At 32.6% G+C, this 57,666-nt stretch overlaps 6 protein-coding genes across 14 annotated transcripts; 1 reads left to right on the top strand and 5 right to left on the bottom strand.

Annotated features, from left to right (window-relative positions):
• Nucleotides 1–9,154: 9,154 nt before the first annotated feature.
• Nucleotides 9,155–10,304, bottom strand: LOC133669076 (senescence-specific cysteine protease SAG39-like). The gene is made up of 2 exons (XM_062089086.1): nucleotides 9,869–10,304; nucleotides 9,155–9,747 (listed from the first exon to the last, which is right to left on the bottom strand). The coding sequence occupies exons 1-2, from the start codon at nucleotides 10,302–10,304 to the stop codon at nucleotides 9,155–9,157; spliced, it is 1,029 nt and encodes a 342-aa protein (XP_061945070.1).
• Nucleotides 10,305–13,705: 3,401 nt separating this feature from the next.
• Nucleotides 13,706–14,871, bottom strand: LOC133669064 (senescence-specific cysteine protease SAG39-like). The gene is made up of 2 exons (XM_062089076.1): nucleotides 14,436–14,871; nucleotides 13,706–14,313 (listed from the first exon to the last, which is right to left on the bottom strand). The coding sequence occupies exons 1-2, from the start codon at nucleotides 14,869–14,871 to the stop codon at nucleotides 13,721–13,723; spliced, it is 1,029 nt and encodes a 342-aa protein (XP_061945060.1). The 3' UTR covers nucleotides 13,706–13,720.
• Nucleotides 14,872–18,042: 3,171 nt separating this feature from the next.
• On the bottom strand, nucleotides 18,043–27,079 carry LOC133669141 (senescence-specific cysteine protease SAG39-like). Of its 9 annotated transcripts, none has more exons than XM_062089178.1 (7): nucleotides 26,618–27,077; nucleotides 25,695–25,873; nucleotides 24,568–25,270; nucleotides 24,375–24,485; nucleotides 22,186–22,343; nucleotides 21,166–21,253; nucleotides 19,306–19,325 (listed from the first exon to the last, which is right to left on the bottom strand). In XM_062089178.1, exons 2-7 carry the CDS (start codon nucleotides 25,779–25,781, stop codon nucleotides 19,321–19,323), a joined length of 1,152 nt encoding a protein of 383 aa, XP_061945162.1. In that variant the 5' UTR covers nucleotides 25,782–25,873; nucleotides 26,618–27,077; the 3' UTR covers nucleotides 19,306–19,320. The 9 variants fall into 9 exon arrangements, with proteins under 9 accessions (XP_061945163.1, XP_061945162.1, XP_061945160.1 ...); XM_062089176.1 differs by lacking the exon at nucleotides 19,306–19,325 and adding an exon at nucleotides 20,429–20,779 and having other exon boundaries at nucleotides 26,618–27,078; XM_062089177.1 differs by lacking the exon at nucleotides 19,306–19,325 and adding an exon at nucleotides 20,429–21,103 and having other exon boundaries at nucleotides 21,177–21,253.
• Nucleotides 27,080–28,346: 1,267 nt separating this feature from the next.
• Nucleotides 28,347–32,991, bottom strand: LOC133669143 (uncharacterized protein At1g03900). The gene is made up of 8 exons (XM_062089181.1): nucleotides 32,664–32,991; nucleotides 30,988–31,019; nucleotides 30,289–30,389; nucleotides 30,115–30,187; nucleotides 29,887–29,918; nucleotides 29,245–29,335; nucleotides 28,961–29,072; nucleotides 28,347–28,867 (listed from the first exon to the last, which is right to left on the bottom strand). Exons 1-8 carry the CDS (start codon nucleotides 32,760–32,762, stop codon nucleotides 28,553–28,555), a joined length of 855 nt encoding a protein of 284 aa, XP_061945165.1. The 5' UTR covers nucleotides 32,763–32,991; the 3' UTR covers nucleotides 28,347–28,552.
• Nucleotides 32,992–37,298: 4,307 nt separating this feature from the next.
• On the top strand, nucleotides 37,299–39,131 carry LOC133669019 (ABC transporter G family member 10-like). The gene has a single exon (XM_062089036.1). The coding sequence runs from the start codon at nucleotides 37,299–37,301 to the stop codon at nucleotides 39,129–39,131; it is 1,833 nt and encodes a 610-aa protein (XP_061945020.1).
• A 4,405-nt stretch (nucleotides 39,132–43,536) lies between these two features.
• On the bottom strand, nucleotides 43,537–45,311 carry LOC133669667 (transcription factor bHLH30-like). The gene is made up of 2 exons (XM_062089893.1): nucleotides 44,893–45,311; nucleotides 43,537–44,285 (listed from the first exon to the last, which is right to left on the bottom strand). Exons 1-2 carry the CDS (start codon nucleotides 45,199–45,201, stop codon nucleotides 43,788–43,790), a joined length of 807 nt encoding a protein of 268 aa, XP_061945877.1. The 5' UTR covers nucleotides 45,202–45,311; the 3' UTR covers nucleotides 43,537–43,787.
• Nucleotides 45,312–57,666: the final 12,355 nt, after the last annotated feature.

Below are 57,666 nucleotides of genomic sequence, written 5' to 3'. Positions count from 1 at the left end.
AGAAACACATCATGGGATAGAAGCGTCAATCGCATCAGCCAGTCCTGCAGAAGAGAAGACGATGATGTGGCATCAAAATTAGGCCACATGTCAGAAAAAGGTTTGAAAGTTCTCTCTGATCAGAAGTTACTCCCTAAGCTTACAAAGGTTACTTTACCTTTTTATGAGCACTATGTTACAAGTAAACAGCACAAGTTGAAGTTTGACACATCAACAACTAAGAGCAAATTCACTCTAATGTTTGGCAAGCATCGGTTGTATCTTTGGGAGGAGCAAGATACTTTGTATCATTCATAGATGACTTCTCCAGGAGATGTTGGGTGTATCCAATTAGAAGGAAGGCAGATGTGCTTGCAGTCTTTAAAACTTTCAAAGTGCAAGTGGAACTTGAATCTGAAAAGAAGATCAAGTGTTTGAGGACTGACAATGGAGGAGAATATACTAGTGATGAATTTGATAACTTCTGTAAACATGAAGGTATCAAAAGGCAGTTCACAACGGCATACACTCCACAACAAAATGGAATGACAAAGCAGATGAACAGAACTCTATTAGAAAGAACAAGAGCAATGTTTCAGGCTGCAGGTCTAGGAAAGTCATTCTGAGCAGAAGCAATCAATACCGCTTGTTATGTGATAAATTGATCTCCATCAACTGTAATTGAGCTGAAGACACCGATGGAGATGTTGACTGGAAAACCAGCTGATTATTCTTGATTGCATATATTTGGAAGTCTTGTGTACGTGATGTACAATACTCAAGAAGTGAGCAAACTGGATTCAAAATCCAAAAAATATGTATTCTTGGGATATGCTGATGGAGTGAAGGGGTATCGCTTGTGGGATCCCACTGCCCACAAGGTAGTCATCAACAAAGATGTCATATTTGCAGAAAATAAAATGCAAATAGAAGAACATAATAACTTCTAAATGAGACTACAACAGTCCAGATGGAAAATACTCAAAATCATACTTCTTCTGAAGCTGCATCAAAGCATAAAAAACAAGAACAAATAGAGTCTGAAACTCTTGAAGTTCGACGGTCAACTCATGAAAGAAGACCATCGGCTTGACACTCAGAATATGTTACTAAGAGCAACATTGCATACTGTCTTCTAATAAAGGATAGAGAGCCATCAACTTTCCACGAAGCTATCAAAAGCACAGATGTATCTATGTGGATGACAACAATGCAAGAGGAGATTGAAGCTCTACACAAGAATAATACTTGGGATCTTGTTCCACTACCACAAAGAAGAAAGGCCATTGGCAACAAATGGGTTTACAAGATAAAGCGTGATGGCAATGATCAAGTGGAGCGGTATCGTGCAAGATTGGTGGTGAAAGGATATGCTCAGAAAGAATGAATAAACTTTAATGAGATATTTTCCCTGGTGGTACGGCTTACTACAATCAGAGTAGTTTTGGCGATGTGTGCTATATTTGATCTTCACTTAGAGCAGTTAGATGTGAAAACTGCATTTCTTCATGGAGAACTTAAAAAAGAAATTTATATGCTCCAACCAGAGGGTGTTGCTGAAATAGGCAAGGAGAACTTGGTTTGCAGGTTGAACAAATCTCTATACGGTCTCAAACAGGCGCCGAAGTGTTGGTACAAGAGATTTGATTCCTTCATAATTAGCATTGGGTACAACAGACTCAGTTCAGACCATTATACGTATTACAAGAGGTTTGAAAAAAATGATGTTTTCATCATTTTGTTGTTGTATGTGGATTACATGTTGGTAATAGGCCCCAACAAAGATTGAGTCCAAGAATTGGAGGCACAGTTAGCTAGGGAGTTTGATATGAAGGACTTGGGACCAGCAAACAAGATTCTAGAGATGCAAATTCACCGAGACAGAAGTAAGAGGAAGATTTGACTTTCTCAAAAGAATTATTTGAAGAAGATCTTGCGACGCTTTAACATGCAAGATTGTAAGCCAATTTCCACCCCACTTCCTATTAACTTCAAATTATCCTCAATTATGTTTCCTAGCAATGAAGCGGAGAGGATGGAGATGTTTTGAGTACTATATGTATCAGCAGTGGGAAGTTTAATATTTATCATGATATGTACAAGACCAGACATTGCAAAAGCAGTGGGAGCAGCTAGTCGATACATGACAAATCCTGGTAGAAAGCATTGGAATACTATTAAGAGGATCTTGAGATACATCAAGGGTACCTCAGATACCGTATTATGTTATGGAGGATCATAATTTACTGTCAGAGGTTATATTGACTCAAATTTTGATGGTGACCTTGAGAAAAGAAAATACACTACAGGCTATGTGTTCATAATTGCAGAAGGAGCTGTAAGCTGGGTCTCTAAACTTTAAACTTTTGTAGCGTTATCCACAATAAAAGCCGAGTATATGGCAGCTACACAAGCTTATAAAGAAACAATATGGATGAAGAAACTTATAGAGGAGCTTGGGCACAAATAAGAGAAGATTCTTTTGTATTGTGATAGTCAAAGTGCCTTGCATATTGCAAGGAATCCAGCATTTCATTCAAGAACAAAACACATAGATGTTCAGTATCACTTTGTTCGCAAAGTGGTGGAAAATGGAAGTGTAGATTTTCAGAAGGTTCACACAAAGGAAAACCCAGCAGAAGCCTTGACCAAACCAGTCAACACTGACAAGTACATATGGTGCAGATCTTCTTATGGCCTAGCAGAAACGTAAGCAGCATAAAGATGACAAGTATAGAAAGGATAAAAGAATCACAAATGATCAAGTGTGAAGACTTGGTTAAATCATCAAAGTCTTCAAGTGGGAGAATGTGAAGCTAGCTGGCACCAATTGGTATTAGCTAAGTCAACAAAGTGAGCACCAATTCGGTGCCACTTGCAGCACCAATTGGTGCCACTTGCCTTGCTCTTGTCTTTTGTAAGACAAAGGTAATGATGATTGCCTATAAATAGGCAGTGCATCCTTGCCATATAAATCACACACAAGAGAGAAATAAGAGAGAAGAAGAGGAGAGAGAGAGAAAGTAATCCTATAAAATTATAAGGTATTTGTGAGATATTAAGTGAGGTGTTTTCTCCTAGTAATAGAGAGATTTCAGTTGTTCTCCTATTAGTAGAGAGTGGTTGTAATTCCCACATTACATAGTAAAATCCTTCTATACTTACCCGTGGACATAGCCAAATTGGGTGAACCACGTAAATTCTTGTGTGTTTCATTTCTCATTTTATCCTATCTCTTACCTTTTATCTTGTGGGGTTTGTATGTCAATATCCTAACATCAATTATACCTTTAGTTTGTTCTTAGAAACAAACGGTTATACGGGCAACATGTGATCATTTTAATAGAATTTATATAAAAATATTCTTTTAAATCAATAAAAATACCTCTTTAACTAGAAAAAAAAAAGAAGAAAAAAAGAAAAGTAAGGTTCATGTTCTTTACATTTGATAGTTTTAAAATATATGGAGTTTACTCAAATTTAAATCCTTACACACACATGTGTGTATATTTTATTAATTTAAAGGAGTATTTTTATTAATTTATATTGAAATTGCTTATATTGCATTTGTGATCATCAATTTTAACGAATCATTGTCTCCATGTATATCTCACTCACATAATGATAGCAACGAGTCACTACGTCCTATATACTCGATCAACAAATATTGATCCGATCACATTTACAGCTAATTTATATAAGTTAATTATATTTAATTCATATAGCAATCATGTCAAAGAGAGGTTAAAGCCACATGGAAATGTAGAGGTTCAAGTACTAGCTAGTTGATATCTATGAATAAGGGTTTATTTAAAATTATAATAACCATTACAATTTAAAATGTTTTTAGTTTAGAAATATATTAAAATAATATATTTTTATTTTTAAAAATTATTTTTAATATCAGCACATCAAAATAATTTAAAAATAAAAATAAATTTAATAATTTTTTTTTTTTAAAAAAAACAATATTTATACTGCATTTCCAATCCGTCATAATCAACATGTTGCTGATGTTGCCAAATCGACAATCCCCATGTGCTCTCTATTTCACCGTATACTCACTCTTTTCTTCTTCTTGTTTTTTTTTAGGGTTTAGTACATTTCAAAGTCATGCTGGAGGAATCCACGCATAGACACGGGTTTAGATCCAAGTTGGTCGGATATCAGGAATGAGGACGACTTGACGTTTTCTATTTTGATGCGCCCATTCCATGAATAATGCATGATTCGTTGATATTTCATAGCACTCATAAAAAAAAAATACTGCTAAATAAAACCAAAATTGTTCTGCTGAAGGTCACTTGAAATGAAATTTCAGGTTAGAACGCAATGTCGAAGATGAAGGATTTATAGTCAAATTAACAAACTAATCTAATAAATCTTAAATGTCAGCAATAGTCTTTCAATAACATATAAAACTATTTAAATAATAAGTTAACTAATCTAACTAATAAAACTTAAATTAAATAAATATCTCAAACCTAATTAGAAAAAGATTCCAAAAATCATTGGAAAAAAAATAATACCCAGAACTAATTTAGAGATTAAAGCAACCTCACCAAATTATAATGAGTTGACTATTTATAAAAATAATCACTGATTATAGTTTGATCTATATTATTTTGATTATTATTTCTTTTATTAGAGATAATTTATGAAATTATATTTTTTTTCAATTTCATTCTCATTCAACTTTTTAATCTGTAAGATTTGTTCCTCATTATTTTAATAAACTTGAAAAAAAATAAAACATTAATAAATTATTTTCCAGCTCATCTTTCATGACATAACCAAACACTAGAAGGTATTTTCCAACTTATTTTCTATTATACTACCAAACATCAAAAAAATAATATACTTTCTTAAAATTTATTTTTTTAAAAAATTAATTTCTAACAAATAAATTGGCCAAGATCTTTTATCTACGCCTATAATTTTTTCCTCTCCCACTTTTATCCATCCTTTTCTCACCACATAGGCTCTTTAATAGGAGCATACTGAACATTCTTTAATCTCGAGGAGTCACAATACAATGTCATGCACCACCAGCACCTATAAATCTTTCTATGCTTTTACAAATAGACTCTTTAGAAGTACAAACTTTTATACAAAATTGGCACCACATTTTCTAGTCAATCGTGACAATATAGACACACCCTGTGTTCTATGTAAATTAAACATCTCCTTGATCAAAATCTATTTACACTTATCATATCATTAACATTCATTAATCTTTTCACCAATTACATTGATAAACATTACAACAAATAATGTATACCAACGTTTTCACGAATCAATTATAACACTATTTTTTATATCCCAAGAAAAGATAACATGACTAACCTGTAAGTCCAGACACAAAACTCACACTAAATCTACATGTCTTGGACTAGAATCATAGTCCGTGAAATTTTAATTTTTATGTGAATTTTTTTCATCATTTCATCATCAAACTCACAAAAATATCATTGTTTATATATATATATATATATAACATTAATTAGCGTAACTAAAAATTTTAAGAATTTTTATCCCAACCTTATTCCTCTTCTTGCCTACAGGAAAGCTTCCAAAACATTTTTTAATCGAATTTAGTGATAAGACGCACACAATACAATAGAAAAAACAAGCTTCCATAGTTTTCACCCTTTTGAACATACTTTAATGTAATTTATTTTATATCACTATTCATCTCCTTCATAACAATCTACTTTGTTACGTTGTTACGCTGATTAATAACATGTTTTGAAACACGGTGCAAACTATATTTTTAAAAAAGTTTAATTTTTTTTGTTAAAATTTAATATAATTTATACGTTTTGGATCGTTTTGATGTGTTGATGTCAAAAATAATTTTTTAAAAATAAAAAAAATATTATTGATATGTATTTCGGCATAAAAAATTATTTGAAAAGCAACAACTACCAATGAAACTGTAATTTGTTTTACAGTTTCATTCCAGCTTGATCAGATAATTTATAAGCAATTGTTCTACGAAGTTATTCCATCGAGGTGGCACGAGAAGACGCCGGTTTTGTATCATTTCTTAGCACGGTGCTAATCTTAAAGAATGAAAGAAAGGTTTGGAATTTTATATATATAAAACAAATTAAAAAAAGAAGAAGAAAATGCGATACATATTTTTAAGAAATTAAATATATATATCGTGTCTTTTGTGTTGGCTTTGAAGTGTTGCCGTATATAGGCCTGCTAAAAAAAACAAAATTATTAGTAAACAATATGGTAAAATCATAAACATGGCTTTTTGTTATTTGTTTCGTTGTCCATGGTATGACAATTCTCTAAGATCATGATTGGCGCATCTTTTGTTAATTTTTAATTTTTTTAAATTATTTTTTAAATATTTTTAAATGGTTTTCATATGTTGATATAAAAAATAAATTATAAAAATAAAATAAAATAATATTTTAATATATTTCTATAAAACAAGCACTTTAAAAAATAATATCCGCTGCGGCAACAAATACCACCCTAAAAACCTGTTTGGAAATATGGTTGCGGTTGCTTTTCAAAGTGTATTTTACTAAAAAAATGTATTAAAATAGTATTTTTTTTATTTTTTTTAAATTATTTTTAATATCAACACATCAAAATAATCTAAAAACATAAGAAAGTATTAATTTTTTTAAAAAAAGCAGGAATTCTTCTCCATGCAAGCTGTCTCATGGATAATCATTCTACTGTAGATGGGTTTGGGGCCCCAAGTCCACAAAGTTTCTTTCATTCTTGCCTGTAATCACAAAATGATTGCTCACATCAAATTTGATAGCTAGCCGCTCTAGATTTGGGTTTGTTTTATTTTTTTATTAGGGCGTAGCAATTAATTTCAAGGGAGGGGCTTGCAAAATTGACCTTTTTAGTGATGGAATGGAATTTTGCTGATTAAGAGACTTTCCTAAAGCATGGCTTCCTAATTAATTTAATAAAAAGGAATTATATCTCCTAAAACATGTTCATGATGGCATGTAGGACCCAAATGTTAAGAAAACATTGTCTTGTGGGGAGTCAATAATGCCGCACCGAAAAGTAATTAGTAATTAGCGCCCATTTACCATCTGCTTTATGTGAAGGCACCAAATAGGCCAGTGACTGGCCGCCGGGAGGAATGTATTGAACCCTTTTTTGCTAATTAAAACTTGTGAGAAATAGTTGTGTCAAATCAGCTGCCGACTCGATCGTATACTAAGTTGATCAAGCCATTTACACATCATCATGAAGATGTTGGTAATTTGTTTTTTTGAATGTGATCGGAAATATCTTTAAAAATAAAAAAACATATGGAAATGAATTAATTAATTGTGTGTTTAGTATTGTGATGTAGAATATTTTTAAAAGTATTTTTTATTTAGAAATATATCAAAATATTTTTAGTTTTAACATTCACACATTAAAATCATCAAAAAACATTAAAAAAATCAATTTAATAACTTTATTTGAGGAAAATATAATTTTAAAATACATTCAAATACTCAATATCACACATGCAAGATCTAAATTTAACGAATGGCATGACTATGAAGGTTTTTTCCTCGTAAATTAACAATACAAACATCCACTCACGATAAATAACTCGATAATCCACAACACATAATCGTACATTATAAAAAAAAATAACAAAAAACAAATTATTTACAACTTATCGTAAAAACCTACTAATATTTTTCTAATAAAAACCACTCCATCATACAAGCTTTTTTAGTTTTTGTTATAATACGACGATGGGGAGACAATGATATAAAGGTTCAATAAAGAGCTTTGTATTTATGGTAAACCTGAGTGGGGAAGAACATAAGAAAAATATCGAAGTTTCGGTTGAAAGGTATGTGGCTTCCATAGTGTATGATGCTGCAAATGGCTGGTCCGGCCACTTGAGTGTATTGTAGCAGCAGCCCTAGTAATAATTTGACTTTGCCTAACTCTGTTCTTGAATATCACGATGCCATGCGTTTTTAGGAGGCCAATTGATTAATATGCTACCCCTTTTTATGATAAATTATTTAATCAAGTGAATTTAATCTTCGCATTATTATTTAAAGTTTGTTTTTTCTTAAATAACCATAAGAAAATAATATTTTTTGAATGTACTTTCAAAGTGTAAATTGCATGTTTAAGATGGGATTAAAGAATTGCGGTTTTTTTTTTAAATATTTTTTATTTGAAAATATTTTGAAATAATATTTTTTTAATTTTTAAAATTTATTTTTAACATCAATATATTAAAAAAATACAAATTTTAATTTGAAATAAAAAAAACTTTAAAAAATTCAACCTTTTTCAAAAAAAAAATCTTTTAAAATACAAAAACAATGCTAATGCTATTAGTCGTTATATCTTTAGAAAAAAAAAATCATGTAATATCAATGACACCATGACATCAATGGGCTTGAGCCCACCTATTAAATAAAAGCCAGTTTCTAATTGGACCTTTGTGCTAGTTTATTCCTGTATTCAAGTGGTGATGGATTTTAAGTTTCAACTTTCAAAATGCAATGATGAAAGTCAAACGACTTTGCGAGACAGAAAGGACAAAGCCCACTCACTGTCAAACGGGTTGGTAAAGGACATCCGGGTCCAGAAGAATGCAGCTGAACCTGCCGTGAAATGGTGGCACGTGGAGGAAAGTGGAAGTTCTGTAGCCGGAAAGCTCCTTCTGGGTTCATTTTGATTAACAGGCTTGCTCCATGCCTTTCAAGTTTCAACTTTCAAAAGACAACAGTTAAGCATGTTGGGCCGGGCCTTTTGAGAAGGCCGGGCCTCCTTCAGAAGAGTGACATGGACTATACAAAGTCCATCTTAAAATGAGGAATTGTTCTGCTCCTCTCCCACATAAATGAAAATGGATCGTCAATAATTTTAAATAAGAAAAAAAGCACAACTTGGGATATACATCATATATATAAATAATTTTATTTTTTGTAAGAATTAATTTTCCAAATATATATATATTTGGAAAATTAATTTAAATAAACGAGAATAGTTTGATGGCTAGTCTGTTGGGTTATGTAAATAAATAAAATAAAAAACATTAATCATAGCTGAATTCATAAATTCACACTCCAAGAGAGATTCTTAAAAAGCTTTTTTACACATGAAAATACATATACATGGCACAAGGATTGTGCCTCAGAAACCATGGGTATATGCCTGGCCCTTAGGCAGTTGGGTAAGAAGAGTCCATGGCTATGCCACAGAGACCTTCTTCGGCTTCTGTGTCTCTCTGCATCCTTATGTATCCATCCTCGCCCCAGCTAGTGCCCCATGAATTCTTCACAAGCCAATATTTGGTACCGTCACTGGTTTCTCCATAGCCAACTGCTGTAACACCGTGGTCCAACTCAGTTCCACACTGTCCTGTGAAAACACCGCTTGAATAGAATTGAAAGTCAGATCCTCCTGCATCAATGGAAACAGAAATTGGCTGATTGGCCACAGCCTTCAACAACGCTGCCTCACTGTTAGCCGGAACACTTTCATAGCCAGTTATTTTGGCTATGCGGGATGCCTCCTTTTTTGAGTTGCAAGTCCCATCAGCTGCCTGGTAAGGGTAGTTAGCTTCAGTTGTGATGCCATGGTTCTTGATTATGAATTCAAAACCATCTTCCATGAGACCACCCTCACATCCTTGATCCTCACCCTGGGTGTCGCAGTCTACAAGCTCTTGCTCAGATAGGGAGACCAATTTACCTGTGGTAAGTTGATTGATGCCCTCGGTAGCTGCTACGGTGGAAAAGGCCCAGCAGCTGCCTGGTTTTGTTCCAAAAAAGTCAGCATCAATGATAACATTTATACATATAGAAGCAAGATATTGTACGTAGCATAAAATCAGAGGTGAGGGGGAAATGCTTGGTGCAATAATAAAGCTTACCACACTGTCCTTGGTCCTTGATAGGAGTAACTGCACCTTTCTTTCTCCAGTCCATGGTAGCAGGAACAGCAGTAACATTTTCATACCTAAATGATGTTACTTTCATTGGCCATGTCTGAAATGGCCTCCGATAACCATTACGAGCACCCTTAAACTCTTCATTGGTTAGGTCTGCAAATTTATTAACACTTAGCTTATACGGTTTGTTTCCAGCAATATTGAATGATTCTATGTATTCAACATTGTCCTTGAATATCTGGAACCGTCTTTCTTTCTCTGCAGCATCTGCATAGACCTTTCCAAAAGTTGCCATCCATTGCTCATGCCTGGCAGACATGGATGGCTCTTGGAGCTCCCGAGATGCTACTTCATAAGCCCACGTTCCCAAGATGAGGATGAATGCGAAGAAACATTGCCTTTTGCATATCGAAACCATGGTTTATCTATATTATGTATAAAACTTGTATTAAATTGAAATGAATGAGCTGCACATACACAGCCGATCTCTATATATAGCATGCCAATGTTCCTATTTGATTGCGTTATCCACCTGTTTTGGAAAATGAAGACATCTCTGATGCCTGGACTAACCGGCAAATTGCATATGATTTAGATGGCCAGGTAGCGTTCCGTGCAATATGCTCTGTTTTTTATGGTACAAAACAAGACGAACTTGAAGAAAATGTTTTGCGGTGATGTATTTATTTCATTACTCACTTATAGTTGAGTCTTCAGTTTTGGCAGGATCTTGGAATCTTCATTAACTGTGTTTAAACTAGCAGTAAAATCTTTTATTTTTTCTAAAGATCTCGTGTTCTGGCCTTATATAAGATAAAAAAGAAGAACGTGTTCAAATTCTTAGGCAGCTTATTGTTTTCTGCGGTGATGTATTGATTTGAAGGGCTCCTACATTGAATTGAATAGTTGATTAATGAAATGAAGAGGTTGTTTGTGATTTAACAGTCTGCAGGAGTACTTGAACCAGAGGTCCTGCCATCTAATGACCTTTGTCGAAATTTTTTTTCTTAATATGTCCAAAGAAAGCTCAAGAGCAATTCATGAAAAATATCATCAAATTCTGTTGGTTAATTTTGGGATTGTTGTCCGAACATACTATGGAAAGTAACTAGTATATTTGCCGGTATCTGCTATGAGTTGGATTTAAAAAAAAATAAAAAAAATATTTAATACAGAATATTCTTTTTTATAATGTCATTAAATTTAATCAAGCAGTTCGATCTTGAAATCTACTAACTCGATTTCTTATCTAATTCAAGTTTCGAATTAAACCATGTGTGAGCTGATTCAAAGTGAATTATTCAATTTAATAGGTTTAAAGACAATTTAGATGACCAGTAAAATCATGATATAATTTTTTAAAAAACTTTTAGATGATAATTTTTTTTTATTGAGACATTGCCAGATTCGATGAACCTCAGTCTCCCTACAACCTGGATCATGGACTTCAATAGGTTTAATAACTTTGTTATTTTTATAAATTATTTTTATTTAGTTTTATGATAACATTAAATGCTTTCAAAAGCGAGCATTAACGCTAAAACAAATATTTATTTGAAATCATGATAACTCTATAGAAAGTAGAAAAAAATAAACCATAAATTATATTTTTCAATCAATCCAATATTTAATAAGAGTGAAATAAAAAAAGTAATTAAAAAAATTAAAGGACTAGAAACAAAAAAAAAACATATCAGCTTTGAAGGGTAAACCCACTAAACCTGTGAATTGGGTAACGCGGGTCAACACGTAAAACCCACAACCCGGGTAATGGACTTTATTGGGATTAATAACTTTTTTTTTCTAAACTATTATTTATTTAATTATATGATAACAAAAATAGATGATTGCAAAATCGAGCGTCAAACCAATGCAGAGATTTTCTTAAGACTATGATAATCTCATAGAAAACAAAACGAAATAAATTATGAAAATCAATTCTCAATCAGTCTAATATCAAAGGATGAAATTGAAAAAAATAATTTTATAAAAAAGAAAGAGAAAAGTTACACTCGTCATACATGTCAACTGACCCGTGAACTTTCTAAATTTGAATAATATGTTTTTTTCAAAACTATTTTTTTAACTATATGGTAAAAAGAAAAATAGATAATATTAGGAGTGAGCAAAAACACTGAAAAACCGATTAAACCGAGAAAACTGGAAAACAATAACCGAAAAAAAAGAACCGTGAAAAATAAACCGATTAAAATTTTTTAAAAAATCGACAGGTTTGGTTCGGTTTTGATTTTATAAGCCTAAAACCAAAAAAACCGAACCGAACCCAAACCGAAAAAAACCGAGCCAAACCGGGAAAAACCGAGCCAAACCGAAAAAACCGAGCCAAACCGGTTTTTGTCCTAGAAAACTGAATCGAACCGAACCGAATCGAAACCGGTCGGTTTGAACCGGTTTCGGTTTGGTTTTTTTAAAAAATCGGTTTGGTTACTTTTTTTTTTTATAAAAACCAAACCGAAAATGATCACCCCTAGACAATATGTTTTCAGCTGTAATGCAAAAAAAAAAAAACCTATTGTGGATTACTATTGTAATCCACAATGCTAATGGGTGTGAGGAAAACACGTTTTCCCCACACCTTTTAGCTTTATTTATAATAAAAAAGTTAAAAGAATATGAAAAATATTTGTGAAACTAAATTATATCAAAGGATTATCTCAATTCAAAAACTTAAACTATTTGGTGAGTTTACAAAATATAATTTATATAATTCTCTAACACACCTCCTCAAGTGAAAGCTGCTTGAAACTTGCAGAGCTCCACACTACCCTGCGTTTAATTTTTATAAAAAAGAATGAGGGTGGTGAGAGTTGAACTCATGACTACTTGGTCAACAAAACTCCGATACCTTATCAAAGAATTTTCTCTACCCAAAAACTTAAACTATAGGTGATACTCCAAGCAAAATTCTCAATCATCTAGAATTAAAACATAAAACAAATAAAAATAAAAATAATGAAGACCGAATATTGCATAAAAATTAAATGAAATAATATAATAAGGGATGAAGTTGACAAATTAACAAAAAATCAAGAATAGGATAAAAACAAAAAAATAGCAATCAAAAGAATGAGGACCAATTATGATGGATGAAAAAAAATCAAAGGATGAAATAAAAAACAACTTTAATTTTATAAATTATTTGAAATAAAAAAAATAAAAAAAATGAACCAACTCCGAAGAAAAACTGAATTATGTGGGGAAAATAGAGAGAAAAGTGAAGGAGAAGAGAGGAAAAAAAATCATAAATGTCAAATCGGAGGTACATCATTCACACGATGAAAGGTACACCAAGGAGATTTCAATGCAATCCTAAAATTTGGTGTTTGATTGTCGAGCGATGCTGCACTATCTATCTAAAGTGGGTGGGCACCACCCACCCACGTATAAAATGATAATGTTTATATTTATTAAAATATTACATGGAATGCACTTAATTATAAAAACAAAAATTATAATTAATATCTGAAATAGCTTTTGAAAACTAGTTTAGTAAATTTTACTTTAGGGGTATCTTAATTATTTTATAAAATTTTTAAAAAGGGGAAAAGATTAATATTCTTGGATATGAATTTATTTTTTTTATTTTTAAGAGTAATTAAGTTATTTTACCGCGCTTCAATAACAATCTACACTGTGAATCTCGTTACACAGTAAAGCAATAATCCCTTCTTGTTTTGTTAATGAAAATGAAAATGAATGGCACCAGACAATATTTGTAAAAATATTCATTCACACATCACAGATTTTACAGAGAATTTTTGCACGCTAGAGGATAAACATATTGACAAGGAGATCGGGACCATGGCTATATATTTAGGCAGTTGGATAAGAAGAGTCCATGGCTATGCCACAGAGACCTTCCTCGGCATCTACGTCTCTCTGCATCCTTATGTATCCTTCCTCGCCCCAGCTAGTGCCCCAGGAATTCTTCACAAGCCAATATTTGGTACCGTCACTGGTTTCTCCATAGCCAACTGCTGTAACACCGTGGTCCAACTCAGTTCCACACTGTCCTGTGAAAACACCGCTTGAATAGAATTGAAAGTCAGATCCTCCTGCATCAATGGAAACAGAAATTGGCTGATTGGCCACAGCCTTCAACAACGCTGCCTCACTGTTCGCCGGAACACTTTCATAGCCAGTTATTTTGGCTATGCGGGATGCCTCCTTTTTTGAGTTGCAAGTCCCATCAGCTGCCTGGTACGGGTAGTTAGCTTCAGTTGTGATGCCATGGTTCTTGATTATGAATTCAAAACCGTCTTCCATGAGACCACCCTCACATCCTTGATCCTCACCCTGGGTGTCGCAGTCTACAAGCTCTTGCTCAGATAGGGAGACCAATTTACCTGTGGTCAGTTGATTGATGCCCTCGGTAGCTGCTACGGTGGAAAAGGCCCAGCAGCTGCCTGTTTTTGTTCCAAACAAAATCAGCATCAATGATGACATTAATTCATGAACATGTAAGATCTAGTATTTAGCATAAAATCAGGGGCAGGGGGGCAAGGCTTGGTGCAGTATTAAAGCTTACCACACTGGCCTTGGTCCTTGATAGGAGTAACGGCACCTTTCTTTCTCCAGTCCATGGTAGCAGGAACAGCAGTAACATTTTCATACTTGAATGATGTTACTTTCATGGGCCTTGTCTGAAGTGGCCTCCGATAACCATTACGAGCACCCTTAAACTCTTCATTGGTTAGGTCTGCAAATTTATTAACACTTAGCTTATACGGTTTGTTTCCAGCAGTATTGAATGATTCTATGTATTCAACATTGTCCTTGAATATCTGGAACCGTCTTTCTTTCTCTGCAGCATCTGCATAGACCTTTCCAAAAGTTGCCATCCATTGCTCATGCCTGGCAGACATGGATGGCTCTTGGAGCTCCCGGGATGTTACTTCATAAGCCCACGTTCCCAAGATGAGGATGAATGCGAAGAAACATTGCCTTTTGCATATCGAAACCATGGTTTATCTAGATGATGTAGTTAATCTGTGGGAGCTAGAAATGAATGAGCTGCACATACACAGAAAACCTCTATATATAGTACGCTAATGTTCGTGTTTGATTGCTTTATGAATCTATATGCACTTGTTTAGGAAGATGAAGACACCTCCCATGCTTAGATCAACCGGCAAATTGCATATGATTTAGATGGGCGGGTAGTAGTGTACCGTGCAGTCTGCTCTGATATATGGCTAAATATTTTCTCCACTATCTAAATGTGTTTCTATTGTACAAGACAAAAAAAAAAAAAAAAAACTGCAGGAAATGTTTTATGGTTGTACCATGATCTCCTTCGCACGGATGCTTAAATTATTTAATGGGATAATAGTGTTAATGTGCGCAAACAAACATCAGAAAGGAAATGTTCTGGTGAAGTTTTATGTATGGGTGCTCTTGATATTTATATACCTTCAGATACATGAATTTGCTTGGCATGGAGTAGGGTTGCAGGCTTGTTGTGAAGGGGGTTTACTGTTTATTTTGCATTGCGTATTAGCTTTTAACATTATATTTTACTCAATACATTATTTTTTTTTAATGATAGGGAATTCTTGAACCCAATGGAGAATAAGATTATTTCCTTCGTCCTGTCGTTAATGAATATAGAAACAGAGCTGACAGAAGTTCAATGATTGTTTGAAGATGTTGTAAATATATATTTTTGAAATAAATGAAACTTTAATAGCAGAAGGACAAAATAATTGTGAAGTTGATTCGTGTAATATGAAATTCTAAAATAACATCTAAAAAACAAAATGAATTAAATATTAATTGAAAGTTTGATATTTTTAAGAAATTTAATTATTTTAATTTCAGCGCAAATAAAATGAGATGAAAAAAAAAGAAAAACACGCATAATTTATAGTGTTTTAGACAATCATCTATTCCACTTTTTGAATCTTCATTTTATTATTCAATATCAATTCACAATCTTTTTAATGGATGAGATCTTATTGATACACCAATCTTTTTACATGATCAATATTAAAAAATCTTTCACTCCTAATCTTTTTTAATAATTTTTCTAATGATTCATATCCAATATTTTCACGTAGTTCAAATATCACATACACTTTAATAATAAAAAAATTTATGATAAAGTTGGGCTCGATGAAAGTAATTTAGCTCAATATTATGAAATTGTTTAAAATTTTGAACAGTTTATGAAAATAATAAAATATTAACAAAAAAAATATATATATATATACATCAAGTGTAAAATATAAGCTTGTGTGTTATTTCAGCTCAAATGAAAATGTGGTATATATAAGTGAATAAATCACACATGTTACTCACATAAGCAAATACGAGTCGAATATTTTGAAATTTTTGGAGCCTTCTTCTTCTTATTAGGAACGAATATATCACCATTATTAAAGAAAAATAGTTGGGACAAAAGCTTAAATACAGAACAAGTTAACTAATTGAGACAATTTAGCTCTTCTATAATTAAAAAGTGAAGTACAAGTACTCATCTAAAAATTACAAGTTCATAATTTTAGCTAAAATTAATTAAAAAGTACAAGAGCTCACTAATAAAGTCTTGTGCTAAAAAATTAACAAAAAATACATTTTGGTAATTAAAAGTATAAAAGGACATGTAATAAAATTCATGCTCTTCATTTAAAAAGAATCCAGTGATAATACAAAACAACCTATTTGATAAAAGAATTTCTCATAATGTATTTTTTACTATGTATAAGTTTTGGCAATAAATATATTTTTTATGGTAAATTTTTGCAATTAAAAATAACTTTGGATGGGATTCGTTTTTATTATTCCAAAATAAATTCTATATATACTTGATTACATTAACATAAACTTAGACATCTTCAAATCATGTTTGCATCTAAAGAATCCCTGTTACTTTAAATCGATGTAATAAAATCTTCGACATACATGTTAAATTCAATAATTATTGTTATTATTAAAATAATTAATCTGTAGGTATTAAGAAGCTTTGGTCCAACAATGACTAGATGAAGCTTCCGGATTAATAAAAAAAAAAAACTAAGTTATGTTGCATTTTTACTATTGAAAATCTATTGTTTATTCTCTCACAAATTACTACAACTTAGAATAATATATTTTACCTGAATCTATAATTTAATCCTTAATTTTATTTTATTTTTGTACAATTAAATTATTTTGAGCTCAAATTAGTACTAATTGTATTTTTTTTAAGAAAATAATAGATTAGAAGACAGAAGATCAAAGTGAAAAGAACATGTAAAATATATGGTGACTTTAAATTTCATATAAAAAATTTATTTTGATCTCTCTATCTTTTTTTGTTTATAGGTAATTGATTTTTTTAGCTATTAGAAATTTAATTTTAGTATCAAAGTTTATCTTTTTAATTTTTCAGTTCTTTGTTATGATAAGAGAGAGAAAAGGGATCACTAAATTCTAGCATGAAGAGAAAAAATGATTGTTAACAATAATTATGATCATAAATAAATTATAAATAATAAATAATAAAATGGTAAAAATATAATTTTAAAAAATAAGAGTTCAAAGTTCAAACCCTGTAAATTAAGGTTTTTCTTGTTAACTAGCCAATGCTTCATCTATTAAAATCCAATTAGCTAGATTAATTCTAGTAGTTTTTGCATGATTTGACTTATATGGTCTAACAATAAATATATATGATTTTTTAGACATTTTGAATAATCTCAACTTATTACATTCCATTAAATATCGAAACGGTGTCTTTTAATGCCAAAAAAGAAACCTGAGAAAATATCATTGGCTTGCTAGTAACCCTTAAACCATGCTTATCAACAAGATTTGGAGAAAAAATGTAAGCATATTTTATAATTTCTAATAATAAAGTTATTAAATTTCAATTTCTTATTTTTTATTTATTTTAGTGATATAGAAACAGTGCTCGATCTTGGTCACTCTTCTCCAATAATGCATAAATCTTTCGATGGAAATATTCAATTATGAGATTGTTCTTTCATATGTTCCGCAGATCCACCATAACTTAAGAATATAGAACCTTCACCAATTTAATATGCGATCCAATATTGGCGAACAAACATTTAAAAGTCCCAATTACTTCACCCAAAACAAAAAAAACGGAAGCAGGATGCTCTCTTTTTTTTTCTGAATATGAATGGCACCAGACAATATTGGTAAACATATTCATTCACACATCACAGATTTTACAGCGAATTTTTGCACGCTAGAGGATAAACATATTGACATGGAGATCGAGACCATGGCTATATATTTAAGCAGTTGGATAAGAAGAGTCCATGGCTATGCCACAGAGACCTTCCTCGGCATCTACGTCTCTCTGCATCCTTATGTATCCATCCTCGCCCCAGCTAGTGCCCCATGAATTCTTCACAAGCCAATATTTGGTACCGTCACTGGTTTCTCCATAGCCAACTGCTGTAACACCGTGGTCCAACTGAGTTCCACACTGTCCTGTGAAAACACCGCTTGAATAGAATTGAAAGTCAGAGCCTCCTGCATCAATGGAAACAGAAATTGGCTGATTGGCCACAGCCTTCAACAATGCTGCCTCACTGTTTGCCGGAACACTTTCATAGCCAGTTATTTTGGCTATGCGGGATGCCTCCTTTTTTGAGTTGCAAGTCCCATCAGCTGCCTGGTACGGGTAGTTAGCTTCAGTTGTTATGCCATGGTTCTTGATTATGAATTCAAAACCATCTTCCATGAGACCACCCTCACATCCTTGATCCTCACCTTGGGTGTCGCAGTCTACAAGCTCTTGCTCAGATAGGGAGACCAATTTACCTGTGGTTAGTTGATTGATGCCCTCGGTAGCTGCTACTGTGGAAAAGGCCCAGCAGCTGCCTGGTTTTGTTCCCAAAAAAATCAGCATCAATGATAACATTTATACATATACAGGCAAGATCTAGTATTTAGCATAAAATCAGGGGCAGGGGGGCAATGCTTGGTGCAGTGATAAAGCTTACCACACTGGCCTTGGTCCTTGATAGGAGTAACCGCACCTTTCTTTCTCCAGTCCATGGTAGCAGGAACAGCAGTAACATTTTCATACTTGAATGATGTTACTTTCATTGGCCGTGTCTGAAGTGGCCTCCTATAACCATTACGGGCGACCTTGAGCTCTTCATTGGTTAGGTCTGCAAATTTATTAACACTTAGCTTATACGGTTTGTTTCCAGCAGTATTGAATGATTCTATGTATTCAACATTGTCCTTGAATATCTGGAACCGTCTTTCTTTCTCTGCAGCATCTGCATAGACCTTTCCATAAGTTGCCATCCATTGCTCATGCCTGGCAGACATGGATGGCTCTTGGAGCTCCCGGGATGCTACTTCATAAGCCCACGTTCCCAAGATGAGGATGAATGCGAAGAAACATTGCCTTTTGCATATCGAAACCATGGTTTATCTAGATGATGTCGTTAATCTGTGTGAACTAGAAATGAATGAGCTGCACATACGTAGCAAACATCTATATATAGTATGCTAACGTTCCTGTTTGGTTGCTTTATGAATCTATATGCACTTGTTTAGGAAGATGAAGACACCTCCCGTGCTTAGATCAACCGGCAAATTGCATTTGATTTAGATGGCCTGGTAGTAGTGTACCGTGCAGTCTCTGATATATGGCTAAATATTTTTCCAACTATCTAAATGTGTTTTTATGGCACAAAACAAAAAATATAACCTAAAGGAAATGATTTTTGATTATTTAATAATTGAGTTGACAGTAATTGTAGTCTTTACTCTCGGCTGGATCATGCTGCCTCCAATATTGTTAACTGTGTTCAAATTCATAGGCAGCGTATACTAACTTCAATTCAAGTGTCTAAAAATAGTTGTGAAGCATGTCTGGAAGTCATCGATATTACACTGATCTTCAATCCTCGTAGTAGATAGTAAATGCAATCAAAATACTCATTTCTTCCTTTTCTTGGCCATCATAGAGGACAAATGACTCGCCTTAAAAGTGTTGTAATTTCTTTCATATGTAGCATTAAAAAAAATAATTTCTTTTACTTTGAAAATAAATCCATCTATAAGATAGTTTTAAAATAAGTCTATATAATTTTAAAACATGAAATATAAGAGATGCATGCCTCATTTGTCCCCTTTGTTTTTATTTCGAAGCACTAATCAAATGCTATCCTAGGAGTATTAGAAGTGTTGTGAGTTTAGAGCATTAAAAGTTTGGAGTATCGGTTGTAATTTATCTCTTCAACCAAACTTATTAATGTTTTCTTTTCCTGAGAATGTTAAACACTATACTAAAAAGATTTAATTTATCATTTAGATGTGTTTATACTTTGGTTAATTGTTTGCTGCAATCTGATGCTTAAATTGTTATCTACAAGTATTGGTATGCTTTCCTTTTGTTCTAGGCCTTCTGGTCTTTTTTTCACTCTTTTAAAACAAGTGCATGTTTAGTGTTCTTTTTAACAAAGATTTGTATTCTATGTTTAATGGCATGGACATGTTGGGGAGACTTAAGATGAAAGATGGTGATAATAGTTGGAAATTCCCTCAACAGAAACCAATGGGAACCTCTAGCTTGCCTTCTTCATTCTGCCATACCTTCTTCTTGAGCTCATACTGATGGAGGCTGTGTCTATAAGTTCTTCAAAGCACAGGTAAGATTACAATATTTTACTCTGTTTCTAATCCCCTAGTGATTCTATTAGTTGAATTATAACCATGAATCAACTTAAGAAAAACTTGAAACATAGGATTTTACTCCTGTTACCGGAGTTTTGTTGAGCCCATTTTAGGGAAACACAAGCAAGAAACGGGAGCAGAGTTCTAAGGCTTCTTGACAAACTGTCGCCCTTAGCCCAAAAGTGCCGGGGAGACGATGCCATGGTTTTCAACAGTGGCCATGACCTGGTGGTTTACAGTGGGAAGCTCAAGCCATAAGTTTCTGGTAAAGCTACAATGACAAGGTTAGTCAACTTGTGGAATTTGAAAGACAAATAATGTCAAAGTGGATGTCAACTTTTGCAGGTGGGATTTGTTCCAATACAAAGGAAAATTAGCAGAGGAAATGACTGAATCTGCATTCAATAAAGGCATTAGGACCTGGCCTTGTTGGATCATTCGCCACCTTGATGCGACCAAAACAACCATCGTTTTCAGTGGCATATCACCACAACACCAGTGTAACAATAAAACACAACCCATCATGGTTAAATCCTATGTGTACATTTCCTGACCCAGCAAAAGAAATTATTGAGAAAACAATTGGAAGCATGATGATACCAGTGAGATACCTGAACAATACCAAGCTATCAACAGTATAGAAGCGATGCACATCCAGCTTTGTATGCAAGAAAGCAGCACAAGCTTTTGAAAACTGATCTGCAACAGCAAAAACAAAGGCTCATCGGGACACATGGAACAAGCTCTTGCATGTATCCTTGGTCTTGGACACTACAATTTCCTCACATTTGGTTGTTTGACCTTGAGCAAGAGTTGTGATGTGCCTTGGTTTATTATTATCAGATCAGTTAACTTGTTATTAGTCTGCACTATCTTCATCAGCTGCCTACAATCATCTACGTATCCTTCAGAGTTGTAGTGTGCCTTGATTTTCGAATTACTAACAACAAATTTCAAGAAATTCAAATGTAGCAAATCTTGCAGCTCTTAAAACAACTGAAACTTCATGGGGGAAGGAAATAATCAATTCCTTCAAGTGGTTTGGCTTGGAACTCAAGGCATGCACAATACTCACAGGCCATACAAGGTAAATACTTGTGTCCCCATGATGAGAGGACATCATAAAATAACTGAATATAACTTCACAAATTTCTCCATTATAGATCAGGGTGGTTTTTTTTTCTCTACCGTTTACCGACTTCAGCACTCGGGAAGAGAAGAAAGCATGCAAAGAAGGGGAATAAAAGTTGGGAGAAATATTAACATCTGGCACAACATCCTAATCACCCCATTCAACATTTATATACACGTACGGACGTGTACTAATACTAAACACTACTGGTATCTAGACAAGCTCCCATTCAGATTCAGAGGGATCATGAGATGAGGATCTGTTTGCTTCCTTTATAGACGGAGTTGCCATTAAACTTGTTTTACTCTCTTCTTGATTGGATTTTGGATCACTTCTGAACTGTACAGCAAGCTGCTTATATTCCTTCCTCATTGACCTCTTTCTTGAACTAAAAACATCCCGAATCTTCTTCTAAACATGAATGTTGAGAGATAATTTACGGGGAGAGAGAGAGCAAGAATGTAAATGATTGATTAAGTAAATGGAGTGGAGAGGTTACCTTGTAAGGCTTGTTTTTGCCTTCACGAGAAGCATCAAGTTCATCTCCATTCATTAAAACACAGGTTTCCTCAAGCTGAGCCTTATCCACTTGTTGGATGATTTCCATATCCTCTTCAATGAGGGTACCGTCTTTGTCTGAATCTATTCCCCATTCATCTGAACTTCCAGCAAGTTTAGACCAACATCAGTGAGCATGTAAATTAACAAGACAATAGGAAAAACCAGTGCTTGTAAATCATATATACAGATTGAAAATTTGATGGAGAAAATGGACTTCGGAAAATATAGATGCCTAAACAGGATTGACTAGAGAAACTGTTATTAGGCCAACACCCCAACCCCAAGATGCATGCATGAGCACTTTTTCCATGTTTTTTTAGAATTTTAGTAAAACTTGATTGTCATAAATTTTAGATTTGCAAGTTTTATCTGGCATCATGGCACGTGCATAATGAATTCAATGCTTTCAGAGATGACTTAACATTCACATAAATAGTGATGATAATTGAACTTTGTTCTCTCTTTCCATTTGTTTTTCCGTTAAATGTTAGAAATTTAATTAAAGAAAGAGACAAAGTAAAGACAAGTGCAAGCTATTTTTAATCTTAATCATAAGCTGTACGGTAGCGAGGACATTCCAATTCAAGACAAATGAATATTTCAACAGAAATAAACAAAACCAACCAAAAGAAATAGACACCCTTCCAGACAAAATCAGAATTAGAGATACAATGTTGTCCAGACACAATCAGAAGTAGAGATACAATGACGTTCAGGTGTCTACGCTCTAGAACCCGCTCATTTCTGTTTCTATAATAACATTAACCTCACCGTTCCTTATCAGACTAGTGAGTCAAAGATAGTCATCGTAGGCCATAAATTTAAGGCCAATCCGAGTACCCTAATAAGTGGTCTGCCTCCCTCTAAAATATTTAAGCAAAACAAAACATACACACATCTTTTACCAAATAAACAGAGTACTTGCATTTTCATGCAAGCTTGATCATATGAATGAACAACATGCTCAATCCTAAATGACCGAAAAACAGATCCCTGAAAGTAAAGAGATAAAAGCCATTAATCTGAAAATCAAATAAAGGCATTAATCCATCAAGGCTTCACCAGAATGTGATCCTAGGGGTGAGCATACAGAAACAAATGCTATCCTCCAGCAGTTCGCATAAAAAGCTGTCTCAAAATTTAAACCCATGCCCTTGTGCTTGCAAGGCCAGGACATTGCCATTTGAACTCAAGCAATGGAGGCTTAGCCTGAGGGATTAATTTTTCGGGAACAAATATTCCAAGTTTTGATATCTAACCACCATTAATGAGCTAGAATAAAAATTCACAACTTTTGGATGTGAAGGACAGAAAAATGGGTTTAGCAAAGAAACCAAGAATTTTACACAATATGGGTGGGAAGGAAACAAGTTTATCCCTTTTATCTATTTTCAAATGTAAGATCTTGAATTTCAGAGACTGTGGACATGATTGGCCACAGGGTAAGAGAGTTAGATACTACATATAACAGAAATTAAGATTTGTCAAATGGATATAATCCATGGAATTACACCCAACCATACAACACTCATGGGCGCCGCATAAAATGAGGTACTATATTAACCAAAATAAAGTTTATGTCAATCAATCCATTGTGTTTGAAAATTCAAATGAAATAATGTAAAGAAACTTTATGTCATGATTGACACTGGATAATAACTGGAATCAGGTTTTATACAACTTTTTCAATGTTTAAACTAGGTATAATGGCCTGTGTCTAATCCAAAACATCAGGAAACAAAGAACATGATCAACTGTGGATACATGAAGATTTATGTACCCTTGTTGCAGTATTATGTTTGTACAACGCTACTGTAGTAACCAAGAAAATAACAGGAAAAAATTTATATAATGCTAACAGCTAAGCAGATCAATCCTTCCTTGAAAACACAACAGCCATAACTCCAGAACAATACACCAACATTTGTGCTACAGAAACAAGATACCAGAAACAAAGATGATGAATATACGCTATTTGGCAGTCTAGAGAGTGCACAGATTGCCAGGTTGAATGGGAAAGAGAGAGAATTTTGTTTTGACGGCATTATATCTGCTACATGTATTTTTAGTGATTGCATTATATCTGCTGCATGTTATTTTAAGTGCAGAAATGCAACAGAAGCATACCTGAATTAGACACAAAATCCTCCTCGTATGCAAATTTGGTAGTCTGCATATTCCCATTTGCAGAAAAGTCTGTCATAGAAAACAACCCATTGTTTAAACAAACACCTGCAGCTGCCAACAAGAAGTCAAAAGAGAACATTCTACGAGTATTGGAAAAGGTAAATAATCAGAAAGAATGGTGCAGAAAACTCACCATTTGATTCTTCTAATATGTTGAAGCTGGAAGGCCTCCTGTTTGTTCCTTCATGCCTGCCAGTTTCAGTGATATTAACCATATCCAATGATGGTTTATAGAATGAAATATCAAGCATGTGCTCCCTTGCATTTTCAATCTCTTTTTTACTTTTTTCTATGGAGAAATGCTCTGTAACTTCAACAGACCCTGGAGTTATAAGTCTTGCATTCCAGTCACAAGATGCTTCCAGATTTTGATCAGAATGTTCAGAAATTGTTGAGTATCCAATCAGATGTTTACTCGAAGGTGTGGTGATCCCTGATGTCTCTTTTGGAGACACATTCTTGCAATTAGAGTTTCCATGCATGTCCAGGTTTGATTTATTGGACAGACTTCCTTTACTATGTTGCCTTGAGATTCTTCTGATAGAAATCCTTTCACGTACTGGGAGACGGTCAGGACCATGATCAGTAGTCATCTTTGAATACCCAGTCAACAGCCTCAAATCATCAGCCTTCTCACATGTTTCTTTCGCACCATCATCTGGCTTCAAGTGGACCCCAACATCAGCTGCTCCCAAATCTACAGGCAACTTAGAGACTGCCCCATTTGCAGGAACCTCTGAATCTGGAGAGCACAAATCTTGCATGACATCCGAATAGAATTTCCTCACATTACCACTAACAGTCTGCATCTGATTTTCCACATATTTAACTGCTTCCTGTCCAAAACAACAACAATAACCAAGCCTCAATCCCAAATAATACAAGTAGCCAGAGGAAATAACTAGCTTTGGACAAGTCAATTACTCAATTCCCAGTGACATATCAATCAAGCCATCAACAACTGGAGACAATAAATAGGTAACACCCGGAAGGGAAACACACATCAAATATAAGAGTTCAAAGGAGATATCATCATCAATCTCTTTCCAAGAAATAATAATAAAAAAATGGTAAAGGTCAATCTCATAAGAAAGCCACAACAGTACAACAGTAACTTGGAAGAAACTGCACTGTTCTTGCAGGTCATTTGCTTCCAGCTGCCAACCCGTCTCCCATCTCGGCAGTTGAGGGATACAGCCCTTAGACTGGCCTTGAGCTATAAGTTATTAGTTTCAGGTCAAATTATGTAAAAGGAGATACCTCGCACATAATTTCTTCCACTTCCAACAACCTAGCTTCAAACTTCTGATAAAAATCACCAACCCATGTTATCCCTTTCAGGTCCATAGTGATCACAAATTTGCCCCGCAGCAACAGGTTTTAGACTTTTCCAGTTTGTATCTTAGTAGTATGATTGCAATCCTCTCAGCTTCGATTTTCTGCCGGAATTTAAACAAAAATTCAGTAAGTGAAAAAAAAAATCAGCTCCCTGCTCTTTTGCTTTGACTATACTCTTCAGATAACCTCAATTTTCACTCATTAAAAGAAAGAAACATAAAAACAAATACACAAACAAACATCAGCACAAAAAAAAAACTGCAGAAGCAAGCTTTACATCAATAATTTAAAAGATTTTTTGTTTAATTTAAGCTCAAAATCAAAACTTTACATCAATAATGTATTGGACCGACATAAAAAATATATTAAATTCTTGCACCCGCTTGTATAAACATTATCCATATAAATCTATACACTTAACACACCTAAAAGTCTATAAATTTGAAATTCATTTATAACCCTTCAAGCAATTCCTTGGACATAAGAAGATAACTCAAAACGTGGAGTATCAATTAAGAGTTATTCTTGTGGGGTTCAAATTTCCCTTGGAAAAAAAGTAGTAGACTTGCCTAAAAAAACTGGTCATCGATAAAAAAAAAATAGTAGTGAAATAAAATAAAATAAATCAGTGAATAATACTCACCTAAAAAACCAAACTCAAAAACAAGTATGAGAGAAAAGAACCAAACTTCAACACAAAAGCAGAGCTTCATAAACGTTGATGATCAAAGAAAAGAAAACCCTTTTGAAGAATAGCTGTTTTTGAGTAACCCTTTCGAGAAAGAGCAAAAACAAGAAAATAAAGACTGTAAACTTTGAGAATTAAAGATATGGAGAGAACTTACTTGGTGTAAAAGGCCAAGTTAGTGATGCCCAGCAGCCTAAACCCCCCGTCTCTCTCTCTTCCTTCTTTTTTTTTCAGAATCAGAAGCCAAAACCTCTTTGATCATCCATAGAGACACTTAAATAAATAAAACTCCATTTGAGCTCAGACTTCAACAGAGTTTTATGTGGACCCAAAACTCTTTTTTATCTCTTTATATTTTGAAAACAAAAAGAAGAGGAAAAGGAAAAAGAATTAAAGAATAGACATGAAAATTGAAACGGCTTCTTGATTGAAACGTGCAAGGGGATAAAAAGAAGAAGAAGAAATTACTAATTTCTGAAAAAGCATGAACAATGGATTGCTTCTAATTACTTTCTTGGTTTGGTGGGTCCCCATGATAATGATAGCTAGCAACTTGCAACCTGGTTGTGTGTACCATGAATGAAATCCAACAAGATAGAGTTAGCTGGTACTTTGGATCCAGTTCGGCCTGTTAGAAAATCTTCTGTCGAGCCCAACTAAATATTAACAAATAAAAGAAACAAAAACAATGAAAATCTTAATTGAAAAGTCCACTTACTAGTTTGTCAATTAAATTAAATTTAAATGATTATAGCGGTTGACATGAAAACCGATTTAAAAAATAAAATTATTATTAAATAAATAAAATTATAATTTAAAAATAATCAGGGAAACTTTTGGGAATCTTGAACTAACAACAAATTAGGCTTTAATAGTTTTAACTTGCAAGCAAGAAATCTTTGGAATATATACTGCAAGTGTCCAATTCTTTTGCGTAGGTTGGTGAAGAAATTTTTAGTTCTGAGCTTCAAATGATGGCATTGACCAATTGGTTTAACCAATTTTAAGGTTCATTTGTAAAGAGAGAGACAACAAAAACTTGTGATCAAAACTTTCCAACTAGGATACTTCCTCAAAACTACGTCATGAACTGGATTAAGAAAAAATTAATGTTAAAAAAAAATAATTCATGAAAAACCTTTTATTATTATTATTAAACCTAATCTTTTAAAAATCTATTTTTTTTTATGAATTAATGATGTGCATTGTTATTCTACTTTTATACAAATCTTTTTATGAATTCTATATATAAAGAACTACATTTATTAAAATTTATATACATTTTTCTATTATTTTTTTTAGTTAAGAGACCATATTTTTATCATTTATGTATTTAACCATTAAAAATAGGTTAACGGCATGCTTGTATTATTATTTTTTTATGGAATTTTTCCTTGATTCTATTCAACTAATTCTTTTAAACCCACTTGTCGAAAATCTGTACATTAACTTATAATAAGATCATTACTTGAAAAATAAAACTATATTATTTATTTATTTATTTGAATTAAAAAATAAAGGATTGAAATTTAAAAACAGGGCCCCCCCACCCACCCATAATTTCAGGCTCCATTCTATCCAATTAGGCTATGAAGGGCTCAATTACAAATGAGAAAAAAAGTTTAAGAATGAAAACATAATAAGGCTATTTTTTACCTACTTGCAAATACGGAGATTGAATCCTTGTTATCTGAGACCAGTGATCTGCATTTATAATAATGCCTTCTAAATAAATAAAAAAACTCACTCACCACAGATTCGAAGCCCCGAGAGCAGTGATCCAAACATTGTGAGAACAGTTTTTAGCTGGTACCATTATGAACAGATCTTGAGAGTTAATTTTACGGATCTTGACTGCGCATGAGCCCTGTAATAATTAGGCTGCATTTCAGAGAGAAGGTAAATCAATCTTAGCAGCATAATGAGGTCGGTAAGGTAACTCCACTTCCCGTAATATTTACAGCATATTTCACAAACCATGATAACCAAAAACTCAGTTGGATCTCTATCTAAATCCTTGAAAACACCAATCCCACAAAAAAAGAATAAAATCGAGGAACTTCATTATAAACACGTCAATTTGCAGTCCACATCAACCAGCTGCCTGAAAATCTCCAAAATCATCATCTTGTATATCTTGTGAGCTTTCATTGTCAGGCAAATGTTGTTGTTCTGCTTCATCCTTTGTCAAGTATGGGGACTTTTCAGTAGAAGTTCCTTCAAGAGTAATTTTTGGTGGTAAGTTTGATGGAGAATTCTGTACACTTGTAGCAGGTGAAAGCGGTGCTGGGGGAGGTGGAGGAGGTCTGATGCTAAGCAAGGGTTCTTTTCGATCACTGTTCTCCTCCAATGACAGATTGTTCAGACCCTGCTCAAAAATCTTGGACTTCACACTACCTCTAGGTTTCTGTCATACCAGAAAGAGTAAATTTCATTACAGACATTAGGATGCATAACGTATCTATACACATTTGGGAAATGAGGATGCAAAAGAGCTTACATTTTTTATTTGGAGTACAATAGTTTCCCCTTCTTTTAAACTGTAATCCACTGAGGAAGTTGTTTGAAAATGTTGCTCCATCTCTTCCGCAGTTTTCTTCTTGTCCAGATATCTTTAATAGACAACATAAGAGAATGCCTACATTAATCAACTTTATGCAAGTGGGAATACTATCTCTATATGAGAACACACTGAATGCATTAACAGCTCAAATTACAAAGAATCTGTGGGGTGCGATCCTTGTATTGAAAAGGTACATAATGCATTTATCGGTTTTAACATACTTCATGTGATCGTGTAGTGCTGCCTGGAAGTCATAAGCTTCTGCTCTTTCTCTAAATCCTATGCCAATAAATGCATGCCTAAGGCGACCACCTGCATGATTCCAAAAAACTAATTTAGTAAAGAAATTGAAGATGAATCTGACTAAAGGAAAGGAGAATAATATATATATACATATATATATATATGAATAGAAGATATCCAAGAAACATGAAACTGCTGACACATGATCTGGTCCAAGGAATCCCCCCTCCCGTCTCTCCCTTCCTCTCACCTACCCTCCCTCTAAATCTTCCCTAAGAACAATTTTCATAAGAATCAAAGTCTGTTGGTCAATATCATAAAATCTGAATATCAGCACATGACTGTGTGTGGAGATCTTTTGCTTAATCATGAATAGGTGAATAAGAACACATTCAATGCAGGTTTTTGGGTTCTTTCAGGACACCATATGAATAGAACATAAATACATCAAGTTAAATTTATCCCAGCCTTGAAGAGCAAATTTATCACCATAAAGAGTGTTTCAAATAGAGTTTGCACACATGGGATTCTTTTTAAAAAACAGATAACAACAATAGTATAGAAGTAGAATCTTCAGTTAAATATAGAACTTGAACCAAGAGGCAGGCATGGTAGCTCACCAATATTTTCCTCTATTCGAAGAACAAAATATCTGCAAAAGAAAAGACGTCCATTTAAATACTCTCAAAACACAGTTATATGGGAATTCAGTTAGAAGCTAAGAACAAAACTCAGGTTAAACAGAATGAATTAACTTTATGCATGGAGGGCATATTTCATTACTCTTATCAGTAGAATCAGTGGTGCAACAAAGATATGCTTAAGATTCAGTGAGAAATGGGCTTAACCTGCTGCTATCAAGTACAGGTTCCACTGGATGTAGATCCCCATTTCTCAAAAATGCCCGGGCATATAATTCACCTATATAAATTAAATCAAAGCATAAGAGACACAGCAAAGTTCATCAAACAAAGACACTATATACCATTTTCTGCATCGTAGCCATTCAGAGATAATCTAACCTGTGGTTTTATCTTCAAGTCTGATAATGCACTCTTCGCCCTTACTAATGACTTTCAAAGTCCCTTCCCAGGCCCATTTGTTAACATCCCATTCATCAGCCCTGGAATACACTTCAAGAGATATAAATATCCATACAGTAGGTAAAACCAAGTTTAAGCAGCAGATATAGTCCATAGATTCAACTAAGCAATGGCATTGTCTAACTGGCTACATTTGATTGCAGGAAAAAACCATAGGAAGGATATGAAGTGACTGGATTTTATAACAGGTTCCGTTTATGAAGGTGAATTTAGATATTAAGTTTCTTTTAGAAATCAAACTCGTTACTTGAATATAATTTTCCAAACCTAAAATTCCCATGCATATAGTAAAATCTTTCTAGTAATTTCAGATGCCTTGTTGTTCTTCTGTTTATCTTTTGTTTCTCAAAAGAAAGAAAAAATTCATAAAACTCTTCGTGCAAGTATATCCTAATTTGGTCACGCGTGACAAATAAAGTCCAACTCCTAATTACGTTGATGGACACAATTTCTACAAGAGGATCTGAGCAACAATACAAATTAAATAAATTAACTTCTGCTTAATTCACAATAAGAAAATAGCACTTTTATAAAATGAATATTGTATGAAAGACATCATTTATAAAATTTCTGATCAATATCCATATCAGGCATCATAAAGACAAGTTGAGAAAAAACCTGTAAGAAGCAGCACTTTTCCTAGGAGGTATCTGCAGAAAAAAGAAATGAAAGTAGCTTAGCAACTGTTATCTAGTTTGAATTGGCTTGATCCGCAAAAAACTAAATTATGTGTGATTTAGATCACAAAGAAAATAAGTGGCAAATTATAGGATGCAGCTGATCTGTACGTGGTGTGTAATCATTTGCCTCTATGACATAATACCATACTCTGCGTGGTTTAAAAAAACAAAGAAAGAAGTAAAAAAAAAAAAGGATCAAATTTTGATGGATTTGCAGCTGACTTCCTACATAAACAGCCGAGAGCAGAAAGTTAGCATAAATGTTAACATATTGGAAATTTGAGTTCAATCAAAGGTCTAAAAGATCATATCAAACATCTTAGACTTGTATAGATATCTGAACATGTAAACTTCCATACATCTGCAATAGGTATGAAGACTAGAAAACAGATATGTTCAAGAAATTAATGCCAGGGCAGCACTTTAAAACATGCATTAAAGAGCAATGGGAAAAACAGGTATCAAATACATAAAAGTAACATGACAATATGAACTATGAGTCTTTTACTTCCAACAGAAGGACCGAGTCATAGGACCTGTGCTTTAGGTAACAAAATGATTGTAAATTTTCAGATTCAAACAAATTAAGGAAGTTTGACTATATTTGGATTTTAACCAACCATAATCAAATCCCTGTTAGAAACAAAATGCAAAGAACAGGGAAAGGACGGCGGTCAATAACAAAGACAGTATACTGGAAAGGGGAGAAAATAGCCCTTTCCTTGGCCCTTAGTTGACATGATCCAAAAACATATTATCAAACTAGAAATATAAGTTTTTGAGATGCCCATGTAACATTTAATTATTTCCAACAAATTAAAATTTTCTATAGCCAGATCTCTCTAAATCAGCCTCATTCCTTTAAGTATCAGCCAGTAATTACTTCTAGGTGCAAGATCTGCAGCTTCTGACTTTTAGATACCACTTCTTATTTGACCATGATAATATCTGCCATGGTAATACCACTATTTCTATTACACATCTTTAATTGCAAATGACACTGTTAATTCCCAGTATCAGAATATGAACAACAGAAAATCACTAATAAAGACAGCCAAGATTGTCTCTTCATAGATTTTTCCCTATCAATTATTAACACCGTCAATACTCAGTCCACAAGTACAAAAAGCATGGACCTTTAATCAATGATGTTTCTTTTAGAACAGTAAAGCAATCCCCAAATGCCCAACTGAGAACTTCTAAAACACAATTCACATAAATTTATCATATTTGATACAGGTATTTTCTTGCAACTCATCAAAAAAAGAAAAATGCTGCTGATTGCCACTTGTTCTGACGTTTCAATTCTTGATCTGTAAGACATTTCTCAACAATAATTTTTCCCACTAAAATGAGCAAAACCCAGATCCAAATCCCCACTAAGTTCTGTTCTCCTATCCATACAACTGAAAATCTAAATTTCCTTTAAGGACAAGGTTTCTGGGAAAAGGAATAACCTTTCAAGGTTCGTTATACACAAAAAACTCAAAAGATCATTAATTACCACAAATCTCAAAAACCCATTTGCAAAATCACAAGAAAAATCAACTAAACATAAATCAAAAGACAGTACAACACATGCAGACAGATACACATATAGAGAGAGAAAGTTACCATATAAACATAACATTCAGAGACTTGAAAGAGAATGAGCTCTATAGCTTCAGTTTCTTCACTCTCAATATCATTCGGTGCCTTCTCTACTTTCTCCATGATCTCACGAGAGAAAGATTAAATTTTGATACAGAAACAAGGATAAGTTAAATGAAGATGTGAGCTCACTGAGATAAAATTCTGAGCTTTACAGGAATTTAAGAAAAAATATTACAAGGGGGTGTTTAAGAAACAAGGAAATTGAGTTTCAAGAGGGAATTTGTCTGTCTCTGGGTTTTCCCTTGCTTGTACAATGACAGAGAGGACATAAGTTGCTAGTGCAAGTAATCTGCACCGTTAGATTGGGTAACCTTTAATGTATCTGCACCATTAAATTGTAGGTCAGATCGAGGGCTGTGGTTAAATATTGGACGGTCATGATGGGGTCAACATGGGAGTTTGGTGTAATAGTTGCTTGATTTCTAAGGAAGCATCAGTTTGTCCACTACGAATATCCAACCTAACTGGCTTGACCATGGAACGTGCTCTTTTTATTTTGGTAGAGCATCCGGTTTTAAAAAAGGCTGTGATTAAAGTGTTTTGTAATGCTGGTCGGAAAGGATTTAAAAAAAAATTAAATTTTTATTTTATTTTATTTTAAATTAATATATTTTTTATATTTTTAGATTATTTTGATGTGTTGATGTATAAAAAAATTTTAAAAAAATAAAAAAATATTATTTAATCTATTTTAAAATAAAAATACATTTTAAAAGTAATCATTATCATACTTTTAAACATTTATATTAAATTATAAAAACAATAAAGCTTTTTTTACCGAGTATTTATCATAACCATATTTTCAAATCTGGAACCAATAAGTTAGATTTTGTTTATTTTTATATTTTAAATATATTTTTAAAAACTTAAAATATTTTATTTGTTTTACTTTAAATTATTATTTTTATGTTTCTAAATTATTTTAATATGTTAATATAAAAAATAAATTTTAAAAAAATATTATTTAAAAATATTTTTAAATAAAAATTGCTCTGAAAAATTATTAGAATTACAAAAATCTTAAGCTCGAATAGCCTTGGCTTTTGTAGATCTGTTGAATAACTCCAAGAGATTTTCTCAAATTTGTGATTTGATGATTGATATATCCATAACACACAACACAATTACACAGATAAATCTACAGTATGCTATGGTGGCATTGGAAACATACCTGAAGGATCTTAGACTTTGGCTGCATAAGGGAGCAGAAAACATCAATTATAGAGCCATGAATGCTTACTGATTGATCTGACACAGCAATTGTGCCTCCGGGGCGAAGTAGCCTGGATGCTTCCTTCAAAAATTTTACCATTGCTCTTTCAGGAAATTCCACAAATACGTTTCTAGCGTTCAAATCCTGATCAATGCTTGAATCGTAAACAAAATGTTGGGCCTTTTATTAATAAATTCCCGGGTGTCAAACTTCAACAGCTTTATTTGCTTTCTTCCGAGGCTAATTATACTCCAGTCTACCATGTACAGCTTTTGAATATTGGGAATGCATGGATGGCCACTGAAGAAATTAATTCTGTCTTCTTTCCCTTGAATTTGCTACAGAAACAAAGAAAGGTGACAGCTCCAGCCCCTGCAGGTTGGGATCCACATATATACGAGAAAATGAGCAAGTTTCAGTTAAACAACTTGGGAGCATCTTAGCTCCGTGGCTCAAATGTACAGGACTGTTAAAGTGATCTCGTTAAAATTGAAGATCGAACTTACGGCGACATTCGCAGAAGGAAACTTATCAGCCAGAAATCTTGTGCTCACCTACAGAGCATCCAATATCTAGAATGTCTCTTATCATGGAATTCCCGGAGTACTGTAGACTATCTTGATCAATTGCCTGAAGCCAATTTCCACGCGCTAGCTACTTGATTTGCTTCATCTGCTGTAGAAGCATTAGGCATTTGCGCTCCTCAGTCCTCGCCATTGACATGGTTGCAGCTTCAGCTTCAGCTGCAGCCTCACATTAGACATGTGACTACAATAGGATCGTCCTTTCTTTGATATTTTACGTTGAAAACTAGCAAAACTACAAGATATAACTTCATCGCGTATATATGTCTCAAGAATTGTCTCTTCTTTTTTTCAGTTAACAAATTTTATGTTATCAAAAAATACATATATAATGCTGATATTTTCTTCTTTTAGATTTGAAATTAACTTAAAATCCTTGGATAAATTAAGTAGTTTTAAACTATAGACATTACTAGCATAATATGATAGCGTAAAACAACTTTTATCATAAAAAAATATCTTAAAAGCGTGATAAAAATTGTTTTTTAAAGTATTTTTTATTTAAAAATATATTAAAATAATATATTTTTTATTTTTTAAAATTTATTTTTAACATCACCATACTAAAATAATAAAATTCAATTTTTTTTTTAAATGCAGTATAACCACGACTTCTTATACTTCCCTTTTGTACTGGGTCCAATGCTTCATACTCACAGTCAACATTGCCTTTTCTAGGTTCTAAAGTTGCCCATCCAAAAAAAATTAATAAATTGTGTTTTTAGTTATTTTCAAGACCACAAGTTTCTATTTATTTTTATATTTTAAAAGTGTTTTAAAAAAATTTTAAATTTTTTTATTTTTTTTATTTCAAATTAAATTTTTTTTGATATTTTTAATCATTTTGATATATTGATATCAAAAATAATTTTTAAAAAATAAAAAAATATATTATTTTAATATATTTTTAAGTAAAAAATATTTTAAAAAATAATCGTATCTACATTTTCAAATAAACTTTTAAAGCATGAGAAAACCACTCGAACAGCCTATAAAAAATATTAATTCAACAAAACTATTAATACAATAATCCTTTGGAGTGAGATTATCTTTTTTCCTTTTCAGAATAATTATTTGGTTAAAATATTTAAATAGCATATTTTGTTACAATACCTCTAATTAAAATGGAACGTTCAATTAAAAAGAGGTATTTTTAGAAAATATGGATAAAAAATGAAAGGAAATACAATCCCTTTTATATAAATATGGGATCCATGAAAAACTTTCACGTTCAATCACATATTTTTACGAGAGAGTAGAATATAGCTCTCCAAATAACTAATAATTTATGATATGATTTATACATTAATGACATTCTTATTGTATATGAAAAAACAGAAATAATAATTTTTTTGAAATAAAATATTACTATATAAATTCAAAGAGAGAAATAGGATATTTTCTTTCTTGTTTGACTTTATGTATGTTTTGGTTTTAAAAATATTTTTGAGAAAATTTAAAATTTTAAAATTTTTTTCTTTATTTCAAATTAATATTTTTTATATATATTTAGATTATTTTGATACGCTAATATCAAAAATAATTTTTATAAAATAAAAAAATATATTATTTTAATATATTTCTAAGTGAAAAATACTTTGAAAAATAACCATAACCACACTTCTAAACAGGTATCGACCCTTATAAGAATATATTTATATTTGTAATGTATTAAACAATCTTAATATTAAAAATAAAGAACTTTATCATTATCTATTAGTTTAAAAATACCTCTTCATTTAACGCTTATAGATGCCAATAACAACAAGAAAGCAGTTGGGGAATATTGTTAATAATAACCTTGAATTTCCAAGGAAGTGTTTTGTTTTTGCGGTGTAATTAACCATGTTATGAAAAAAATAATTTTTTTTATTTCAAATTAATATTTTAATATTTTTAAATTGTTTTGATATGCTAATATTAAAAATAAATTTTAAAAAATAAAAAATAATATTTTAATATATTTTTAAGTTCAAAAAACAATTTAAACTGACACAATTCTAAGTACTATCTAAACATTTATTAGAATGGAGAGGACTTTCAATTTGCAAACCAAGGGCTATTAATACACTACTATATATGAACCAAGGAAAAAGATTGAAGTGGGGACAAAAATTGAGTTTATTTTTTTTCTAAATAATATAGTTTAAAGAATCATAAATGATATTTATAATTTATAGGATATAAATATCAAGTCATAGATATTATTTGTAATTTTCTAAATATATTTATATTATAGTATGAAGTGTTTTTTATTTAAAAATATATTAAAAATTAATTATTTTTATATTTGTTTACATCAGTACGTCAAATCTATTAAAAATACTTAAAAAATATCAATTTAATATTATTTTTTTTAAGTAAAGCAAAATTTTTACACTGCATCTATAAATAAAAACGACATCACTTCAAACACTCACTAAAAACAAATATCATAAAAAGATTGTAACTGAAAATTCACCAGTCACATGGATGACATGCTCGAAGCCTCGAAAAGACCAACCCCACACTGGGTCAACGGAGACGTCACCTGAAAGGCAATTTACTTACGTAATTTCTTGAAACTGATAAATGTCGTTATACACCACCTAATCTTCCAGGACCAAATGTTTTTGTGAAATTTTATATAAGAACAACTGAGATTAGGCTTGCAATCAAGCATGCAAACTATAGCTTATGCACTAGCGTGTACGAACTAGATCCTGTTTGGTGTGTTAGCTCATCTTCTCTTCTCTCCTTTTCTTTTTACGTTCATTTCTCAGTCTTTTCTCTTCTTCTTTTTTTGTATACTATAGCTCCATGGAACTACCAAGAATAGCTCCCAACTCTGGTAGTTTGAGAGCTCGATATATTATCGAGACGAAGAACCTTTCTTACAAGCTATGCGGTCAAATCGATGAATTAAACTGGCTTCTCTGGAAGAAAACGGCGGATGATAACGCGTACATTTTGAGGAATGTGAATTGTGAAGCAAGACCTGGGGAGATAATGGCAATTTCTGGTCCAAGTGGGGCAGGAAAGAGCACTCTGTTGGAGATTCTTGCTGGTGTAATTCCACCTGGCAGAGTTTCTGGTGAAGTTCTTGTAAATGGGCAGCCGATAAATGCCAGATGCTTTCGGAGGTTATCGGGGTACGTAGCACAAGATGAAGCTCTTTTCCCACTTCTAACAGTCAAAGAAACGCTCATGTACAGTGCTCGCCTCAGGTTGCCAGGCAGTTTCCATACAGCTGCAGCTATAGTTCAAGAACTATTGAAGCAACTTGGATTGGAGCACGTTGCCAATGTGAGAATTGGCAGTGAATCAAACCGAGGCATTTCAGGTGGTGAGAAACGTAGAGTTTCTGTAGGCGTAGATCTTGTTCATGATCCGGGTGTTCTTCTAATTGATGAACCAACATCTGGATTGGATTCAGCATCAGCTCTTAATATAATTCTCTTGCTCAAATCTATGGCTATAAAGCAAGGTAAAACAATCGTGTTGACCATCCATCAACCTGGTTTCCGAATTCTTGAGTTGTTTGATAAGATTCTGTTGTTATCAAATGGAACTGTTCATCATCATGGTTCCTTGCTTCTCCTCGAACAGCGGCTTATATTTGCTGGTCATTTCATTCCTAGGCATGTTAATGTGCTTGAGTTCGCTATCGAGATGACAGAGTCCCTGGCCATGGAAGATAGTGAAGCAAGAGAAACAGAAAATAGTGATGTAGCACAAGATGAAGAGCTTACCAGAAGAAATCCTAACCGATACAGCAATATTGAAGAAACTATTTACGCCAATGGTCGATTCAAGGAGGTTTTAATACTGGGTCAGAGATTCTCCCATATCATTTGCAGAACCAACCAGCTCTTTGCAGCAAGAATACTACAAGCAGTGCTTGGTGGGGTTGTTCTTGGAACTTTATTCATGAATGTAATGAACGATTCAAAGAGACATAAACTTCAGACTCAAATTGGGTTCTTTGCCTACAGCCTCGCCTTCTTGTTGTCATCCACAACAGAAGGCTTACCCATTTTCTTGCAAGAAAGAAGAATTCTAAAGAGAGAAACCTCAAAAGGAGCTTATAGAGTTTCTTCTTATGTTGTCTCAAACACTCTAGTTTTCCTTCCGTTCCTTCTAGTTGTCGCACTGCTCTACAGCACCCCAGTATACTGGCTGGTTGGATTGAGAAGGACAATGGATGGGTTTCTCTACTTTTTATTGGTGGTATGGATGGTTGTTTTGATGTCAAATTCATTTGTTGCATGTTTTAGTGCTCTTGTGCCAAATTTCATCATGGGGACCTCTCTGATTGCTGGTCTAGTGGGGTCGTTTTTCCTTTTCTCTGGGTATTTCATAGCGAAGGACGACATGCCCAAGTATTGGATCTTCATGCATTATTTGAGCTTGTTTAAATACCCTTTTGAGTGCTTTATGATAAATGAATATGGAGGAGAGGAAGGTAAGAGGAAGTGCTTGAAGAATATAGAAGGATCCTGCTATCTGTACGGGGAGGAGTTTCTGAAGCAGCAAGGTGTGGAAGAATCAAATAAATGGAGTAATTTAGCAGTAATGACAGGTTTCATTCTTGGATACAGACTTCTTTGCTTTCTAATTCTGCTATGCAGATCACACAGAACAAGAATTTAAAATATTTTCAGCAATCAAATAAGAAAGCACATTCAAGAATATTTATTGATGCAAGAGGATTTTCAGGAGAAGCTATTCTTTCTTTTGATTCTTTTATAGAAATCATTCAGAACCATATTAAAATAATTTTTAGCAATCATTCAAGAAATATATACATCAACTTCAGTTCTGCTTCCAAGGGGCTTCAACCTTAGCATTCAACTTTCTTATGATTTCAGCCACTCAAAATATTAATTAAAGCTTGACAGGGTGAGTTCTTCGGTCATCTTTCCCCTTGAACATCTACCTAGCACACATTGATTGCTCCGTTTCTGCTAACATATTAGGTGGGAAATTAAGATTGCAGCAAATAATCTTACAGGTGATCAGTTGACATGATTCTTTGCTTTTTTGTAGGATTATTTTGATGCATCGACCTTCAAAAATCTTAATTCTTAATAATAATATAATATCCTTTGAAGGATTTTTCTTGGTAGAGGGTGGTCAATTGACACCCTTAGCTATAATTAGGTTCTCCCTGGTAATCAACACAGCTTTAATATCAACAGATATAGACACACAAACAATACAGGAAAGAAAGAAAACATGTATCACTGTACAAAAATCTTAATTGGAGATTTTATTACTTAATATTTCTTTTTAATTATTTTGTTGTTTATAATTTCTTAAATAAATCTAAAAGTGATTTAAAGATCAAAAAGTAAAGAAAATATAATAAAAAGCCTAAACAAATTTAAAAAAAATCCAAAAATATTGAGAAAAAATAACAAGAGTAATCAAACAACATCTTTTTAGACCTGATTTGGAGGTCTTTTGAACCTCAATTGATTATACCTAATCAACTATTTTTAGAACTGGACTGGCAAAATTTGAATGCTATTTAACATTTGAATAGAAAGTTATTTCTTTTTTTTTTTTTTTGTCAGGCCAATCACTCTACTCAACCAATACCTCTTCTTGTGCTTATTCATGTTTCATTGCTTAGTTATAATAGACTCACAATTAATTGATACATAAAATGGGTGTCCAGTGAACATTCAAATCATGTTTGATGTTTGTAAGGACTCTTATCATATTCAAATCATGTTGAAACTTAGGATACCTTCTATGAGGTTAATATTTAGCAAATACTCGAGTGCTGACTTGCGCGATGTCATGGGTTAGAACAAATTTTATTTCAATTTAAAAAAAAATTCAAGTAACAGTTTTATTTTTTAAAAAAATGAAAGAAATTCAATAATTAGGTCTTGATTAATTTGATGATATGATAAAGAATTAGACAACAATAACAACAAATAAATCAAAATAATATATTGCTTTGAGCAAAGTTGAGTTAACACACGAAGCCCATTACTTTACAAATAAAATCGGGATATCCTCATAAAAAAATTGAATCATAAAAATATCAATTGTAAATAAAATATTAAAAAATAATCTAAGACAACTCGGTCAAATCTTTCAACTTGTGACCAAAAGGTTAACAAAATCTCGATCAATAAAATGTTGAGGGATATATGAAATAAAAAACAAAATTCCAATAAAAAGAATTAAAAATAAAATAAATAGCAATCAAAAGAATTATGACCAAATCTGATATAAAATAAAATGAGCTAAAATATTGAGTGATACATTTGAAAATATAATTTAATCAAGAGAATGAGGATCAAGTTTGAAAATTGAAAAAACTAAAGAAGGGCTATATTGAAAGAAAATTTCAATTCTACGGATAATCTAAAATAAAATAAATAAATAAAATGGAACTAAATCTGAAGGAAAAATAAATTGAAGAATTGCTTTGAAAATGTGCAATGGTTGGCTCTAGAATCGAGAGAGAGAAAAGAAAAAAAGAAACAGGCATTAGCACAAAACCTTACATATTTTTGCCACACGTGCCACCTAGAAATGAAGGTGATGTCATGCAAGCTAGAGTTTGACCGCAAAATAGTGTCACACATTATGTCTGAAGACTGCAGGAGAACTCACATGTGTTTGTGTTAGCCCTATATGCAGTGTCACACACTATGTCTGAAGACCGAAGAAGAACTCATGCGTGTGTATATTAGCTCCATATGCAATCATTTTTTTCAGATTAAATAATATTTTATTTATATCAAAATACTAAATTATCCATGTTCAAACTAGATAATTACAAAAAATAAAAAGAAAAAACACCCCTTCACCCAAGTCAAGGACAATTATAATTCAAAGGTATTGTGGTAGTTTTATCGTCTAACTAAAATTAAAAAGTCAAAAGTGCCCATGCCCGTCAATGTTTAAGTTTTTTCCTCAAAGGGCATATTAGTATTTTCATTAAATAAATAACGACAAAAAAAACTATCATACCCCCTATTTCCAAGGCCACTTGTGTTATGTTAGAGGAGCAAAATAATCATTTTAATGTTCTAGTTTAGAATAACAATGAGTACAGTAACAAATATACAGTGAAAATAGAAGTAGTTTTTTTTAAAATGTAATTATAATTATTTTTTAAAATATTTTTTATTTAGAAATATATTAAAATAATATATTTTTTTATTTTTAAAAAATTATTTTTGATATTATCATATCAAAATGATTTAAAAATACTAAAAAATATTAATTAAAATAGTAATACATCAGTTGACAAAATATGAACTTGATAAACGAGTCTCACTCTTAAAATCCAAACCATCATCTCGGGGGCTAGGCGCCTAGAGATAGAACTCGGACTTCAGTGGGGTATGGCATATCAATCGCTTAATTCTTATCTGAATACGGCGAATAAGAATTTGTGATTGCAGACAGTGCCTCGTAGCATTCCGCACGGGAATCTTACATGACTGCTGTATATGGAGACAGAGCCTACGGTAGTGAGATGAGTATTGAGCAGTAGTGCTATCATAGCTGTGGTTCATCTTTGATTTATATATTCACTCTTATCATCGTGAATATTCTCTAGTTTTGTACCCATTCATTGTCAATTGTCGTCTTAACATATGGCCATGGAGTTCATGATTAACTGTCTCTCTTTGCCTCGTAGAAGCTGTAATGTCTCGAATGATCATGTTCTAATCCGATGCCCTGTGCTTGCTTTGTTCTATCAGCAAGAAAAATATGTTCTGTCATCTTTTTCTACTAGTAAAATTGATCTTTTTTTTTTTTTTTTTTTTGATTTACGTGGGGTGTCCGGGCCAGCTTACGCGCACCACGACTATTCCCCACGGCCCGCTGGACATCCTGCAAACCCAGGAGCATGTAAGGCACCGCGGGGGTGACAGGCGTACACATAGAGGGTCGAACCCGGGACGGGGGCGGAACAAGTCACACGAATTGACCACAGCAGCTAAACCCTCAAGTGCGGGTACACTCGAGGACTCGAACTCAGGACGCATAGGCAGGGCGAAGCCTGCCATGGCCACTGAGCTGCAAGCCTCGTGTGTATATTTTGTTCTTATGGAAGGTTGGTTACTCGTCGACTCTGATCTTCCCGATCGGTCCAGAATTTAGTTTAAAACTATGTCTGTGCATTAAGAGTTGGATTAATTTAAAAAATATATATTAAAATGTTGATACACTTGATTGATTTTGGTTAAATTTAATTAAAATATAAAATTCATAACTTGAATTATAAAATTGTGATAGCCTTATAAAAAAATTTAAAAAAATAATATGAATCTTAACAATTAATATTAAAAGATATAATTAAAATAAAAATAAAATTTAATAAAAAAACTAAGCAAACATAAATTAACTTCACGAACCCACAATAAAAGTCACAAAAACAAAATAATCCAAAAAAATACCAAACCCAAAAATATTATATAGTTCAAATTACCAACTACTCAATTTAAAAAAGAATTGAGTTCGCATTTTGGCTCTCCATTTCGGTTTATTAGGCATAAAACCACAATTTCAGTTCATATTTCATCGGTTCACATTAACTTGAACTAGATGCTTTACTCGAAACACATTCTTCTATTATTTTGCAGATCCAAGTTTCTTGAAAAGGCCTGCAGGGGGGCGTTCGACTCCAGTAATCCAATTTTAGAACATAAAAGTAGGTCAATTTAGATTAAACAATACACTTACATCTACAGAATTTCAAGGGGTTCATCCATAAGATCAAACCTTCTTATGATGCACACTCAAATCTAGTTAAAACTTGTTTGAAATACACCTCCTGCTGTTACTTTTATGACAGTCTGCAGCTTCTAAAGTCATTTTAACTCTCTTTTCCCTTCTATTTCCCCAAAAGAAATACACTTTCTGTCAATCATTTTTCATTTATTGAAGACTGTGAGATTGGTAACATGTATGTTCACTCACATAGAGCATATGACACAGTGGAGCTCTACAATGCTAAGCATAAAAAGAGACTTGACTGCAAATGTAAGTGTTCAATGCCGACAAAATAACACTGCTGAAGTACTGAGGCAAGCAAAAGACTAAAAGCCAACTTACATTAATTATTGAAACTTCTGTCGAAGATGTAATTGAAATAACTTCACAAAGAAATTATATTGAGATAATAAAGATTATAATTACTACACTATGCTATCAATAATTTTCATTGCAACAAGTGTAGCACATCCAGCCATCTATCTGTCGTGCAGAGATGAGACGCGTGTAAATCTACGATTCTCGTTTTCATACAGAACAAGCCAAACATGCAAGGAATCAACTGCAGAGATCCCCAGAAGAAGATGATGAGAACGGCTGCAACAAACCAACCCGTCTCCTCTTATTCGAAAGCGTGGGTTTTAATGAGAATTCCTGCGAGGCAGAGAATTTGTCAAGTACGGATCTAAAGGCCTTGTGGACGGAGCCGGCGAGAAACTGGCGTACTTTGCTATCACCACCGAGCCCTTCTTTGCAGCTGCTCATCACAAGAACGTTCATCATCCTGCCCTCCAAAGTCGCAATCTCTGCCCTCGTTATCATCAGATGGAGAGCATCGAGTGCTTGTCTTAAACCAGACAAGATTTCAGGCTTGTAATCGCAACATATAGATGCCCTGATTAAACAAGGGGCACTGCACAAACCATCCTCTTCCTGTTCTACTCTCACTTCATCAATATCCAGTGGCATGAGAAGGCCTTCACCAGCTCCTGCTGCCTGGATCTTCAGCTCCTTCAGGTGGCTTATAACTTCAGCAAGCAATGATGCCTTGTCCATCTGAGTGATTCAAATTGATTAGTAATTCAGCAACCCATCTCAACAAGCCCATAAGCTGGAATCTTAACAAGATCATAACAATCCAGCTCTTACATGACCAAATAAGTCCATCAAAATATCAAGATTTATTTATCAAGTACTCCATGGATAACATTGATCTATGATCAATTTCAATCAAGAAGAAGATATGAGAAAAGTTACCAGAAAATCATAGCAGGTAATATATGTGTTTTGGGTGATAGAACTGCCAAGAACTAATTGATAACTAATCATTCTTATATAAACAACTCAAGTACATTCACCAACAAAAGCAGCACAACAAATCTCCCTGACATTGAACTTGAATTGTAATACAAGATTCTTGAAGAAATTCACAAATTCAAAAGTTATCAGCACAGACCTTACAAAAAATAAAATTAAGCAACTCGTGTTATTACAGTAAATAATAACCACTTTCAAGTACATTACCTAATCGTTCGCTAAGTTTTGTTCTCAAGCTTTAAGAAACAGAATTCATTAAAAAAAAAAGGGGGGGGGGGCTGCTCTAAGAACTATGATTCAATTCAACTCAAACTTTAACATTTACCAAAACAAAAACAGCAAATACCTTACTAGTACCAGGTACTAGGCTCCTAAGTGTGTCAAGATGTGCATTAATCCTGGCTCTACGCTTCCTCTCAGCCTCACTGTGATTCCTTAAAGCAGCAATGCTTTTCTCAGCCGACACTCCTTTCCTCTCCATTCTCACGGTAGCCTCCACAAGCTCTCCTCTTTCATTATCCAAAACCAAAGATGAAGTTGAACGTGACCCGTTTCTTGTTTCGGCTTGTAACCCAGAATTCACCAAAAACACATCACTCATTCCCTCACATGCAGAGACTTGCACCCTTGCTGAGTTCCAAGAACAAGGTTCCATAGCCAGTATAGGAACACTAACAAACTAGGGAAGGGTATTGATGTAATTGCCAGTTGATAATACCAATAAGTGCAACTCCCATTAAAACAGAGAAGACAAAAGTTTGGTCTTTAGAATGTGGTCGTTGCTTTGCTTTGTAGTTTAAAGGAGAGGCAAGAAAAGGGTGGGTGGTACTACAGGTGGAGATATTTGAATAGTTGGTCGGACCGTGTTTTTTTTTCCAGGCACAAATCCACACAACAATTAAACTTTTTTTTGGGATTATATCATAGTTAAAAATTGTTTTGATAAAATAATGTGTTGCAAAAAAATATCTGGAAAGATAAAACAAACTCTTTTAAATTGTAAAATTATTGGAAAAGAAAGGAAAGAAAAAAATTTATTTGGAAAAATATCAAGACTCTAATGATGATATAATAAGATAAATCTAATGATACCAAAAAAAAAATCATAAACAATAACTAGAGTGAGCCACACGAGCAGCTTAAAGACAAGTGAGTCCAACATCTTTGAACAACTCATATAGCCTATTCTATTCATCATTTATGACCTTCTTTGGTTTTAATAGATTCGTTTTATTGAGATTTTTTTACAGTTTTAATGGTGCATCATTAAGACCTTAATGCATTTCCGGAATCTCATTTTTTTTTACATTTTTCTCTCTCCTATCTCTTCACAAGTTACAAGGAGGAGAAAAGAGAGAAAAAAAAACAAAGAAAGAAAAAAACTTGGAGGCATACCGAAACTATCATTGAAAAGATTTTGACAAGACAAATCCAACAATACCAAAAAAAATCACAAACCATATGAGACATCTAAAGATAGCAGGGCTCACTTGCTTTCATGTGGCCCACTCTGGTAACTATTGGTAACCTTCCTTGATATTGTTGGATTTGTCTTGTCGAGGTCTTTTCAACATTACCAGTGATGTTATCATCAAAGTTTTAGTATATCTTCGAGGTCTCTTTTCTTTTCTTTTCTCTCTCCTCTCTTTTTATTAAATCTTGTGTCCAATAATTTTGCAATTTGAGAGACTCTCATATGACACAGTGACTCGCGAATCGTATATGTATTTACGACTCTCTATATTATATTATTTCTCTAAATAACTTTTACACTGTGTTATTTTATCAATTCCTTTTACTATGCTAGAATCCAAAAAATAAACTCCAACAATCATGCACAAATCTTACATGTCTTTTCATTTTGTTTTATTTTTTATCTTTATCTTTATTTTTTTTATTGTCGATATTGCAATGGGATCTCACACGGGTTATATAATGGTATCCAGTAATTTTATCAAATATCATAAGCCAATTAGTAAGGGATCTAATTCAATATTTTTAATTTAATAATTAAAAAATATGATAAATTACAATGATTCTTTTAAAATGAAATAGATTTATAAAGATTATCTAAAAATTGATTCCACGGAAACATCTTTGAAACTCAAAATGTTTTTATTACTATTTAATAAATATAGTTAACAAACATCAATAAATAAGAAAAATAAATTAATTGAATTTAAATAGAGATTTGATATTGTTCATATGCTAAAACAATTTTTATCTTCAATTTAGTCACATTCCCTTCATTAATAAAGTGAGATTTATTTTCTCTTTACTATAATTATAAAAACATTATAATAAAAGCTAAATGGTGCAGAGAAATCACTGTAGATCAAGAGACTTTTTACTATAGCTTGTAATAGTAATTTCACTTTTAATTTATCATCTTATCTTTTCACAATATGTTTCTTTGGCTTTCTTTTTCTTCTCATTCATTACTTTTTTTTTGTCACTTTAGTGCCTGAGATCTAGCAAAAATATCAAACCTATAAGCACCATAGGTCTGGCAACCACATTAGGCCCAAACTACTTTGGTTTGACAACCATGGTTGGGTTTGACATGATCGCAAGACTTAAGCGTGGGTCTGACAGTATTGGCAGACCTAGGCGCGAGGCGGGCAGATTTGGACGCCTGGGTTTAGCAACCATGCCAGGAAATCATTGTAGATCAAGAGACCTTTTACTATGGATTGTTATAATAGTTTCACTCTCAATTTTCTCATTTTTTCGCAAGATGTTTCTTTGACTTCTTTTTTCTTCTCATTCATTGCTTCTTGTCTGCCATTTTAGCGTATTGGGTCTAACAAAAATGCCAGACCCATAAGCGTTGTGAGTCTGGCAACCATTCAAGACTTAAGAGCCTTGGGTCTATCATTCCAAGCTCAAGTGTCCAGGTCTGGCAAACACGTCAGACTCAAACGCCTTGTGTCACGACCCAATATATATATATATATATACACCAAGTTATCAATATCTTCATTCCTGACACAATTCATATCATAACTATGGTTCAATTATTTGGAACCTCTTTTCCAATCAATACATCACAAAAATAATAGACATGTATTGTCCGATAATAAAGATGCAATCAATAAAAACAAAATACATAAATAATTCTAAGGCTTACATAACTTGCAAAATTAATTGATTCTAAGAAAAACAATAAAAACTTAGATTATGAATGTAATGCTCCCACTATTTTATCCGGGACAATTTCTTAGTTAAATATAAAAATTTAGGGATTCTTCTTCATTTTTTATCATTCTAACATTTCTAATCCTACGAGCAACTATGATAAAATGCAAATACTTAATATAACACAAAGATATTTTTAAGCATAACATTCACATTAATTACATATAACAATTTTGTTCTACAAATAAAAAGGTTCATTTAACCTCTTTTACATCATTCATTAATCTCAAAATATATTTTGATAATTATAAATACACAAAAAATATCATATAATCAAGTAGGATCTATTCTACTACTGCGAGGGTCTTAGAAATAAGATTAACATTTTATTAACATAATTATCAATAAATGTAATGTATCATTTCACTACACCCATATAAAAATATTTCTCCTATATACTTTATTATGAATCATTAATATCTTACACCTTCATATTCATCCAATTAATTCCAATCTTAGCTATTTCACGGGGGTATTACTCCCTTATTAGGGACACTAATCCATTCGCCCAAATATCAGATGCTAGTTCATCCGTTCAATTATTGGGCATTAGTTCATCCGCCCAAATGTGTTCATCCGTCCAATTATCGGGCACTACTTCATCCGTCTAATTACCGGACATTAGTTCACCTGGTCATTTACCAGGCATTAGTTCATTCGCTCAAATATGTTCATCCACCTAATTATCGGGTACTAATTCATCCACCCAATTACCAGGCACTAATTCATCTGTCCAATTACCAGGTATTAGTTCACTCGCCCAATTACTGGGCGCTCATTCATCCGATGACATCAAAACATAAATTACAGAATTTCTAATTAAAATTAACACATGTTTTTCATACTAATCACTCTATAAAAATTCAAGCTGTCAGACACCTACATGTTGGTGATGCTCGACTAGTAGCTCCCTGTTGCTGTTTGGAGCCTCCAACTTCTCCTATTTCATTTAAAAGATCACATGATTTCAATAATTTATCATCCAATAATTTACTTAAAACTTCTCCACATAGTAAAATTTTCTATCATATAATTTTAATACCCGAACTTATTATCATTATTTTTTTCATGTTTTTTAATAATTCCACAAATAATTCTTACAATGTTACATCCACCTAAACTTTTAATTCATCACAATTATAAGGGAATCTTATATTATTATATAAAAAAATTTCAATAACTATAGGAAATTTAATTCCTTTACACCTAATTCAACACATCATTTCATTATTTTTTTTCACTATTTAAATGAAATTCATTAATTTCTTTAAGCTTGAAGTTTTATTTCTTATATTTTCCATTATCGAACTCACCTTTCTAAGAGGAGGATAAATTCCTTTCTACTCTAAATTTTAATCCATCATCCAAACTTAATTCATCCATTTAAGTTATGAAAAATCTCCAATTACATCAATTCAACCCACCCCTCAAAATTCTTTACCCTTGCTCGAAAATTCAAGTAAACGAATGATGATAGGATAATTCTTCAACTTTTTTTTTCACTTAATTAACTTTAACCCATTTATTTATTTTATTTTATTTTATTTTATTTTTTCATGCCAACATACAATACTCTAGCACAACTTCACAAATTACACCCGCCATTTCTATTTATCTAAGAGTTCCATAATCACACATAATAATAACCAAGCATCAATGTAAAAATTTTTACTAATCAACATAATAAGATCATATTTACTCATAACATAATAAGGGATCAATAACAAATCCAAAGTGGAAACCACTCTTTATCCCCCTTCTTCTTTTCTCTTCTTCATTTTTTTTTCTTTTTTTTACAATTTAACCTAATTAATGACAAGCCCAAGCATTTATTCCCTCAATAAACATATAATCAAAATAAATTCATACATTCAAATCACCCTAATAACATCAAGAACCCACATTCACATAATATCAATTCTACTCAATCCAAGAACAAACATTAAAAACAACACAATTGATCATCATGGAGAGTTTTCTTACTTTTAAGGAACGAAGAATCAAAAGCCAAAACAAGTTGAATCAAGTTCTCCTTCACACTTCCCTCTAAGCTCAATTTTTTTCCTTCTCTAAAAACACATTTAAAATCTTTAAACTCCTTGTAGGCTCCTTAATGTATCAAACCCTCTCTTTTATTACTTAACACTCTTTCTATCTTACACTTTTTTAAAAAAAAAATTTCAAGCAATTTCCATGAAAAATGACAAAAGCTCTCTTTTCACATTTTCTTCTCTTGGCCGGCTGCACACTCCCTCCTTTCCTTTTTTTTTTTCATTGCTGACAGCTTATAAAGAGGGTTGTTTTGGGCAAGTTTTCAATTTGGTCCTTAAAGAAATTTCTAGACACATTGGTGCTATTTGTTCTTTTATCTGGAAAAAAATCTTATCATACTCCAAAACTTCTGAACTTTAACCTAAGCTAAAATAATATTTTATAAGACTCTACATAAAATTTTAACTTAATCTGATGACCAAATTGAAAGTTACGTTCTACAATGTAAAATTAGTCGGTTTGTGATTTTTCATCAAAAATTTAAATTTTCATATTTCATACTTGTACAAATCATATCAATTAATTTACTCAATTCTCGAGATCATTTTTTACTCAATTCAAATTTTCATACCTTTTACTATGGATTGTAATAGTATTTTCACTTTCAATTTCTCATCTTATCTTTTCACGAGATGTTTCTTTGGCTTTCCTTTTATTCTAATTCATTGCTTCTTCACTACCACTTTAGCGCATTGGGTCTGACAAAAACGCCAGACCCACAAGCATCATGGGTCTGGAAACCATTCAAGACCTACACGCTTTGGGTTTGACAACCATGTTTGGGTCTAGCATTGTTGCTAAATCCATGCGCGGGTCTGCCAGACCATAACAGACCCAATCGTTTGGGTCAAAAAATTTAAAATTTTACAAAAGCATGATTAGACTGCAAAAACAAACACTGCCTCATTTAAGCAGGATTTTTCATTCATATGCAATAGAACTTAATTGTAATATTTTTTTTGTTTGTGCAACTTATTTTATAAATTTTGAGTTCTAAGTAATTTATTTCAAGTTTTCAAAAATAAACTTCTCTTTTTTGTATGCATTGTGGATGAAAATATGTAAAATGAAACTAAACAAATATAGTCCAATATTGTTAAAAAATATAAAATAATGTTGTCGTTGGTGAAAAATCACAAAGGACCACCCATTAAATAAACATTTTTTTTGCATTAAGTTTAATTAAAAATAGATATAAAAAAAATTCATAAAAAAAAGACAAAAAAAAGAGAGAAGATAGAATGTCTATTAAATGAATAACAAATTCATAAACATAAAAAATGAACTATTTCAATAGGAAGACATGATTTGAATATTTAGATCTAAAATGTTAACTTAGATTTTTGTGATGATTTGTTGTTTATAAATAATTTTTGAACTTGAATTTCTGTTTAGGATACTTCAATGATAATTTAAATATTTTTTCTTAAAAACAATTATAAGACTCAACATTTTAATTATTACCTACTCAGACTTGGGTCTGGCATACTCGCCAGACCTAAGGCGCTTGGGTCTGATATTGATTTTAGACCCAAGTCTTTTGAGGCTACCATGATTGTCAGACCAAAGGCTCTTAGGTCTGGTTTTTCCGTCAGACCCACGTCTCTTGGGTCTGGCATGACCACCAAACCCAAGTTGCTTGGGTCTAGTATGGCTGCTAGAGAAAAAAAAAAGGAAGAGAGAAAAAAAAAAGAGAAGATAGAATTTCTATTGAAGGAATAACAAATTCATAAAAATAAAAAATAAATTATTTCAATAGGACGATATGATTTGAATTTTTAGATCTAAAACGTTAAAATTAGATTTTTATGGTGATTTTTTATTTATAAATAATTTCTGAACTTGGATTTCTGTTTAGAATACTTCAAAGATAATTTAAATGTTTTTTTATAAAAAAAATTATAACTCTCAACATTTTAATTATCACCTACTCATACTTGGGTCTGGCATGCCCGTCAGACCCAAACGTTTGGGTCTGATATTGATTTCAGATTCAAGTCACTTGAGGTTGACATGGCCGCCAGATCCAAGACTCTTAGGTCTTGCATTTTTGGTAGACCCAAGGCGCTTAGGTCCGACATGACCTCTACACCCAAGACGCTTAAAATATTCTATGTACTCTTAATATTTTTTTTTTACATTTTAAAAAAAATGATATTGACCCGCTGTGGAGCACGGGCCAATATACCGGTCCTTTACTTATTTTTTTTTAAAGAATTCCCTTTCCTTTTTTTTTTTCACAACCTTATAAATTTATAATACTCTCTAACACACACCTCCTTTTCTTTTTGCAACCTTATAAAGCATAATTATGAATATGATTCATATTATTCTCCAACACCCCCCTTCAAGTGAGAGTTTTTTGGTTTGAAAGTTGCACAAACTGACATTACTCTATACTATTAATTAATTTTAATTTAAAGAGATAATAAGGTTGATGAGATTTGAACTCGTGATAATTTGATAAGCAAGTATTTGATATCAAGTAAAAAAATATCTTAATCCAAAAATTTAAACTACTAAGTGATGTTATAAAATATAATTTATATTATTTTTTAACAAATATTACCTCAAATTCAAAATACTATAAAATAACTTTTAGGCCTATAAAGATTATTTTTTATCCAGTTCAAGAGTAAACAATCTAAATAATCTTATTCTTTAACCTATCTAAACAATTTCTTATCTAAGCAAAAAATGATAGGCTTTAAAGCCAAAAATTTCTAGGTTAATGTTGTTTTATGAGGGGTAATTAAGGCTAATAAATGGTGGTTTTTTAGCTCAGTACTTTTCTACATCACTTTCTTTAAGTTTATGCTTTAGTTTTTCCTTCTACTCTAAAGCTTAGATTGTCTTATATTATAAAGAGATTTTGAGTTATATTTCCTAGAGTTTATGGACCTTATTTAATAGAGAAACTAATTAAGATAGTGTTGTTGAAATTTTAAGAGACTAATTATAATTATGATGCAGACAAAAATAACACAAAACAACAATAAGCATAAGATATGGTCACCACACAAAAATTCTAATTCAAAATTTTATTCTTAAATATTTTCTCCAATAAAAATTTAATATTTTAGCTATTTTAGGTTGATTATATACTAGAAAAAATATTCTAAACAAAGTTGAAAAAATAATAAAATAGTCTTAAAAGAAATAAAAAAAATAAGCCGAAACTAATAACAAAAAAATAACAAATCTTGAACAATAACTTTAGATTTTATTAGAAGTCATTTTCAATATTAGATAACTAATAAATTTTAATTTTATAAAAAATAAACCTTTAAAATATCTTAGCAAAGATTTAGCTCGATCAAAGCCTGTATTGCATAAGAAAGAAATGGAAATGATAATGAATCACTTTTTTTCTTTTTTATTTTTATGTAGCATTATTTAGATGTTATTTTTACCCTTTATTTTCTGCAAACCAAAGGGATGGTATAAGCTTTGCTATGCATTGTGATAACTTTGGTAGTTATTTCAATTTAATGAAATATCACCTCCTATTTTATGTGTTATATCTCACACATTCTGTATTTTTATAGTCTAGATTTTGTTGGTCATCTTGTTTCTTTTTCTTATGTTTTTCTCCTTTGAAGAATTGTGGTTTTATCTCATGCAACAGGCAAATAATTATGTAAAAGTTTTCTCCCACATTAAGCCAAATAACATTCTTGGGCTTTCCCATGGATTTCTTCTTAGGCATTTGTAGTAAATGGGACTTAATTTCCCAAAGAATATCCGTGTGATTGCTATGTGTACCAAGGGAATGGGTTCATCTCTAAGGAAACTTGTATTCCAGGCAAAGAGATCAATGGTGCTGGAATTAATTCCTGTTTTGGAGTCCACCAGGTTATTATTTGTCTTCAATGGTATTATAGTATTATTGACCAAGTAGTTACGAGTTTGATCTGACCTAATTGCTTAAATTTTTAGGAAATATGCATACAAGCACAAACATTGACCTACTGGCATGCATTAGTGTTTATTTGATCTCACCAACCCTTTAGGTGTCTATTGTTTTCTTTGTGTACAGGATGTAGATAGTAGAGCCACAAATATTGCTTCGGATGGTGAATTGCCCTTGTTCCCCTTTCACATTTGCCATTACATTGGAGCAGGAATACAAGAGTGACATCTTTAGGGAGTGAGGTGAGTGTAGTTCCCAACATCATTATTTATTTTTGTTATGTAAATTTTTTCCCCCTTTTTAATGGTCTATAGGTTTTTTACTTGGTATTATTCATGGAATTGTGGAGTCCTTGTTTAGAATATATACAGAAAATGGAATGAGTCAAGGTTCCTTGATATAAAACTTGGAATTCATATTTCCCTGTGTATTTTTAATTAGTTGGATTCGCGAAAATTGTGTTTAGGATTAAGCCTCATTCCATAAAACTAACTCTAATACCATGTTAAAACAATTCAATTAACACAAAAATAAATATGAACTTGAAAGAGAAGGAGGCTAGAATTCTCTTCAATTGATTTGTATTATTGTTATTACTTTAACCTAAATACAAAGAGTTTATATATAGGTTAAGTTGAAAATACTATTCTACCTTTAATAAATAAAACAAGATAAATATATTATTTAACAATTTTGACTATATCCTCCCCCAGCGGGTGGTGGTAGCAGTGCATATGACACTCCTATCAACCGTGATCTCATAAGTAATTTCCATTGGATTCAGTGCATAGAGATGTTGAAGTATGTGTACAATTGGAGCCTATTGTTGACATTTTAGTTCCATCAGATGTTGACTTTGTTCGACCTGAGTTGCGTCAACTAGCAGTTGAAACACCAGCTGTTTAGCTTGAAGTAGGTAGGATAAATCTCCATATAGGTTGAGGGAAAAGCTTGCTTGAACTTAATCCGATGTGATTTTGTAGTGATATCATTATGTCTTAATAAGACATTAGTATGTATTTTTTGTTTTTTCTTGATATTAGTGACATAGTTGGGCTTACAATAACAAATAATTTTGGGCAATCAAATGTGAGTATGTCATAACTAGATAAAGATATGCCCAGACAAATTACATGGATAACCTATAGATATATTTATGGACCCGTGGGAAGGGTTTAGACCCAGAGAAGGTCTGGCCGTACCAGACTAGAATAACTACTGAAAAGAGCTATAACTTTTGATCTGACAATCAGATCTTTAGATTTTAAAAATCTTGCTCCATGACCTTGATTTTGGTAGTTTTTGTGATTTTCCTTATTATTTTTGGAATTCATATATGCTTCTTTCCTTTATAATTTCGGATTTTTACTTTGTTTCCTAGTTGAAGTAAGGTTTCAAACCTATTTAAGGCCTTGTAAACCTTTAGAGGATGATTTATTAAGAGAAAATAAAACTTGTGAACTTAAGGTTCTCATTTGCAGTCTCTTTCGCTCACTTACTTAGTTGTCTTTATTATTATTTTTATATTAAAATCAGTTTTTTATTCAATCAAACAATACAAAGATTATCTAAAAATGAATATTTTTTTTTAAAAAATAAAGTTCATGGATATAAAATGTCTTCAAAAATTAAATGCATACAAAATTAAAAAAAATCTATTAAAACAAGGCTAAATAAGCAAAATAAAAAATCATAAAGGAAGGATATTAATTGAAACATAAATTAAAAAAATCACTTTTAAAAAAAGACATCAATTACAAATAAAAAACAAAATTAGAATTAAAATATAAAAAAATACAATGATAGTTTAAGTGCCAAAAAATGTTTAAAAGAAATAAGAAAAACTAACAACTTGGGTTACACGCTCGACTGACTTTAATAAGTTGGTTCTATTTTAATTCGATGAAAAAAAAATATAATAATAATAAATAAATAAAATTTTTACTAAAAAAAGATCACAAAAAATTGAAAAAATAACCTTAGAAGTATAAAATTGGATTAAAAAGAATCGAGTTAACTTAATAAAGATGTAATTTGGGTAATAAAAGGTGAGTCAATCTAAGTTAACTTGTAAAATATATAAATAGAATAATGAGATTAGGATAATTCAACAAAAAAAAATTAAAAAAAATTATAGGGTCAATTTTTTTAAGAAAATTAATGTTTAAAGATAAAATTAAAAAAAAATAAGTTAAAAAAATAATGTTAACCGGCCTTAATTTTTTGAAGAAGAGAGAAAAAAAACCACCAGTAATTATTCTACATTATTACGTGGAACGTTACGATGTGTTTAATGACACGATGGAAAAGCAAGTTTAACTACTAAGATGTGCCGCACATGCCTCCCAAAAAAACACGGGTATCTCCCACGGGCTATGCACGGGACAAGAGACGTCCATCTTCAAGAAGGAGAAGATCTCCCTTGCTGGCCATGACGAGGTATTTCACTTCATTTCTCTTTGAATTAATGTCATATAGTCAGATGATTAGCCATGACGAGGTATTTTGTTCTTTTAGTTTGTTTTCTGTTGATCGGGTGGTTGGTCTTCACCTGTATTAGTAAGAGAAATGAAGAGTCAAGAATATGACTTCCTTCATAGGCAATTAAACGCCATTTTGCTTCATATTTTTTTCAGATTCCTGATCTATAGTAACAAAAAAAATAAGCTTAGAGAAGAGCATCTTAATTACGAGTTACCTAATAATTATGCTTCTTTTTTTTTTTTTGTTGATGAATGCCTGTTGTATTTTCAGTCTAATATCTGTCAATCATCACTTTCTCTCTATTTCTTTTCCTTTCAACGTTTCTAATCTTATCTTGTACAGCAGGCAGACAATTATGAGAAAGTATTTTCCTGCATTAAGCCGAACAGCATACTTGGGATTTCCCATGGATTTCTTCTTGGGCATTTCATGAAGTCGATTGGACTTGACTTCCCAAGAACATTAGCGTAATTGCTGTTTGTCCCAAGGGAATGGATCCATCTGTTAGAAGACTCTATGTTTAAGGCAAAGAGATCAATGGTGCTGGAATTAATTCAGGTTTTGCTGTCCACTCTCCCCCTCTCTTTCTCTCTCTCTCACAGGCATGCAGGCGTCAAAAACGCTCAAGTTTTGTTGCGTGCATTGGGGTTGATCTCATTTCTACGACTGTTAGGAGTTATTGTTTACTGCATTTACAGGATATTGATGGTAGAGCCACGGATGTTGCTTTGGGATGGTCAGTTGCTCTTGGTTCCGCCTTTCACGTTTGCTACTACACTGGAACAGGAGTACGAGAGTGACATCTTCGGGGAGTGGGGTGGGTGTATCTCACATTCTTATTTTGTTTTGTTTCTGATGTTGAACTCCTGACTTCTGCAATTTATTATTTGCAGGCATTTTACTTGGTGCCGTGCATGGTATTTGGTATTGTTTATTTAGATGGTACACTGAAAATGGAGTGAAGATGAGGTTTACAAGAACACTGTTGAGAGCATAACAGGAATTATATCGAAGACCATCTCAACTGAGGTTCTTTGTTACGAAATTTTGGAATTCACATCTCTTGCGTATCTCTCTCAGCATGTATATATTCCTGCATTAACGTTTCATTATTTGGGGAAGACAACAATGGTTAATTAACATGTTTGTCTTGTAACAGGGAATGCTGGCTATATATAGTTCCTTATCTGAAGAAAGCAAGTTGGAGTTTGATATTGTGCTTCATATTATCCTTGCATGGACATCTTGTATGAATGCTATGAAGATGTAGCCTTTGGCAGTGAGATTCGCAGTGTTGTCAAGGCTGGGCGACGCTTCTATGAATGTTCATTTTCTCATCAGTTCCGCTGCCAAACCGGCAGCGACGTCATCTATTCCCTCTGCATTTCTTTTTAAAGTCAATGATCTCAATTTACCTTGTAGATTGTGAAATGGATTTAAGCTCTCTTTTTTTAATGTGATTGCGATATTGAT

This window comes from Populus nigra, chromosome 12 (assembly GCF_951802175.1).
Source record: "Populus nigra chromosome 12, ddPopNigr1.1, whole genome shotgun sequence".
Taxonomy (NCBI): domain Eukaryota; kingdom Viridiplantae; phylum Streptophyta; class Magnoliopsida; order Malpighiales; family Salicaceae; genus Populus; species Populus nigra.
This window is presented reverse-complemented; position numbering and strand designations above follow the sequence as displayed.

Bases quoted from the DNA above. Each gene is read 5' to 3' on its own strand.
- LOC133669019 (XM_062089036.1), top strand. From the start codon at position 37,299: ATGGAACTACCAAGAATAGCTCCCAACTCTGGTAGTTTGAGAGCTCGA.
- LOC133669141 (XM_062089171.1), bottom strand. From the start codon at position 25,781: ATGGACCTGAAAGGGATAACATGGGTTGGTGATTTTTATCAGAAGTTT. The intron at 24,486-24,567 runs GTGAGTTTTCTG...TCTTGTTGGCAG, and splicing joins CATATTAGAAGAATCAAATG to CTGCAGGTGTTTGTTTAAAC. The intron at 22,098-22,185 runs GTAACCTCTCCA...ATTCATGTTTAG, and splicing joins GCAAAAACAAGCCTTACAAG to AAGAAGATTCGGGATGTTTT.
- LOC133669143 (XM_062089181.1), bottom strand. From the start codon at position 32,762: ATGGAGAAAGTAGAGAAGGCACCGAATGATATTGAGAGTGAAGAAACT. The intron at 29,919-30,114 runs GTTAAGCCCATT...TTTCTTTTGCAG, and splicing joins CCTGTACTTGATAGCAGCAG to ATATTTTGTTCTTCGAATAG. The intron at 29,073-29,244 runs GTATGTTAAAAC...TGTCTATTAAAG, and splicing joins GCACTACACGATCACATGAA to ATATCTGGACAAGAAGAAAA.
- LOC133669076 (XM_062089086.1), bottom strand. From the start codon at position 10,304: ATGGTTTCGATATGCAAAAGGCAATGTTTCTTCGCATTCATCCTCATC. The intron at 9,748-9,868 runs GTAAGCTTTATT...GAACAAAACCAG, and splicing joins CAAGGACCAAGGACAGTGTG to GCAGCTGCTGGGCCTTTTCC.
- LOC133669667 (XM_062089893.1), bottom strand. From the start codon at position 45,201: ATGGAACCTTGTTCTTGGAACTCAGCAAGGGTGCAAGTCTCTGCATGT. The intron at 44,286-44,892 runs GTATTTGCTGTT...TGAATCACTCAG, and splicing joins TAGTACCTGGTACTAGTAAG to ATGGACAAGGCATCATTGCT.
- LOC133669064 (XM_062089076.1), bottom strand. From the start codon at position 14,871: ATGGTTTCGATATGCAAAAGGCAATGTTTCTTCGCATTCATCCTCATC. The intron at 14,314-14,435 runs GTAAGCTTTAAT...GAACAAAAACAG, and splicing joins CAAGGACCAAGGCCAGTGTG to GCAGCTGCTGGGCCTTTTCC.